We start from the raw sequence: 72,089 nt of genomic DNA, 5'->3' as shown, positions 1-72,089 counted from the left end.
TACAATGACTGGCCAAACGCGACCTGGAAGCGCCGAATGGCCAACTGGACTAAAAGCGCTCAAAATAAAATAATCGGTTGTCCCTCTTTGGGAACAAAATCGGTCGGTTTGTCCGACAGGCAATCAAAAATCGGATGATTTCCGAAAAATCGGAGCAAGTGGCAGACCTGCCATATTCTGCATACAACTATAGCAAACTTTAACGGATTTACGGTTGAAGATTTTGTTGAGACTTGAGACTTTAGGGAAGTGTTTGGCCGCTACCTGGAGGAAGCGGTGTCCGATGTCGGTTGCGGCGTTCTTGCTGAATGGTGGATTAAACAATAATGTTCCCGTGACGATTCCTTTTCTTCTTTCTTGTGGCGTTGTCTTGTGCGTTTTTCCGCTCGTCAAAGTACTGTAAGTTCTCCAGGTATCCACTCTTTCTCTCAGTACGTCACTGTAGATTGGAGTCGATTCTTTGACCACATTGGAAATATCATATTAAATTATTATGATATTTCCAATGTGTTCAAAATCTTCTGCAGATCGATGCTGGCAAGTTCTGGATGATTGTGGGTGGATGGTGTGACTGGTAGTTGATATACAGCGGCTTGTCGTTCGGTTTCCGGTAAGGGCAGTGCTTCCCAGAGTTCAGGTCCAATGTCACATCCAGAAAGTCGACTCTCTTCACGTCTGTCTGCATCATTATGTTCAGTCCGAGGTTTTGGAATACCTTGGTCAATTCCTATTCTTGTTTGAACTAGCTCTGCCTTTCAGTTTAGCCCACTCTATTGGACAGCCTGGAACCTCCTTTACACATACTTGTGCAGTGAACCTTGTCTAAGACGACCGCTCAAGGGACCTTCAAAACGTGGTCCCTGCTACTAGGTGGTCTCCTTAACCAGGGTCATTTGACTGGATATAGCATCCCTTGATCCTGGTTTCAGTGGTCTTCGGGGACAGGTGGTCACCTTGTCCGAGTGGTCGCCATGACAGGTTTTACTGCGCAGTAAAAGCTGATTTAAGCGACTACCCCACGGTGCAAGCAAAAGCGGTCGTTAATGTCAGGTGGTCTTTAGAACCAGGTCTCGCTGTGTCTGTGTAGAACTGTCGGTGCATGGACAAATGGTCGTTAAGAGCAGGTGGTTGCTAAACCCAGAGGTCGCTTACACCAGGTATTACTGTAGATACGCATGATCTCCAGCTACCAATTGCTGGAAGAATGCTAAGCGCAGTCCCCTGCCATGGTACCTGAGTGGCAATTATGGCCAGTGCATGTTGACGTTGATCATAGTCTTCCCAAAGAAAATCATAAAATTGGAGCTTTGGGACTGTCATTTCGCCAGCTATCGAGAGAAGCACGACGGCTTTAAAAGTACTAGCTGTGGCGCAGCCTTATCTTGTTTTTGGTTCGCCAGAGTTCTTGACTGACCTGTCAGCGTATAATGTGCGTGGACACGACGGTAGAGTTAATTATTATTTTCAAAGAAAGAGAAATACTCGGACAGTTAGTCATAACTCGTAACATTTTGTCCTTCTTTTTCACCATAAAGAGAAATACACTCATACATGTACCTCAGTTCACTGGTCACCAAAGTTACCGGCACTTCCGTCTATCAAGCACGCTTTGGGTGAGTCTCAGTGGAAATTTTAGTACTCTTCTGAGTTTTTTGTCACATGTTTGTGGAGACAGTGATGCCATATTTACGCTATTTCTATGGCCTTTGCCCATCAAAATGCATGTGATTCGTAGTTACGGACGTTTCAAAATTACAGGCAATGCTCAGTCCCAGATCACCCAGATAAACAATGTATGAGTGTCCAACAAAGGCACAAAACTCATGCGACAGATTTGATCAAGATTGGAATGAATGTTGGCAGTTATGAGTCTTTGAGACCTTAGGACAGGTTTCCATTCTTTCTGCTCACTACAATATCCAAGAAGTAGGATTACCCCCCCCCCCCCTACCCACCTGAGACAAAAAACCTACCCTGTTTAAGTAGATCAGCTATGCTGGGTAGAATATAGTACTTCAACACTTGGGCATATGGTGACCTGTAAGCCTTCAGGGACTTTTTCCTATTTGCTGAAGTGATGCTGGGCAAGTTAAAAAATGTTAAAAATGACAAACAAAAATAACAGAGTTAGTGCAAGTCGTCAATCACACACACACACACACACACGCACGCGCGCGCACGCACGCACGCACGCGCACGCACACAAACAAACCAGGCAAGATGACTACTTGTACAGAGCTAGATGCAGCAGGTGATATTGCAGACAAAGTTACGAAGGTAGAGCTTGTTTTCATGACGACACTTGGACACTAGCTCTGACCTCTTGTCACGTGAGGGAGCGGGTCTGAACGACCTAGGCAGTCTCTAGCTTCTCGGCCAGACACAGGTTGTAACGCTTCGAGATGTTGGAGTATATTGCGGCTCTCCTTACAATGGACCACCTGATACTGTATGGGATTTTTTCCATCCTTCAATCTCCAAATATGTGTAGACAGTCTCGTTGAGGTTTCACGCTTTTAAAAGGTTGCGAATGGTATTGATGACCAATAAACCGTAACCAATTGATGACCAATGAATCTTAACCAATCGATGACCAATGAATCTTAACCAATAATATTATTGATGACCAATGAATCTGGTCTTATATGTCCCTTCCATTAATCCGATGTATTCCTTGATGTCACGGCCGGTAACATGTGCCCTGTGTAGTAAATCACGTTATATGGATTCTACTACGCACTACTCTGTGTATTTCCATCAACTCTCACACACAGGGGCTACAACTCCTTGGTTCACTTGTACTTATATTCTCAAGACTAGGAGAAGACTAGCCCGACGCCATATACAGTCAGACAGTGCCACAACGAGGCACAACACCTCTCAATATCCCTGTCGGTTTTGTGCCTTGTTGTCGCACTATCTGAGTGTATAAGATCTCGTTACCTTGGTGGAATGTTAGTCATAGTTAGTAACTTATTGGTCCTTTCTATTAGAGAGGTTAAGTTTCACGTAAAATTCTTACGTCCGTGAACTTTTACGTCAAAAAGTAAAAAAAAACTCACGAAAAATTTGACATGTTTTACGTGAGTTGACTGTCCCGCACGTAAGTTCATGACGTGGGTTTTTGGAAGTTTCGCTTGGTTATCCCGATCGAATTTGTGTGAGTTTCCGGAGTTTTATCGAGTTTGTTGGAAGATTTGATATTCGTGCGAACTTAACCCGAATCCTGCCAGGCAAGAAGGAGTTCACGTCACGTCGCACGTGTAACTTAACCTCTAAAAATTACACGTAACGTGAGATTTGCACCGCGTTTTGAAAAAAAGGCAAAAACGTGTAACTTAACCTCTCTATTAACGTGAAAGTAAATGAAAAATTTCCAGAACGTTTTCTTGTGTATGATAGTCACGAGAAAAAGTTCTAGAAATTCTTTATTTTAAATGTTCGGTTAACGTATGAGTTAACCGTTGTTAACAGTCACGTACCATTGCTTCGCTGTTTGCCCTTTATAACGGGTCACATGACCCTCTTTACGTGTGTGCAAGATATTGCTCCCTCCACATACGGCCGTGTATCGTAAACATCACATGCCCGCACGCACTGCGCATGCGCAGATTTCCCGTGCACACAACAGAGCTTGCTGTCTTTTCCAGTTTCCTTGCCTGAAGACAGCTTTCAAATTCTGACCCACCCTAGTGTACCCTCCTCATCCCATTTCTTACTCTCACACTACACTCCACATATTCTGAAACACACGGATGCGGGAGCTCCTCCGCAACTGACCTTTCGCATGCTACTATCAAACTAGCATGGGTCATAAACCGCTCCTGATCAACGCAGGTCGACCCACCAACTCTCATATTTATAGAAAAGAAAAGGAACAAGGAACTACAAGACTAACTAGATGTGCTAGAGCTGATTGACAGGTGTAGAACATCAGTACGGTTGGTCAGTATTATGAAATGTTATCGCATCAGCTGATTGTCAAGTCACTAGTGGTGAATGTGGACATTGTAGCATAACTTGTGGTTCCTTGGTCCTTTTCTCCATTCGAGTCCATAATAATAATAATAATAATAATAATAATTTGAAACTCGGGTATTGAAGCTAGGTGTCAGGACGTCGAATGTCTCAGTACTCTGTCAGTTTTGTGCCTAGTTGTTGCACTTTCTGACTGTATATAGTATCTAGTTACAGTGGTGGAGAGTTACTCTTAACTCGTTTCCATATGTCCTTTTCCTTTCTACTTTTAATAATAATAATAATAATAACCTTCATGTGGTTGAAATCAAGGACACTGAAACCTTCAACTGAAGGCATGATTATGGCAGCACAAGACCAATCCCTCAAAACGAAAAATTACCAATACGCCATAATGAAGTCAATTGCTCGAACTGATGCCAATTATTGCAGGCTTTGCAAGGGCAGCTTAGAAACAATTGACCACATTGTCGGTGCCTGCCCAGTTCTTGCTCGGACCAGTTACATCGAACGTCATAACCGGATAGTAAAGTATGTGCACTTCGAAATGTGTAGAGCACGGGATCTACCTACTGGTGCTTCACGATTCGACCACCAGCTCAAGGCATTGGTCAAAAGTGATCGGTATCGCCTCTATTGGGAGTATTCGGTCCCAACTGACCTGAAACTATCAGCAAACAGGCCCGATCTGCTCCTTGTTGATGACAAGGAGTGCATCGCCGGGCCTACATTATAGACATCAGCGTTCCTGGTGAGAACAACATCAATAAGAAAATGGCTGAAAAGCGCTCGAAATATTATGACTTGAAGCGGGAGATTTCCAGGATTTGGTCCCTCACCCAGGTCGACGTGGTCCCTGTGGTTGTCAGTGCCCTGGGAGGCTTGGTGGGAGAGACTCCTGTATGCCTTCGGACTGTGCAGGGAGGAGACCTGGCTATTGTGCAACAGGAGGCTATACAAGGTTCGATTAAAATACTAAGAACTATCCTTAACATGTAGATGCACCTCTGCTGCGTTTGCATGTTCAATAGCTAAGAGACTTGAATAACGACTGATAATGACTGATATTTCCTTTGTTACTCCCTTCATTGGTTGATGTACTTTGCCTGTCGCTGCAGATTCTATATTATTGTTTTGATGTTGGAGTTTGGATTGAGTTTCTTTCCTTTCTTCCTCTTCCTTCCCCTATTTCTTGTCCCTTTGGTTTTTAGCTTTATATTTTTTCACTTTATTTTTGCTGTCCCACCTATGGAAATATTTCCCGGTGGGTCTGGCTTATCGCCTTCGAAAGAAGTGAATAAAGGAGACATAATAATAATAATCTACGTGGAGATAAAAGTAATAGCTATGAAAAGTATGAATGTCGCAGACATCACCATGCAACATGACAATTTGTTCAAGGTTTGGTTTTGTGTGTTTCCAAAATCGATTTTCAAGCTCCGATCATCAGTGGAAATACGGAACTAAAGTGATCAAGGTAAAAACAAAGGTAAAAATCCAAAGAAGTGTGACACATGACGGGTAACTTGTGGTAAGTATTACAAAAAGTGAGAACTAAGATAAAGAGTATGTCCAGCAGTTGAAGGTCCTTGAAGCTGTTTGTATTCGTACGCATAAGCCCGATTTGTGTAAGCAAAAAGAACATGTTTTAGCACTTAGGTTATTTTCGTGAGTTTGCACCCCGTGTTCATGAGTTGTTTCTGCACTGTTTATGCCCATTTGTCACACTTACTCTTTATCTCAGTTCTCACTTTTTTTCGGGCCTGATTGGAAATTTTTTATTTTCATTGCTATCAAGTTCGGCCTCATTTTCTCTGTGCTGCGCTGATGAGTTCAAAAAGAACGAAACAGCATGCTGTCCGCAGATTGAGTAATTAAAATAATAGGAAGTCTGAAGAAAATGTTGAACGGCCTCTGCTGGAATGACGACTGCACCATAGCTCAGTGGTTAGAGCATCGCTGGCTACAAGCGAAGGTCCCTGGTTCGAGTCCTGGTGGCGACAGTCACTTTTTTCTTCCGGCAGACTTTTCCTGTTTGTCTCTTTCCCTCAAACCAGTTAAAAAATAAAATAATAATATTATCATTCAAAGTATCAGTCGGCGAAGTGAACTGCCTGAAAAGAGAAAAAACGTCAAAACAAATTCAAAAAGATCAGTCGGGGAAGTGAGCTGCCTGAAAAGAGAAGAAAAACTGCCAGACCCACCAGGATTCGAACCCGGGACCTTGCTTGTCATGAGCAATGCTCTAACCACTGAGCTATGGGACCAGGCTGAACCCAGAAGGCGCTTACAAGTTGACAAGCAAGGTCCCAGGCTCGAGTCCTGGTGGGTCTGGTGTCTTTTTTCTCTCTTTTCAGGCAGTTCACTTCCCCGACTGATCCGTTGAATTCGAAGTCCCCCAATCCTTTCAAAATATTTTTATTATTGGTTCTATAGAAAGGAAAAGGACATACGGATACGAGTTAAGAGTAACTCTCCATCACTGTAACCAGATACTATATACAGTCAGAAAGTGCAACTGACTGTATAATTATAGTATCTGGTTACAGTGGTGGAGAGTTACTCTTAACTCGTATCCATAGGTCCTTTTCCTTTCTACATTTATTATTGGCTCAACATCTGAGTTTCAAATTATTATTGGTTCTACTATCGCTGCGACGGTGAGATTGCCTGTGGTAGATAACTGACTGCTGCAGGATTACTAACGTTGTGGACATTGAGATCCGGTAGAGTAACCGCCGCCGGCGCCCTTACCATCATGGCCCGTACACTCACTGTTGTTCGGGTAAAATCTGTAAAAATGGACCAGCAGTGCTGGCAGCTGCAAAGCCAGCGTCCCATGGCCGCTCGGTTTCTCGATGGATTTCTATGTCCACAGAACAAGTACGCTATCATATTCTTCGGCAGAATGCCGGTGAAATTTTCCTTTTTCCGTGGTTGGTCTCACCCTCTCCTTTATTCAATTGGCTGTCTTGACATGCTATGAGGTGCGGAAATAAATAACATTAATACTAAATCCGTTGATCCCCGAGCTGCAGAGAGTGCTCAACGTCAGAGACAGAGCTTAATACATGGCAGACTCAGCGGAGGACATTCAGGTTGGTTATGTGACAACCAACCTGAACGTCCTCCGCTGAGTCTGCTATGTAAAATTAATAATAAATAAATTCATTAAGGCGATTAATAGTATAAGTGAAGCGGACATTACGAAATGATGAATGAGAATACATGTATCAAAATTGATGTTCCTAATCGATTTTCTTGAGACTATCATCAGGGAAAAATCGTCTCACAATAGAAGCTATACGGAGAAACAAACTACTTATAGGTCTATAGGATAGTGGGAAGTATACAAGGTGAGGTGTGAAAAAAACTAAAGTGGGAGAGAAGACGAAAGAAATTAGAAGAAAAGATGTGAGAGTGTTCCGACGGTGTGAGCTACTACAAAAGGTGAGTGAAATGAAGGCGTGGAAGCAGGTGAATGTGATAGAGTGAGGAACTGTGAGGTGTAGGTGTATGCGAATGAATACGTGTGTGAATGCTAGGTGAAGAGTCTCAGTTTTGTGACATTTTCTTTCTGAATGCATAGATTAGGATTGTGTTTACGGATGAAAACAGCTTCTAATACCTTAAGCTTGAGCTTTGAATACTTTGAGCTTTGTTTCCTGAAGAAGGTATTCGTTCAGAATGGATATCCTGTTCAGCTCCTCAGTAAGCTGTTTAGCGAACCTGATATTCAGGCTGCCGAGCCGGAGTTTGGACCTGACCCATGTCGTGTGTTTTTACGACTTCCATGGAAAGGTCAAATTTCGCTGGATATGGCCCGCGCCGTGAGGACTGTGGTCAGACAAACCTATTTTGCCACAGCATTGGCAACTGTCTTCACTACGGCCCGTGCGTTCACGGTGAAGAAGGATGTTCTTCCTACCCAACTAATTAGCCATGAAATCTATCATTTTGAATGTCGGCATTGTGATAGCCGATATGTAGGAAGAACCCTTCAGCACCTGAACGCACGCGTCAAACAACATGTACCATTGTACCTATTGTCAGATGCAGCCAAAGCCCAGCGACCTGGACGAGGCCGTCCCCGCAAACAGGTGCCAGTTGCACAACAGAACCACGATATTACAGTACCGGTTGAACCTACTACAAGTACACAGGTACGTGAGACTGTAGGAAATGGCCAAGCACAGGTACGGAGACCAGTAACAAGAAGCATGACTCGTGCGCTGGTAATGGCATCTACAACCGGACATGGACTGGCAGCGAGCAGTAGCGTGGGATTGTCGTCGGGTGCAGAGGACGGGATGGAAGAAGAGGATGAAGAAGGTGTGAGCAGTGATGAAGAGAGTGAGTTGGACAACCAAGATGAAGATGACCGGACTGAAGGTGAGAGCACAACGAAAGGGTCAGCAATTAAGAAACACCTCTTGTCTAGTAGCCAATGCCGCTCAGTGTATGACGATTCATGCTTCACTGTTTTGTGCCGTGCTCGTAGGTTTCGTGAACCTAAGGTATTAGAAGCTGTTTTCATCCGTAAACACAATCCTAATCTATGCATTCAGAAAGAAAATGTCACAAAACTGAGACTCTTCACCTAGCATTCACACACGTATTCATTCGCATACACCTACACCTCACAGTTCCTCACTCTATCACATTCACCTGCTTCCACGCCTTCATTTCTGCCACCTTTTGTAGTAGCTCACACCGTCGGAACACTCTCACACCTTTTCTTCTAATTTCTTTCGTCTTCTCTCCCACTTTAGTTTTTTTCACACCTCACCTTGTATACTTCCCACTATCCTATAGACCTATAAGGCGAGACCAAAATAAAACCGAGATTCCCGGGCAGGACCCATGTGAAATTGGTGCGGGCGGGCGAATTTTATTTTTTATTTTTTCCCATGTATGTACATGACTAGACATGTATCTGTGCATGCCAGGTTGAACTTTTTTTACAGCATTTTCCGGTAATTTTATTCAATTTTTTTACAGACAACAGGTTTACCCGGTCAATTTTTCTATATTTCGGCCAACGATGCCCCTGATCTGTACATCAGGGAGTCGTACAAGCTCGGGTTTGTGTGACTCCACGTCACAGATCTACTCACATGATCAGTACTGTACAATCATGTACATGTATGAACTGTTCAAAAAAAAAGAAAAAAAAGGCTTTGGCTCGATTTTGGTGCGGGAGGGCCCGGGAATCCCAATTTTTTTGGTCTCGCCTAAGTAGTTTGTTTCTCCGTATAGCCTCTATTGTGAGACGATTTTTCCCTGATGATAGTCTCAAGAAAATCGATTAGGAACATCAATTTTGATACATGTATTCTCATTCATCATTTCGTAATGTCCGCTTCACTTATACTATTAATCGCCTTAATAAAGTTATTGTCTCCTTGTCGCCTTTTCAAATAAATAAATAAACTCCCTGCAGATTGATTTCGGGCGACTGGTCTTGAGGCACGGTAGCAACTGTGACTCTGTACGGCTTGTTGTAGGCATGTGACGCGCTGACGGCTCATGCGGTCCAGATTGGTCACGGAGTCCTACATAATTATAATTATTTCTTTGCCCACTCGATCAAACTCTCCATGGCTCTTTCGTTGCCCAACATGCACCGGATAACTACATTCACCTAGTATATGAAGTGTAGTTGATAAGGGGATAATGATGGAAACTTCTCTCCCTGAAGCAGTAACACATAAATGTACGCACAAACACATGTGAACACCCACGAACACACATGTGCATGCACGCACACACACATACACACACACACACACACACACATGCACACACACACACACACACACACACACACACACACACACACACACACACACACACAGACACACACACATGCACAAGGACACACACACACACACACACATTAGCCTTTTATTCCCGTAGCTATGCAGAAGACGTTACTTCAGTAACGTCTGGCGCTAGCCAGGGTCCACACAGCTTTAATTTGGTATTTGTTTGTTTGTGTGTTTGTGTCACGCCTGGCGCTATCCGTATCTGACGGCAAAAAAGCATAGGATGTTATAAATTTTTCAATTCTCCTATTTTTTTCAGGCATATCCTGGGATTCGAACCCGCACTATCGCCCTACATGCATTCCCCCATTCACTTCGCATTCATACCCATTCTTCCAAGTTGCTTCACGTTATTATCTTGCGTTTGAAAGCCCTATTTGAATATTGCGGACAGCTAGACGGTGTCGTATTACCCTCGATCGTACCTGTCCCGTACCTATCCCCTACCGTACCGTGCCATTAAAGACGGCTGGCCACAATGCATATTCAAAGAGGGCTTTCAAATGCAAGATCACAATGTGAAACAACTTGGAAGAATTAGTATGTATGCGAAGTGTATCGGGGGATGCATGCAGGGCGCGCGATAGTGTGGGTTCGAATCCCAGGTTATGTCTTAAAAAAAAATGATTTTTTTTAAAGAATTTATATCATCCCTATGCTTTTTTTGTCTAGGTCATCAAGGCAAAAAAGCATAGCGTAGGGCCCTGAGCTTCCAAGCTCTCTCGTTCCCATAGCTATGCAAAAGACGTCACTTCAGTAACGTCTGGAGCTCGCCAGGGTCCACACAGCTTTAATTCCGTGTTTGTGTGTTTGTGCCGTCGGCATGCCTGGCGCTATCCCGTACCTGTCCAGTACCGTACCATCAAAGACAGCTGGCCACAATATTCGAATACTGGGTAGGGATTTCAAATGCCAGATTATAACGTGAAACAACATGGAAGAATAATTATGTATGCGAAGTGTATCGGGAGAATGCATGCAGGGCGATAGTGCGGGTTCGATTTCCAGGTTATGTCTTAAAAAAATAGGAGAAATGAAAAATTTATAACATCCCCATGCTTTTTTTGCCTAGGTCATCAAGGTGTCGTATTACCCTCGAATGCAAAGATAAAGTTTCTTTCTTTCACTCAGGGCCCTACGCTATGCTTTTTTTCGCCTAGCTCATCATGCATGTTATTCAAACAGATGGATTTTTGCAGTACAATGATGTAGCAGATCAGTTCGTTGTGGCATGGTTGGGCATTGTAGCCGTCATGGTCGATGTAAACACCATAAGACCGCAACGAAGTTGGGGCCATAGAGAAAGTTATTATATCATACAATAATTTTATATAACTCAATAAATTCTGCAATTACTTTTGCCTATTAAACTCATAATTATGTTAGGTTCCCGATTTCACATATGCACGCACTCGTACTCACCTTTACACACTCGTACTCACCTTTACACTCTCTTACTTTTTAACCGTCGGTCAGTGTCGTGCAATGTTATAGCATGAGCTGATTGTTTAGTAACTGGTGGTGTTAGTGGACAGTATAGCGTAACTTGTAGTTCCTTGGTCTTTCTCTTTTGTATAAATTAAACCTTGGCTCTCCATCTGAGTTTTGTTTTGTTTTTGTTTTTCGGCAGGGGGAGGGGGGGGGGGAATTAGATCAAGGCTGTCAAGTGCAGTACGATGTACAACAACGTAGAAGTTCAGACTCGATGTGCTGGATTGTTTGGCACCTATGAATTCAGAGTGTGGCCCACGCCTGGTAAAAAAAAAATGTTTGGCACCTAAGAATTCAGGGGATGGCCCACGCCTGGTACAAAGAAAAAGAAAAAAAAGAAATCATAACAAAGAAAACTAACTAATACTAAGCGAAAACAATACAGTCATGTAACAGGAGGTGAGGGTTAACCCAGACGACACTCAGCATTCACTAGAGCTGAGGGGCACTCCAGCTGCTGATCCAAAGGTGTTCGCCTGGATCGATGACCTCTTAAGCTTGCAATCGCCGATCTGATGAGGGCAAACCCTAGGCGGCATCGGAGGTGAGCCATCACCATGGAGAACGGTTCCTTCCACTTCTCAGCCAGCATGGATGCAATGCGCTTGAGGAAAGCAGAGGCAGCCTTGCCTTGACCACCGGAGGCACAAAACACCCTGCTTGCACCGTTGCAACGTGGAATGCCCTGCCACCAGGCCTGTTCCACCACCCACCCGCCCAGCCCCACATGCAAAGCTTCAAGAAAAAGGTGTACCGTCACCTTCTTCCTCAGGACTGGCTCTCTGCTACTGATGCACTTTGAATCTGCTCGCCAACGCTTTCCCTGTTCTTGTTAGTGTTCAGCTGCTTACCTTATAACCCTGCTGCCATCATCACCAATATTCTGATTCTCATGCACATGTCCCAGAACCTGCTATCCTTCGCAGGCCCCATCACCAAGAGCTCTCTCTCTCTCTCTCTCTCTCTCTCTTTACGCCTCCACTACCTTCCTTCGGTGTGGAAAAAGTGCCAGTCCATCAAATGGCACATTCTTCGATCGAGTGGGGACGCGCGCATGAGGGCGCTGTACACTCTGCGTCGGAGTAAGGATGCGAAGCTGACAAAGCGATATGCGGCGACAATAGAGCTGGAGTGTGCAGAGGCATCAGTAGGTTCAGGGACTCTCCGTCCACCGTCATCTTCAAGTCATCGTGCAGGGTTGGGTGCTCGTGCTCCGAAGCAGCATTCCAACCCCCCGAGGAAGGATCTCCTTCAAACATTTGAGGAGATCAACGCGCAGGAGCAGATTTTGAGGCTGAAGACTGTTCAGGTGCAAGGCAAGTGGTTGGAGTGGACATCGGTGATGTGGCAGGACCTCTCGTGGAAATCCCTTTTGTACGGTGGTACTGGTAAGGATTTGAAATTTCTTCTCGCATCAACCCTCGACGTGCTACCTTCTCCGACGAACCTACGCCGTTGGGGAAACACCGTAGTGGATCCGTACTGTAGTTTGTGCCGTGCCTGGGCCTGTACTACGCGCCACGTGCTTGGCGCTTGTTGCGTAGCGCTGGACCAGGGACGTTACAGCTGGAGGCACGACAACGTACTCGGGGTCATCGTCAGGAACATGCGTGAGGAGATTCGAATCCGCACTGCTGCAAACACCGTACAAACCGAAAATTCAAATGAACTTGACTTCATCTCGTTTTGCAAGGCGGGAGAGAAGCCAGTTCGCGTTCAGCCCAGACGGAAGTTGGTTACGACTGATCTCCTGTCAGCGGCCTCAGACTGGAAACTTCTTGTCGACTCAGTCAGTGCAAAGATTTCTTTCTCTAGCTGTGTTGCACTTACCACCCTAAGACCAGATATAGTTCTGTACTCTACGAGTCGTAGGATTGTATTCTGGATGGAGTTGACAGTTTGTGCTGAGGACAGATTCAGTGTCAGTAACTCGCGGAAGGACAGGCGGTATGCGGATCTGGCCGATCAATGCCGAGCAAACGGGTGGCAGGTCGTTTCTTTTTCGGTTGAGGTAGGTGTGCGTGGTTTCATCCCGGACTCTCTTCGGAGGGCTCTGAAAGCGCTTGGGTTTTCTAATCGAAGAATAAAATTTATTTGTAATTTGTGCAGTAAGACGTCTCTGCGAAGCAGCTACATCATCTGGTTGCGACGTCAACAAAAACACTGGTCGGAAGATCCACTTTTCTGAGGTACTGTATGTGGGGCTCCGTTTATTGAGGTGCGTTGAAATTTATTCTCTTTATCTTATTATTTCTTTACTGCTCCTTTGTAGAGTGCACATCATTGCAAACCTGATGAGCGCTATATGCCGAAACGTTGTTTTAACTACGAAATGTGTTCGAACGTTGCAGTGTAAATAGAAGGGAGTGAGTCCGCTCCATCTGTAATTCTTATTATTTCTTTTCTATAATTTCCCCATATGAGTTCCTATCAGTTGCTGTGAACACCTTCAGTGGAGAGCGCTTGCTCGAGCGTTGAACCGGGTTCTTAATCCACCATACCCAGTTCGCAAGGCTGGGCGGGGTTGTGAGCAGGCTTTCATTTCATCTTTTCTTATTATATCTTATTATTCCTGCTTTTCATCTCATTACAAAAATTCTGCGCCTTTTCTCCATCTGCGCATAAAATCTAGACTGACAACCTGCTTGTTAAATCATGCACCTGCTTTCAGGCGTAAAAACCCTGTTGTAGAGGTCTCAGTCCTCATTTGTTAGACTTACCTGTCTTTATAAATGTAACTTACTCTCCTTCTTCTCTTCTTCTCCCCCCCCCCCCCTATCTCCCGATAATTATCAGCCCCCGTTTTCTTTCGACGCTATTGCTGTGCAGTGAAGCCGAGACCCTAGGTCGGTGGAGCACATCAGACCCCGTCACCACGTCCACGATTCATGCCTGCGATGCTGCACCGCTGCTTTGCATGTCATGATTGGAAGCTGTGGCCTTAGTAAAAAACAAAAACAGAAAAACAAAACACCAAGAGACGAACGATGCCTTCTCTACTTCTCTAACACGCTCTTCATAGTGTCGCCGTTTCTCCTTCTCGTGCTTTGTGAACGTGCTGCTGAGGGAAGGAGCGGTGTTCGAGTGGACAAAAGGGTTAAATACCCGGACATCAAAGAACGTCCTCTTGAAACGGCCACCCCACACCCCGCTGGCAGCAACATCTAGGCGGGCGCCATCCTCGCTGATTGCAGTACGATGCCTCATCCGTTCCCCACACTTACGTCATGTGCGACGCGTGAAAGCAGTGAGGCGGTGATGTCTCGCAGCTTGTTATGCCGGAATGACGGATACCCTCCAATAGGGCACGGCAGGGCATGCACGGTGCTGAATGCCTGACCACAGACGCAGGCGGACAGCAGTATTGGGGGGGGGGGGGGGGATCCAGCCATAGCGAACATGGATGGCATCGCGAAAGCCAGCCTTGCTGAAGGAAAAGCCGTGGACTTTCAGTGGCCGGCACGTGGGCCAATTGGAGGCCCCCTTCAGCGAAGCAAGCTCCACACAACACTGCAATTCCTGTGAAGCGGCTGAGACGACATCCTTGGCGATGGTTGACTCCTTATTCCGCTGTCGGCTGCGGACTTCAGACTTCCTGTGCAGCGTAAGCTGCGTGACGTCGGGCAGGTAGGAAATGCCACACTCTCTTACTCACCTTTACACTCTCGTACTCACCTTTGTCCCCTTTTCTAACTTTTCTTCTGTTGGCCTGGGTAGCTGAATTCGCGCTCTAGTACATTCATTGCCATAGCTACCCAGGCCCTTGATAAGCTCTTGCTTGACCATTTCACTCTCTCTCCCTTCCCTGAATCTTGAGACTTGAACTTCGAACCTCGTCATCTGATTGCCTGCATACGTATCTAATGTCTGGAGAATATGTCGTCGTTCTTTTTCGTACTCAACATTGGCGCCCGACTAAGGATCAACCCACGACCCTGAGATCCCATGCCCAGTCGTCCTCAACCGTCATTCGTCTTGTCTATGTCAACCTCGTCTCGTCCATGTCAATCTCGTCTCGTCTCCAACCTCGTCTTGTCGTCAGTAATCTTAGTCTCGTCTCCAACCTCATCTCATCTATGTCAACCTCGTCTCGTCCATGTAAGCCGCGTCACTTCTATGTCAACCTCGTCTCTTCTATGGCAATCTCGTTTCATCCAAGTCATGCAGGTCAGCTATTTTCTTTTTTCTCTCTTTCTTTTTCATCCGTCCTTCGTCGCCAAATTTATTTTCGGTCTATTTTTATTTTGTGATTTTTTTGTAGTGTGTGTGCACGCGGGTGTCCTTCGTCAATATCAGGGGTCCGATGGTGAGCCACGCTCTTTTATTTATGTTCTATATCAGTGTAACTATGCTGGTTAACCGTGCCAGTACAGAACGCAGTGTTCCTTTGAGCAGAAACAAGTTGTGAAAAACTCAAAATTTGACCCATTTATGGCCAAAAGCTAGGGTATCAACTTTTTCTGAATGATCGGACACGATAATTTTTTTTTTATAATAGCGAAGAAAAGTATGAATGCCGCAGACATCACCACGCAACATGACAATTTGTTCAAGATTTGGTTTTGTGTGTTTCCAAAATCGATTTTCAAGCTCCGATCATCAGTGGAAATACGGAAGTAAAGTGATCAAGGGAGAAACAAAGGTTAAAAATCCAAAGAAGTGTGACACATGACGGGTAACTTGTGGTAAGCATTACAAAAAGTGAGAAATGGGCATGAACAGTGCAGAAACAACTCATGAACACGGGGTGCAAACTCACGAAAATAACCTAAGTGCTAAAACATGTTCTTTTTGCTTACACAAATCGGGCAAGGTCCTTGAAGCTGTTTGTATTCGTACGCATAAGCCTCGCATAAGCCCGATTTTTTGTAAGCAAAAAGAACATGTTTTAGCACTTAGGTTATTTTCGTGAGTTTGCACCCCGTGTTCGTGAGTTGTTTCTGCACTGTTCATGCCCATTTGTCACACTTACTCTTTATCTTAGTTGTCACTTTTTGTAATACTTACCACAAGTTACCCGTCATGTGTCACACTTCTTTGGATTTTTAACCTTTGTTTTTCCCTTAGTCACTTTAGTTTCGTATTTCCACTGATGATCGGAGCTTGAAAATCGATTTTGGAAACACACAAAACCAAACCTTGAACAAATTGTCATGTTGCGTGGTGATGTCTGCGGCATTCATACTTTTCATAGCTATTATTTAACTTTTATCTCCGCGTAGATTATTTGTTTATTTGTTTATTTATATATTTTTAGACCTGTTGCCATGACATACTAGTATACACGATAATTTTTTGAACTTTTTTTTATCCGAGTTTTTTAACTGTAGTTATATTAATTTTTTAAAAGATATACTAGCATTATCCGTCGGTACCTGTAAAAGCCATAATATATAACGAAGTAAGAACTAAGCGTGACAAGTGTGTATCAGCAACAAAAAACAAAAAAGTGAGAACGAATGATAATAATAACAATAATAAACAAGAAGGTGACAAAACACATTTAGGCACAAGTGGCAACAACGTTGCCACACTACACAACAGAACATTATTTGAACAATTTTAGGGTAATAACACTATCTTTCTGGACACACAAATTCGGCTTATGAATGCTTCTTGTTTATTATTGTTATTATTATCATTCGTTCTCACTTTTTTGTTTTTGTTGCTGATACACACTTGTCACGCTTAGTTCTTACTTGTATACCCTTGTTTTCTGCACACTTTTGTGAGAAATCGCACCTCGATATTCTAGTGCTGTCATTGTATCGTGTCACCCTACCTTGATTGCTATATTATTTCCTTTGTTCTCATTTTGTTATATAACGAAGTGCTAACTCTAACGAGTTATCGAGGAGAAATCTGTCGTTAAAATAGAAATCGTTATACAGAAATCGATACATCAGGGGCGTCACAGGGCGGTTAGGAGTGGTACGACCGGGGGCCTGGGGGTGTCCCCCGGGGAGAAAAAAATTCGGATTTTTCGGCCAACAGGGCACGTTTTAGCACTCTACAGCCGCAAAGGAGGGTCCCCCTAGCACTTATTAGACAACCCCACTCCAGCTAAAAAAAAACGCTTCTCATGGATTTTTTTGGTATTTTCTGTACATCATAGTGGCCAAGGCAAAAAGGAAGCCCTTGAAAAAATCGCAAAATCCGAAGTACAGTTCTAGGCAACTTCTAACGCCAGCCGCTGCAGTGCAAAAACGTATGTCATGTCCTGCGAAAGTGCGCCACACCACATGCACTAGTCTATGTACATGATGAACACGGCCGGCCGCGGACAGTCGCGAAGTATGTTAGTTGTTTTTGGGAGAGAGAAGTAGATCCTTTTTTTTTGTTCGATGGGATTGAAAGATCTGCCAGTGGACCGGAGAGCTACAACACTGGAAGCAGAAGAAAGGGCTTGCGGAATCTTCTCTGTCTTCATGGCGACAGGACTTTAGTTTGCGAGAGACTTTCGTCCTGTCGTCACGGACGCAATTATTGTTGCTGCTACCAGAAAATTCGGAGAACGAAACGATCGTAAGTCGTTTGGTGAAGCGGGTCGTGTCGGTGAACAGATGCAGAATGTTCTGCCGCCGGGGAACAGCAGTCCAAACACTTTTCAACTTCGGAGAATGAAGCGCTTCATTATTCCTTTGACAAGCGCGGCGTTCGCGGGTGTAGATGTAGTGCATTTTCGCATCAGCTTGCAGTAGATCGTCAGGAGCCAGAGGTACTAGGTAGGTGTCGTTGTGGAAAGAATAATTGTAGCTGACAAGTGACATGCTTGTAGTGTCTCTTGACCGTGTTGATCACCATTGTAACATGGCAGATCTTGGAGAATTTTAGTTCCGGACCCAGCGATCACTGCCAGCACTGTTCCCATCAAGTTTGCAGTGAATGTGTCCGTGAGGAATCCATCATCTTGTTGTCTCTACCCGTGACTCCAACGGCCTATCGCAATGGATAGCCGCCTGGAGTCTTGGGGTGCTACCTGCTAGGCATCAAGTCTGAACCAAATAATTGTATGCTCCTTGCAATGAAAGTTGTGATGTTTTGTACAAGTCCGAAGACCCTTGAATTTTTTTATTGCTTTTTTGGATGAATTGGGTGGACCATCCTGTACGAAAAGTGGTACGACCATGGTCGTAGTGGTCGTACCGTGTGTGATGCCCCTGTACATACTGTCCTGTCCTATTGAGCGTTGAGAATGAGTGAGAATCGTTACCTTTGGTACACGTAAACTATTCAAATTTGAGAAATCGTTATATATGCGCCTCGTTAGAATAATGGCTTTTACAGTAGTAGTGTGTTTAGGTCATGTGCGTCGTGTCCTTTGACCTCCTCTCAAACAGACATTACCCAGTAGGAAAGTCGTCACTAGTAAAATGCCCAAAATCGGCCGGCCGAAAAATTCGCCTAAAACGAGACTTATCGAAAAATCCCCAAGCTTTTCGCTGATTTTGGAGGGTTCCCTTGAATTGCCGAACATCAACCAAATCTCACCAGTTTTGAATCCAATAAGCCAACAATTCTTTTAGCCGATTTTCCAATATATTATTCCAATTTTGCAGCCGATTTACAAACAGCTGATTTTGCAGCCTAATCTGCTGTACCGTATTTCCGCAAATAGTAGGCCGGTCTACTATTTTTTCAAACTCGTACTAACCCGGCCTTATAATTGAGGACGGTCTTTTATTCTTTCAACCCAGTTTGACCCTGGTCTTCTATTTTTCGCAGAGCGTGATGGCGGAATCACAAGAAACCAGAAGATGTGCCACACATCGTGACACGTGCCACGTGTAGTTGCAGTTTTTGTACAAAATGGCAGCCGTCGCACTGTGCATGCGCAGTCGTAAGACTCATTTAGTAGGCCCAGTCTTCTAATCGGAGACGGTCTTGTATTTTTTCAATCGCCCCCTGCCCCGGCCTTGTATTCGATGAAGTCGTTGTATACGAGGACGGTCTTTCATTTGCGGAAATACGGTATTTTTTAGCGTAGCGAAAAGCAGAATTGACAAGAAACCGGCTGATTTGTGGAAAGACTACTTACTTCAACGACCCCCCCCCCCCCCCCCACATACACACACACACCAAACATGCATACAAACGGAGAAGACCGAGAGGCAGAGAGGTACTGTATGATTGTGAGACAGAGAGGTACTGTATGATTGTGAGACAGAGAGGTACTGTATGATTGTGAGACAGAGAAGTACTGTATGATTGTGAGACAGAGAGGTACTGTATGATTGTGTGCTTCATATGTGGTCATGCTTGGGGGAATCAATAATTTCATCCTAAATCGTAAGAAGCATACTCAAAATACATGTATGTAAAGTTGCACTCGTAGAAATTTGATCCTTCTCCATTAAAGGTTGATAAATATGGTGGTAAAGACACACCTGGCAATATGGCGGAAACATACACCTGCCCACACACGCTCTCTAAGCTGCAAAGTTCTGGCACAGAGCTCTCCTTCTCACCACCACCACCATCAGTTCGCGCCTGGCGCCTCGTCGATGCATAGTTGGCGGTATCCGACATAGCAGGCTGGTACATCAAGTAGCGCATGGCACATAGAAGATGACACAGCAACGATATAGCTCGATTGCGACGTAAGTTTCGTCCCCGAGTCAAGCTCCGTATGAAGACATGCAAGAAGAAGATTGCCTGATGAGCCCAGCGGGGACGAAACGTACGTCACAATCGAGCTATGTCGTTGCTGTTTCATCTTCTATGTGCCATGCGCTACTTGATGTACCAGCCTGCTATGTTGGATACCGCCGACCATGCATCGACGAGGCGCCAGGCGCGAACTGATGGTGGTGGTGGTGAGAAGGAGAGCTCTGTGCCAGAACATTGCAGCTTAGAGAGCGTGTGGGCAGGCGTGTGTTTACCGCCATATTGGTAGGTGTGTCTTTACCACCATATTTATCAACCATAAGTACAGCTGCAGTGGTGTCTTCAACTTCATTTTCTCCATTAAATTTTTTTTCAAACTATGTATCTAAAACAAACTTGAAAATCAAATAATTATTATTATTTGTACTTCTGACTCACAGATATTTCAGTTTTTTGTGGAACTTGAGGGCATCTGAAGAAACTCCATAACCATCGTATACGTCAAAAGGGTTTGTTGCAATATTCCTGCAATATGGAGAATATGAGCAAACTTGCTGTGTCAGTACAGGAATCAATTAGAACACGACCAAAAGCCCAATAGTGTAATCTTGAATGTGGATAAGGCATCAAAGCCACGTTCTAACGTTACTCCTCATCAGTAGTTTAACAACTCCGTGTCCACTACCGTCGACTCTCTCCGCAGCCATCTCCTCGCAGTTTCCATACTTCGTTTTCCCAGCAGCTCCCATAAACCTGCTTTTGAGCATCGCCGCCATGTCCTGATGGCGTACTCACCCTCTCAGTCTGGCAGAGGTGAAGCCGTACCAGCCTATCTTCACAAGCGAAGACGTCAGTCGTTCCGGATTCTCAACGACTCTGACTTGTCAAGGAGCGGAACTGTATGGCTAGGCCGGTATAACCCTTGTTCTCCTTAGCTATGAACAAAACAATTGATGATGACAAAATACCATGATGATAAAAAAGTAAAACGAGAGAGCTTGGAAGCTCAGGGCCCTACGCTTTGCTTTTTTGCCTTGATGACCTAGGCAAAAGTAATTTTTCATTTCTCCTATTTTTTCAAGACATAACCTGGGATTCGAACCCGCACTATCGCCCTGCATGCATCCCCCGATACACTTCGCATACATACTAATTCTTCCAAGTTGCTTCACGTTATTATCTTGCATTTGAAAGCCCTATTTGAATATCGTGGCCAGCTGTTTGTGGCCGGCCAGCCATCTTTGATGGTACGGTACGGTACGGCACGGGGCAGATACGGTCGAGGGTAATACGACACCGTCTACCACCTTGATGACATAGGCAAAACAAGCATAGGGATGTTATAATTTTTTTAATTCTCCTATTTTTTTAGGCATAACCTGGGATTCGAACCCGCGGTATCGCCCTACATGCATTCCCCAATACACTTCGCATTCATACTCATTCTTCCAAGTTGCTTCACGTTATGATCTTGCATTTGAAAGCCCTATTTGAATATTGTGGCCAACTGTTTGTGGCCAGCTGTGTTTGATGGTACGGTACGGGACAGATACGGGATAGTGCCAGGCGTGACACAAACACCCAAACAAACAAATAAATACCAAACGAGAGAGCTTGGAAGCTCAGGGCCCTACGCTTTGCTTTTTTGCCTTGATAACCTTGACAAAAAAAGCGTAGGGATGTTATAAATTCTTATAAGTTTATAATACTCATAAAAAGGACACACTTCAGGCTCATTACAAACATCTAAGTTTATACTTTTTGTTTTTAGACATAACCTGGTATTCGAACCCGCGCACTATCACCCTGCATGCATCCCCCGATACACTTCGCATACATACTATTTCTTCCAAGTTGCTTCACGTTATGATCTTGTATTTGAAAGCCCTATTTGAATATGCATTGTGGCCAGCCGTCTTTGAATGTACAGGTATGGTACGGGATAGGTACGGGACAGGTACGGTCGAGGGTAATACGACACCGTCTACCGCCTTGATGATGGCAAAAAAAGAAAAGGGATGTTATAAATTTCTCCTATTTTTTTCAGGCATTACCTGGGATTTGAACCCGCGCTATCGCCACACATGCATTCCCCCATACACTTCGCATCCATACTCATTCTTCCAAGTTGCTTCACGTTATGATCTTGCGTTTGAAAGCCCTATTTGAATATTGCGGCCAGCTGTATGTGCAGGCCAGCTGTGTTTGATGTTACAGTACGGTACGGGACAGATACGGGATAGCGCCAGGCGTGACACAAACACACAAACAAACACCAAATTAAAGCTGTGTGGACCCTGGCTAGCGCCAGACGTTACTGAAGTAACGTCTTCTGCATAGCTTCGGGAATTAAAGCTGTGTGGACCCTGGCTAGCGCCAGACGTTACTGAAGTAACATCTTCTGCATAGCTACGGGAATTAAAACCTAAATGAACTCGGGTGGAGAGCCAAGGATTAATTATTTATAAAAAGTAAAAAGATCAAAGAACTACAAGTTACACTATATTAATGTCCACTAACACCACCAGTTATTAAACAATCAGCTCATGCGATAACAGTGCACAACACTGACCGACGGTACTGACGTTCTACAACTAACTGGCTTATAGCTCTAGCACATCTTGGATGTGCACTCCAACAGCCTTCCAACTTTTAACTGTAGTCCATAACCATGACGACTACGGCACAATACAGTGAAAGAAGAGTCGGAATACGAATTGCAACAATCAGGACTAGCTAGCAGATGATTTTACACTGAAGACTCTCTACTACGAAACCTACGCACAACACCAGCACTCTCACCAGCACTCTCACGGCCACTCTCCTCATCGCTGTTCCACTCACTGCTTTCCTCGTCATCCGTTCCATCCTCCGAATCCTCTGCGCTCTCTCTCTCTCTGTTTCGTCCATGTCTCTGGGCCCGGTCCATTGAACTTGACTCGGCCGTCAACCTGCTGTCGCGTCCCTCCTTTCGCCCTTGTCCATTGAATGCGTAGCTTCTGTTGTAGTTGGCTGTTGATCGTCTTGGTCTTTCAATAGCGGGATTGCATGGTGGATTAATTGCGGTTACTGCAGATTGCGTTGTTGGTGTTAGTGTGGGAGATGGTGATACACTAGGTGGGTCTTTTTGAGTCGGTAATTGTAGAGTTAATGTCACTGTCGGTGTTGTTCGCGTTATTCAACGGACAAGGGCGAAAGGTGAGAGTGCTGGTGAGAATGCTGGTGTTGTGCGTAGGTTTTGTAGTAGAAAGTCTTCAGTGTACTATCATTGTCCGCAGATTGTGTATTTCGCTCCATTACATGTGGGGTAGTGCCTTTGCTGTTTGCATTATGCAGAGCTCACTGACTTGTCAGTTTGAGCACTCTGGCAAGGTACGTTCGGGGCTGGTTAAAATCTGGCTTTGGAAAATTTGTTTTTCATTGCTACCAGGTTCGGCCTCATTTAACATTTTCTATGTGCTGCGCTGATGAGTCCACAAAGAACGAGACAGCATGCTGTCCGCAGGCGGATTGAGTATTTCGCTCCTGCTCTTGTAGTAGTTGAGCACTCTCATGTGGGGCGGTGCCTTGCTGTTTGCATTATGCAGAGCTCACTGACTTGTCAGTTTGAGCACTCTGGCAAGGTACGTTCAGGCCTGGTTTAAATCTGGCTTTGGAAATTTTATTTTCATTCAGTGCTACCAGGTTCAGCCTCATTTTCTCTGTGCTGCGCTGATGAGTCCACAAGCTGAGATGAAACAGTTCTGTCTGCAGATTGAGTATTTCGCTCCTGCTCTTGTAGTAGTTGAGCACTCTCATTTGGGGTAGTTTGCTGTATGCAGAGCTCACTGACTTGTCAGTTTGAGCACCCTGGCAAGGTACGTTCTGGCCTGGTTTTTATTTTATTTATTTATTTCACTCAACTCGTGGTTCATGACCAATTGGCACGCAAAGTGCGAGAGAGGGGTGATAGCCAACCACGGCAAGAAAAGAAAAGAAAGGAATATAGAAAAAGAGAAGAAAGAAGGATAGACAAGAATCTAGCATTGAGATCCTATTGTACTATCGTACTACATTATTGTCAAAATCTTATCGATTTGATTATAGAATGTAGAAGACCTTTCGAACCATGCACACACTCACACTACTACAACACAAACCACCATCGTTCATTCATCAACTACACTTCAGTCAAGAAGAAGAATAACCCCTCCCAAGGAGATACAAACAACGGAGAAAAGAACTGAGACGCACAATGAGTACGCTCTGAAAACGGCGGTGCTCGGAAGCAAGCGAGGCCAAATAGATCGCGAAGCAGCGCACCCGGACCCATTCGGGCCTGAGCTGCGTAGCGATCGCGTGGTCAGGTGCACTGTGGTGCCATGGAAACAAAGATGGTGGCGCATGTAGCGCGTGTACCACGAGGTAGAAAGAAAGGAAAATAAATAAATAAATAAACTGCAGAACGAAAGTGAACGCGAAGAAGAAATATAATATTTGAGAGTCTTTAGAGAAACAAGAATGTAGTTCGCGTCTGGCGGAGGGTGCTTGCACCTAGCTAGAGGTGAGAGCACCACTGTCAGATAATGGAAAGACTGAGTTAGAAAAGGAGAAAGAGGACGGAGTTGCAGACTGAAACTACAGGAAGTTCAAGTAAGACGTGAACACTAAATTTATATGTATTTCAAATATTCGTGAACGGCAGTTCTCGACACTCCCACCAAACAGAAGTGTGAATGCACTAGAAAGAGAAAGGAACAAAGAAGATTGTGAACTAAAGCGTAGAAATATTATAATAAGTTATACTTACCTTAACGCCGTGAAGTTACAAGCCGTCCATCTAGCGATGTTTTGGCGTGCCTGATCGGCAGCCTTGCGCCTCGGGCGGGTTGCTGATGGCGGTGGTGCTTGCACTCCAGGAGCATTATCCGATTCCTGGCTGCTGACGACTGCGGGGGCATCATCCTGCCGGGTGCTGGGTACCTCGAGTGGATACAGCAGCGATAGTGGGCGTTCCACTGTGCGGCCAGACGCATCAGGACCTCTGCTGAGCGGACGCAACCATCTGTCGCACTAGCGTTAGCCGCTGTTACCTTGCCAATGTGCCACTGGCCACGTGGTATACCTTCGGATTTGACGATGACGATCTCCCCGACCTGTGGCTGGCCGGATAGAGACGTCTTGGGCTGGCGGTGATCAGGGTTCGCACGTTCCCTGAGTAATTGCAAGTACTCAGTCCGCCAGCATTTCCAGAAACGTTCCAAGAGAACTTGGGACGCCCTCCACCACTGCAAGATGTGATCCCGGGAGCTGATATCAGGTGAATAGTCGGGATCATCAGCAGAGGATGTGTCGACAGGGATCAGCGTGGGTCGACCACCAACGAGGAAGTGAGCTGGTGAGAGCACGAGAAGACCAGGACCTTCATCGTCAGCCGAAACGGGAGTCAGTGGGCGGTTGTTGACGACAGCTTCAACTTCAGCCAGCAAGGTGAGGAGCTGTGGGAGCGAGAGCAACTGCCGGCCAACAACTTTCCGCATGCAGCCCTTCACAAGGCCAACCATGCACTCATAAATACCACCTTGCCATGGGGCGAGTGCAGTGGTGAATTTCCACGTGATCTGACGTTGAGAGAGAAACTCGCCTAGGACGGGGTCAGACGGTAGAGAGGACCAGACATCCGGCACGGCAGAACTGGCGAGGTGAAATTGGCTGGCGTTGTCAGAATACAACAGACGCGGTACGCCACGACGAGCAATGAAGCGACGTAAGCCAGAGATGAAGGCAGCTGTGGACATGTCATCCACGAACTCGAGGTGGACAGCACGGATAGCGAAACAGGTGAATAAACAGACCCATACCTTGGTCGTGGAGGAGTCGGACTGCTTGATGAGCAATGGTCCAAAGTAGTCCAGACCGGTGAACTCAAATGGATGAGCAGGGTTGACACGCTCAGCAGGCAGAGGCGGCATCAACGGAAGACGATAGGGTGGCGAGTCTTGACGACGGCACACAAGACATAGCTTCAGTTCTTGGCGAACAGCCTGACGACCATGAGGAACCCAGAAGTTGAGGCGAAGCTGTGCGAGGGTGTGGCTTGGACCAGCATGCAGCAGGCGACCATGGATGTCGAGAATGATCAAGACAGTGAGACGATGCTGGCGTGGCAGCAGAGCAGGCTGGCTGGTAGCATGGACGTGAGCAAGCTTGCCATGACAACGGATAACACCGAGCTGGTTACGCTGAAGACCAAATTGCTTCACCAACGGTGACGTGCTATCAGCGAGAGAACCAGTGTACAGATCAGGATAGGAGCTGTGCTGCGCTGAACGTACGAATAGAGACAGAACCAAGCGTCGCACACTGACGCTGAAGACATGCGGTTGAGCAGCAAACTGGCTGAGTAGCTGAGCTAGCAGAGCATGGCCATCCTGAAGGCGTGTCTGCTGAGCAGCGGGCAACCGAGTCCACACAACACGATAGAGGAAATGCATGCAGTAGGTCAAGATCCTGACGGCTTTGGACAGTGAGGACGAGCGCGTTAGGATAGACTGCTGCACAAGTGACGGCGGCAGGACTGGTTGGGTAGCGAGCATGCTGTGGATGAGACGAGGTCCACGATACTCGGCCTCGGCCAACGCCAAGTCCTGAGGAGTGATGGTGGGGTGACTAGAAGCAGGCCATTTGCTGACGTCTTCTGTTAGCCACGAAGGACCAGACCACCATAGAGTACTGTCGGCGAGCTGCGCAGCTGTTTGCGGACGAGTAGCCAAATCAGCAGGATTAGCAGCACTGGGGACATAGCGATACATGATGTCCGGCAGAGCACGTAAACTAGCGATGCGATTGGCCACAAATGTAGACAGGTCCCGACTTGATACAAGCCAATGCAGAACGCACTTGGCATCAGTCCAGACAGTAGTGGACGAGAGCGTGAGGTTGAGCTCCTGCCGATGGAATGACGCAAGTCGAGCACCTATGACAGCACCCAGTAATTCCAGGCGAGGAATGGTCATGGTGTCAGCTGTAGAAGATGACTTCTTGGGAGCTGGTGCGAGCCGCATCTTGCTGAAGACGAGGGCAGAGTGTACCGAACTGCCATCTGTGACCCGGAGGTAGCCAGCAGCTGCATACGCATTGACAGAAGCGTCCGTGAAGATATGGAGCTGCACATCCGTAGCGCTGCCGACCGGACAACACAAACGGGGAATAGTGATCGAAGAGAGCGATGCCATCATAGAGGAGATAGCAGACCATTCGTCAGTAAAGTGTGCAGGTAGAGGGTCATCCCAATTGAGCTCAGCTTGCCACAATTGACGAAGTAGCAGGCGCCCAGACAGAATGGCTGGGACGAGTAGACCAAGCGGATCGTACAAAGCAGAGACGGCTTGAAAGACAATGCGCTTAGTAGCAGGTGCAGCAGCAGAGAGGGTGCAGCGAGTACCAGCAATTGACAATACATCGTCATGTGTGTCCCACTGTAAACCAAGCACCTTGACATGTCGAGTCGTGACGATGTCATCCGCTGGTAGAGTCACCCGAGCAGCTGTACTATTGGTTGTCCACTCACGCAAATTCATTGATGCACGCTGGAAAACGGACTTGGCCTCCTCATATACAGCAAGAACATCAGAAACATCCGAGACACCAATCAACACGTTGTCCACGTAGATATTCTGATCGATAGAAGCGGCAAGAGGAGTACACTGCAGCTGCAGATGGTGATGGATAGTAGCTTCCAGCAGAAACGGACTGGCAACAATACCGAACGGCATCCTACAGAAGCGATACACAGCCAAGTTGTCCTTGGATGTGGCAGGGTTTGCTGGATCGTCAAACCAGAGGAAACGTGTGACATCTCGGTCAGCCGGCCGAATGCTGAGCTGGAGAAACCCTTTCTCGATGTCAGCCAACAGCACAATGGAGTGGCAACGGAAGCGGAGAAGTATGCCACAGAGATTCGGCAAGTTGATAGGGCCACGATGCATGCACTCGTTCAGACACTTCGCTGCTTTGGATGACTTGGCCGAGGCGTCGTATACGATGCGCAGCTTAGTGGTCGCCTTGGAGGGTGTCACGACTGGCTGGTGCGGCAGGTAGTGCTTGACGGTGTGAGTTGAAGTGTTGGTTGACACACGTTCAACAATACCCAGCTCAACCTGAGACTGGATCACTGCATCGTAGCGCAATAGCAGGTCATGGTCCCTAGCGAGCTGCTTAGCGAGGGAGGTCAAACGACCGAGTGCGAGGCCATAGTTGTCTCGCAGGTCAGGTGTCTCAGACTTCCACGGCCAAGCGACTTCATAGCGGCCATCGCGAAATCGGACGGTTGAGTTGAAGTGCTGCTGGGCACGGTTGTCGTCAGTGAGGAACGGCGAGTCACTGATACCAATACTGTCGAGAGACCACATCTCGGACAGATCCGGTACGCGTTCCGTAGCGCACACAAAGACCACAGAGTCAGAAGCAGAGGCATTCGAGCTGTCTGCAGTGGCTGGATTCGGGTTGCCAGACAACAGATATCCCAATCGAGACGGAATGAGGTAGAGGCCAGAAGGCAACCGTGTTGGCAGACCACTCATGAGGTCCCAGAAGTACTGTATGCCCAGTAGCAAGTCGACTGCATGAGTGGAGGCACCGTCCGGTAACGGATCAGCCAGAGAATCTGCCGGCAGGTTGATCAGAACTGCTGTAGCATGGCTACTTTATGACACGTAATTTGTATACGCATAAATAGTACACCGTAGGAATGCATGGATAGGCTGTGCGCATACTCGCACTGCCTTGTCTTCTTCTTCTCCTTGTGTGAGACAATGAACGAATATTGATAACTACTTACGTAACAACAAGTATGTGCTGTGAGTGCTGAGACTGAGAGTATACGAGTTACAATGGTGGCAGCGGAAAAATAGTCGTCGGTTTTGTCCTCGGCTGGGAAGACGCCTCCGCGGGAGAGACAAGTTGCAGAGTCGACAAGTTCCAGAGAGTCTGAGACCAGTTCCAGCTACTCGGGAGACCAGCCCACAGACTAAGTTCTAATTTACTAGTATTGGTCATTCTATCCTTCGTCTCGTTTTCCATTCTTTACTTCTTGACTGATCGTTCGCTGTGCATGACTGAGTAACAGTTTTGTTTGGTGTAAAAAGGGCTAGAATTTTCACTACAATTATTTTTGCACATAGTTCTACGTGGATGTGCGTGCATACTTACAGCTACCCTGGCCTTGGTCTTGTAGTACTGTACTACGTAGATTGTGCATGCATGCACCTGCATATGACGTAACTCCATGATTGTACATGCAGTACTTGTACTTGTGTAGCTAGCTAGCTAGGTAGACCTACGCACTACGTACGCGTAGCTTGACACATCACGGATTCACGGTACGGGCCGCGCCGGCGGGTTGGCCGCGAGTGACGTTTGCATTGCACGGTTTTTTTTGTAGAATTTTTTTTTTATATTAAATTTTGTTAAAATTTTGAACTTACTTGATCTCGAACGCAAGATGGGCAAGTCGAAAAAGCAGACCCGGTCACCTAGTCCATTGTCATTCGAGATGTATGACAGGCCTGCCAGTACCAGTGCCTCAGCCTTACCGAGACCAATCCTGTTACCCGAAGTATTTGGTCGTGCTGGAAATGAAGATTTTTCGGCCTACCTCAAACATTTTAACGATGCATGCCACCTGAACGGGTACAGTGAGGAACAAAAACTATTGTTATTACCCACAAGACTCGTAGGCACGTCCCATGAACTGCTGGAGACCATTCTCCTATCTGATGCAGACATTTCGTTTCATGACACCGTTGAAGCGCTCCGCAGTCGCCTGGAGCCACCACAGCAGGCCCAAATGCACGAAGCAGCTTTACGCCAGCGCCTGAAACTCGCCCATGAAACGCAGTATGCATATGCCATGGAGCTCCGCCGCCTTGCTGCCAAAGCATATCCAGGCCAACAGGGCCCGTTACTAGAATCGATGCTGCTGCAAATTTTCATCGATGGTCAGCCAACAAAAGATATGCGCCTGGCTCTGTCGTCGCCACGACCAGCAAGCATTGAACTGGCGGTCCAAAAAGCAATTGAGGTCTCGGCAATCTACGCCAGGGAACAGAGCCGGATGCCTGTAGAGTCTCACTTCGCTCAGGCTGTACATGTAACTGGTGACTACGATGGCTCGGCCTGCGCCGCGTTGCCGTTACGCAGCCAGCCACCTGGCCCATCACCAGCTGTACACCGTGCTTCTGTTGCCAAGGCAAGTGCGTATGACGCTGGAGAGCGTGATCGACTGGCCCAAGTGCTTGAGAAGTTTGATTCAAGAATGTCAGATCTTGAAAAGAGACTCGGTCGTTTAGAAATAATTGTCGCTCCGCAAACACCAGTCACTTCAGGAGCAAGTCCCGATGGCCAGTCTCGTATCAGTGGACGTGGTCGTGGACGGGGACGGGCGTATGGTCGTGGTGGTCGCGATGAACCGCCGATTTGTTTTGGGTGTGGACAACCTGGCCACTTTGCTGTTGATTGCCCACACAACCCTTGGCGCTCGGGAAACTGAGTACGACTGGTGGTGTGGGACAACTACCAGTCGTCCACGAGGAGCCATCAGATGAGGCGCGAATCGAAGCTGTATCATCTGTCGTCCCTACCCTAGACCTCAATGTTGAAGGCAAGAGCGTAACTGCACTAATTGATTCTGGTTCATGTGTTTCTTTGTTGCATGAACAAACATTATTGTCCACGTATGGTGATGTGCCTTTGCAAGCTGCCCCCCGTTTGTGTGCGGTGAATGGTGAGGGACTTCGGGTTCTGGGTGCTGTAGATATCGAATGCTGCATTGGAGGGTGCTCATTTTTGCATGCATTTGTAGTGTCCCCTGATATCCGCCGTGATATGATCTTGGGATCTGATTTCTTGTTTGACCATGGAGCATTACTGAACATTGCTCAAGGCACCTTAACTTTTAAAGACCTGTCAGTCCCGTTAGGAGTGAAAGCTACCAGTTTTGGTCCATCGGAACCTAGTCCGGCCGTTGCGGAGGACCCGGCGCCAGTATCTGACTCTTGTGTTAGTGATAGTAATTCTCAGGAAGACCTGAGCACGTACTCTTCTCGTGTCACTGTTGGTCGTGCATTAACTCTGCCTGCCGGCCATGTAGTGTTGGTGCCGTGCATGTCTGTGCAAGAGGCACCTGTAACTGTGGACTGTGTTGCTGATCCACTTGACTCATTCTTGACAAAGTTTCCAGATGTGTCTGTGACCCCCGGTGTGGTTACGGTTGGACCTGACAGGTCCCGTGTGGTAGTTGTGTTGGAAAATCACTCTGACCACCCAGTGCTTCTTGCTAAAGATGTTAACATTGCCGAGTTATCTCCTGTACCCGAGGACTTCATTGTCGAGGATAATGATCCTACTGTTTCGTCCGTTGCGGATACGCCACCGCTTGTGCTATCCCCTGAACGTGCCGAGGTAATCCGTACATATGTTGACTCTCAGAGTCATCTGTCAGTACCTGAGAAGAGCACACTTACAGAGATTCTCCGGGAGAATCATGACTTGTTTATCTTGCAGGAGGGTGATTTTGGTCATTGTGATGTTTTCCCACATCGTATTAGTACTGGTGAGACAAAGCCAGTTAAGCAGCCTACGCGTCGTGTACCCTACCACCGCCGGCAGGCTTTACAAGCTTTGCTGGATGATCTGTTGGCCCGTGGTATAATCACAGAGTCTATTAGTCCCTGGGCGTCACCCATAGTTCTCGTTCCAAAGAAGGACGGATCTCTTCGATTGTGTATCGACTACCGCAAGTTGAACAGTGTTACGGAGCCAGATGCGTACCCCATCCCACGAGTTGATGACATGCTAGACTCACTCTCCGGCTGTTCCTGGTTCACTTGCCTGGATTTAGCTTCAGGTTATTGGCAGATCGCTATGGACGAGGAAGATAAGGCCAAGACTGCCTTTACCACACCGTTGGGTTTGTTCGAGTTCTCCGTGATGCCAATGGGATGTCGAAATGGTCCGGCAACTTTCCAGCGTGTGATGGAAGCGGTGCTTCATGGCTTATGCAATGTGCCGACCCAGCCATTCTGTCGCGTTTTCTTCGACGATGTGCTGAATGCCAGTTCTACCTTGCCTGGACAGCTCCAGATCCTCAAGTCGGTGTTTGACCGCGTTCGTGCTGCTGGACTGATGTTCAACTTGAAGAAATGTTCGTTCTTCCAACGAAAAGTGCTCTTCCTCGGTCATCAGGTTTCGGCTGACGGATTGGCTCCGGATCCGGCCAAAGTTGAAGCTATCGAGCAGTGGGCTGTACCGAAGTCAGTGAGAGATGTACGTGTGTTTCTGGGTTACGCTGGGTACTACCGTCGGTTCATCCGTGGCTTTGCTCAGCGCTCTGCACCCCTGACTGCTCTATCAGGGAAGAATGCCAGCTTTATGTGGACAAAGAGTTGTGATGCGGCATTCACCTCTCTGAAACGGTCACTGACAACAGCCCCCGTGTTGGCGTATCCCAACTTTTCTGTTTCGTCTGGCGGCTTTATTTTGGACACTGACGCTAGCAAGGTGGCCATTGGAGCTGTCCTCAGCCAAATGCAAGATGGCGAGGAACGCCCCATTGCGTTCGGCAGCCGGGTCTTGACGAAGGCAGAGAGGAATTATGATGCCTCAGACCGGGAAACGCTTGCCCTTGTCCATTTCGCGAATCAGTTCCGGCACTATTTGCTTGGTCAGAAGTTTATTGCCCGCACAGATAACACTGCCCTCACCGCACTGATGTCCGTGAAGGAACCACGCGGTCGAAAAGCTCGATGGGTGGAGCAACTCGCTGAGTACACCTTCACTACTGTTCACCGGCCGGGTCGGCAGCACTTGAATGCAGATGGTCTGTCGCGTTCCTTGTTGCCGGAGGTGCAACCCTCCCATCTCGAGACTCCCGCAAATCAGCCAGAGCAAGCTAGTTCCTCTGCCACAACGGCGTCTGTGGATGTCGCCACTCCTGTACTAGCTGGTCTCTCCGCACCTGAGTTGGCCGCTTCCCAAGCTGTGGATGTTGATCTATCAGTGGTCTTGTCATGGTACAATGCAGTGAGTGGAAAATTTGTGCGTCCTCCTGAAGATTTAATTTCTGGCACTAGTCGTACCATGCGTTTGTTCTGGGCGAATGCCGAGCAGCTAAGTCTCATTGACAGCGTTCTGTACATATCACCTCCATTTTCCGATCATGATCATGTCGGTACTGCACCCCGTCTTGTCGTCCCATTTGTGCTTCAACGCAAAGCTTTGCTGGCTGTTCATGCTCTTCCGTCTTGTAACCATCCTGGTGTAGATAAAACATTAGCTCAAGCGCGGCTACGTTTTTTCTGGTTTGGAATGGCATCAGATGTTCAGGAGTTTGTGGCGTGTTGTGTCACTTGTGCACAGATTAGGCTCAAGTCTGATGCCCAGCGTGCTCCGCTCCAGCCAATGTATGCCGGCTACCCATTTCAGCTCGTAGCCCTCGACATCGTCGGTCCATTGCCAGAGACACCCCGTGGTAATCGATATCTGTTGGTTATGGCTGATTACTTCACTCGGTGGGCAGAAGCTTTTCCACTCCAATCCGTTACTGCAGAAGCTGTCGCTGTGGCTGTTGTCAATGGCTGGATAGCACGGTTTGGATCCCCTGAGCAACTGCATTCCGACCAGGGTCCGCAGTTTGAGTCTAAGCTTTTTGCTGAATTATGTCGTCTGCTGGGTATTCACAAGACCCGTACTACTCCCTACCATCCGGAAGGTGACGGACTTGTAGAGCGGCTCAATCGCACTTTGCTCGGTCTACTCCGTGCGCACATCACCCCTACATCTATTGAGTGGGATGCTACCTTCTCTCTTGTCTTGCTTTCGTACCGTTCTGCTGTCCATGCGTCCACGGGTCACAGTCCTGCCAAGTTGTTGTACGGCACTGAATTGCGTTTGCCGGCAGATGTTGTGTTTGGTTTGCCACAACCAGCGTCTCTTGAATCCACTAGTTACGTTCGCCATTTACAGTTTGCGTTGCGTGTTGTACATGCTCAAGCTCGAGAGCTCGCTGATCTGTCCCATGAGCACCAGGAAGAACATTACAACCGCCGAACCAAGGGTGCGCCATTAGCTGCTGGCCAGTTTGTTTACGTAAAGGATGCTGTCATTCACCCTGGTGAACACCGCAAATTCCACCGCCCTTGGCGTGGTCCATTTCGTATTGTGTCCGTCTTTGGATCAACGTCCTACGTTGTCGATGTTGATGGTCGCCATAAGACGCTGCATTTCAACCGCTTGAAACTCGCTTACCTGCCGTCGCCATCTGCGTCCCTGCCGCTGGAGGATCCAGTACCTGCTGCTCCAGTGATGCCTCAGTATGTCCCACATGCCCTCGACAGCGACCATAGTCCGCTGTCGTCTACGCTCCCGCAGTCAACCAGAGCCCATCTTGCTCGCAATGCTGGACTGCCTGCTCGGTTTACTGATTTTGCTATGTCCTGAGTTATTTTATTTTTTATGTTTCTGTTTTCTTTCTCTATTCACGAGGGCGTGAATTTTTGGTAGGAGGAGGATAGTGTAGCATGGCTACTTTATGACACGTAATTTGTATACGCATAAATAGTACACCGTAGGAATGCATGGATAGGCTGTGCGCATACTCGCACTGCCTTGTCTTCTTCTTCTCCTTGTGTGAGACAATGAACGAATATTGATAACTACTTACGTAACAACAAGTATGTGCTGTGAGTGCTGAGACTGAGAGTATACGAGTTACACTGCTCTGTCTGCCGCAGAGAGTGAGCTGTGCTGCACAGGGTGGATCGTCTTCGATGCTGGCAACACATGCGCATGAAGAGTCCGAGTAGAACCGTCCTTGTGGAGGAGAGCAAATTGTACCACATCTGGCACAAGGCGCAGAGGAGTCTCACTGCCAAAGGAGAATACGTTCAGCGTGTCCTTACCGAGGGGCTGAAGTTGAAGTTGCTCAGCAGCAGATGCGCTGAGGAATGTTGATTGACTGCCACTGTCAAACAGGATGCGCACAGTGGTACGGCGACCATTGGCGGCAATAGCAGAAGTTGCAGTCATCATGCGCGCTAAACCGACACGATCCTGTACCGTGTTGCACTGGACATTGACAGACATACATGAAGATGAGAACTGTGCTGGTGTCGTAGCGGATTGAGACTGCTGCTGTGGCTGCTGTTGCTGTGGCGGCGGAGGCGGCGACCACTGCGGACGTGGCTGCTGCTGTTGCTGGGGTGCCGGCTGCTGTTGCACATTGTTGACACTGATCTGGTGAACAGCAGATTGTTGGCGCCGCGAACAAATAGCAGTGTTGTGATGGTTCGGCTGCTGGCAATGTCGGCATTTCCGTTGCTGGGTGCAGGCAGATGCGACATGGCCTTTGCCAAGACAACGGTAACAGAGATGGAGCTCAAGGAGCCTGTCCTTCCGTGCTGAGGTAGTTGCGAACCTAACGCAGGCATCGTGGTTGTGGGCACCATCACAGAACACACACGGCTTCCGTGGCCGAGCGGGTGCGGACGTAGCAGCTTGCGGCCTACGGAACGGTGCGCCAGACGTGGCCACAAGTGTACTGGACGGCAGCATATCCACTGGAGCGGTGCTTTGCTGCTGGCCAGAGCGTTGTTGTGCTCGGTCGTGCAGAAGCACGTACCGTTTCAGGTAATGGCGGAGGTCTTCTATGTCCCACGGTACTGAGACGTCATGGGAGGGTCGCCACTCCTCAAGCTTCGTAGTTACACTCAGTGGAAGCTTTGAGAGTACCTGGTGGCATACTAGGCGTTGACCTTTCAGCACACTGCGCAGATACGTGAACTTTGACACCTGGGGTAACTGCTGTGTGTCGACTGCAGCAGAAAACATATCCCAAAAGTCGGGCCATGCAAGGATATCACCATGAAAGGTCGGCAGTGTGAGCTTAGGGAGCTGCACGGGTGTCCGACCAGGAGTGCGACGTGGTGTGTTCGAGGTGTCCATCTGCCATGTGGCCTCCACAGCAGCACGTGCGGCATGACTGGCAGCCTGGGAGACTGCAGCAACAAATATAGCAGAGCCTGGAACGACCGAGGGTGCATGGAACGAGGTGTTGGTAGACGTGGAGTCAGCATCCGACCAGACAGACTCGCTGTCAGAAGTGTACTCTGCATTGCTCCACTGTGCACGACCAGTGGCACTACCAGTACCAGGTGTAGGCTCAGGCAAGTGTAGTGGTGGTGGTGGTGGTGCTGGTGTGTACTGCAGTGTGCTTAGTGAACCAGTATGGTGAGTAGGATCATGGGTATTTGCAATTGCACTGACGGCTGTGAGTGCTTGACTAGCAGTACCAGTGGCATTTGGCATACTGTCCATCACACCAGTAAAGGCAGGCGTGCTGCTAGCAGGATGACTAGCGTGTTGAGAAACTGAGAGCTGCTCCGAAACAGGGTGCTCAGTCTGCATGTGTTTACTACTATTACTAGCACTACACATCACACTCTCAGAACACCTGCTTTCACTTGGCACTGGTTGCTGTAGCAGGGAGGGCGCGTGTTTCTCCAAAAACGCCCTCGCTGTTCTCAAAATTTCCACCTCCTCATCGAAGGACGACTCCCAAGAGTCGAGATCGTCTAGTTTCTCATCGTTTGCGTCGAGCTCGACGAGGCTACGTATTTGTGATTGGAGGTCGTTTATATGAGACGCTAGCTCTGCCGCTGTTTGCCAGTCGCCCAGCACGTAGTGTGGGGATGGCTCCTCCTTGTGGAGCTCCCTCGCCAGCTTTTCCCTGACGCGTGTGAGGCGACGCTTCATATTGGCCCGGCGCTGGACCATTTGAGTGTACATACCTGCACGACGATGAGTGTCGGAAAAACGACGGGGAAACTGCGTTGCGGACAGGTAACCGTATCCTGGTCACAGCACCATGTCAAAATCTTATCGATTTGATTATAGAATGTAGAAGACCTTTCGAACCATGCACACACTCACACTACTACAACACAAACCACCATCGTTCATTCATCAACTACACTTCAGTCAAGAAGAAGAATAACCAATAACAAGGAGATACAAACAACGGAGAAAAGAACTGAGACGCACAATGAGTACGCTCCGAAAACGGCGGTGCTCGGAAGCAAGCGAGGCCAAATAGATCGCGAAGCAGCGCACCCGGACCCATTCGGGCCTGAGCTGCGTAGCGATCGCGTGGTCAGGTGCACTGTGGTGCCATGGAAACAAAGATGGTGGCGCATGTAGCGCGTGTACCACGAGGTAGAAAGAAAGGAAAATAAATAAATAAATAAACTGCAGAACGAAAGTGAACGCGAAGAAGAAATATAATATTTGAGAGTCTTTAGAGAAACAAGAATGTAGTTCGCGTCTGGCGGAGGGTGCTTGCACCTAGCTAGAGGTGAGAGCACCACTGTCAGATAATGGAAAGACTGAGTTAGAAAAGGAGAAAGAGGACGGAGTTGCAGACTGAAACTACAGGAAGTTCAAGTAAGACGTGAACACTAAATTTATATGTATTTCAAATATTCGTGAACGGCAGTTCTCGACAATTATGCGATCGGAGTGCATTTTTAAAGCTGGAAAGACATTTTGATGTCTTAACATGCTGGGGAAGTTGCAGCCAAAGGCTGTAGGACAAAAACAGAGGAGAGTTGGTAAATGCGGCTGAATTAGCACGGGGAAGTGAGAGACTATTACGAGTGGACCGGGACAGAGAAAACCAATTGAATACGGAGAGATGAATGGGAATTTTACCTAGGCGAATTCTGTGGATCAAAATCCAAAGCTGCTGTTTGCGATTATCTTGCCGCGGCTGAGTATTGCTGATACAATAGAGCTCAAGACTAGGAAATAAACGCTGCTTGTTAAACAATATTTTAAGAAGAGATTTATGATGGATTTCAAGTTTGTTCACAAGATGATGACTTAGACTACACCAAGACTGACATGCATACTGGAAAATAGGTAATAGATACGAGCGATAAAACATAGAACGGCATGTATTTGGCAAATGAGAACGATGAGGATATAGTATGCCGAGAACACTACTTCTTACAAATATAGTCTACATGAGGAGCCCATGTTAGACAGTCGTCAATAATTATACCAAGGTGCTTATGTTCATGGACAATTTCTATGGTCGATGAGCTGCCAGGACATGATAAAGACACATTACAGAACTGATCACTAGCACCGCTACAGAAGAACATCACTTTGGTGTTACTAGTGTTCGGTCTCAGCTTCCAAGTCGACATCCAAGAAATGGTGGAGTTTATCTTTTTCTGGAGGTCATTGACTAGCAATTGCTTGCAACTATTTGAAGCGGAAACTGTGGTGTCATCGGCGAACAGTGAAACATTAGGGACAGACATCGGTAGATCATTGAAGTAGACTAAAAAGAATAGTGGCCCCAGGATTGACCCCTGTGGCACACCAGAATTAATTGCCTGGGGAAACGAGAGGGTGTTGCCGACGCGTACAGCCTGTAACCTGTCAGTTAGGTAGCTTTCAAAGAAACAAAGCAGGTTGCCACCAATGCCATAGGCACCCAACTTGGCAATCAGGCCTCTATGCCAAACAGTGTCAAAGGCTTTCGCCAGGTCAAAGAAGCACATGCCAGTATGTTCTTTCAAATGTTGGGACTGCATGATGTTTTGGATTAGGTGGACTAGGTGCAAAGCTGTGGAGTCTCCTCGCCGGAAATCAGACTGCATGGTATGCAAGTACGGGGACAAGTGTCGATATAGCTGATCGTACACAATGCGCTCAAACAGCTTTGAAATACAGCACAGTAGGGAGATGGGTCTGTAGTTCGTTGCATCCGACCGGTAGCCTTTGCGCTTATAAATTGGGACCACTAATGCGTATTTCCATGCGGAGGGAAAGATTCCAGACGACAGAGAGATGTTAAAGACCAGCGATAACGGATATGCTAGGCTGTCTTGGAGGTGTTTCAGCATTTCGTTTGGTATACCATCGTAACCAGGAGACTTCTTATTGGGGAGACTGCGTATGTATCTGGTTACAGTACGGGATGAAATCGTCAGCGATGTAATCGTTGACTCTACAGGTATTTGGTTGATAGGAGGAACTAACCATTCAGGTCTATCCTTAACACAGAAGCTGGTAAACTGCTCATTCAGAGCATCCGCAATATCAAGAGGCGCAGTGGCGGAACTTTGGTCAGACCGTGTGATTGCTGTTGGACTAGAGCCCAATGACGATGCTGATTTACGAAGAGTTCTTATAAATGAGTGAAGTGATGGACGCTGGCTGTCGGTGAGAGAAGTAGTAATGGACTGGATGTATTCTTTACGGGCTACACGTGATAACGTATTTGCTATATTCCGCTGACGTTTGTACTGCGTTGCATTGGACGGGTAGGGTATTTTTTATAGATGCTGTAGAGGTCATGCTTTCTCTTAATGCCTGCCCTGAGCGCTGGTGTCATCCATGGTGGATCCTGGCGTGAAGGGCGGCTTCGGTTTCTGGTGGTTGACTGGTGATCGCGGTGAGAAGAGCAGACTGAGAGAGACGATTCGAGGACAGAATAGAAGTTAGAAACGGCTGTATGAATATCAAGGCCGCATAAAAGGTCACTCCAGTGAGTTGCGGCAATTTCAGCATTGATGCCTTCCCATTGCAATTGAGTGAGCAAGTGATGGCTGAAGCGAGGTGGTGCAGTGTCAGATGTGGACTCTGGAGACTGTGCTATGTCTTTAGCTATGGAGAGCCTGCCGAGGACGATTAAGTGATCGGAGGCACCCAGGGGGCTCAGGGATTCAATGGATGTGAACTTCTCGGGAATGTTTGTGGCGACCAGGTCCAGGCAGCCACAGGGCCCATTGGATGTAAGATGGGTGGGGAACGTAACAAGTTGAGACAGTGCTATGGAGCGAAAAAGGTTACACAAGGCAGAGCCTGCAGCAGATGTTGAGTCGGAGGCACACCAGCTCTGGCAATGGGCATTAAAATCACCAGTTACAATGGTAGATGATGGAGCAGGTAGCTGAATGAGAGCAGTCCGCAGAGTGTCTACAAAATATTGTAGGTCAGCAGCGTGCTGGTTAGGGGGTCTATACAAGCAGGCAAACGACAGTGGTTGGGATGAACCTATGGGAGTAGCTTCAACAGCAATTGCTTCAAAGTTCTGTTGGCGAAATGAGTGAATCTCTCTCACTTTGCTGAAGGCGGTAGTGAGCACCGGGATGGCAACACCCCCATAGCCTCTGAAGGGGTCAAGGTTAGAGGGAGTTTGCGGTCGGTCACGGCGGAATACTGCATAGTTCGGCAAGTGTAAGGTATGGTTGGTGGTGAGCCAAGTCTCGCCGGGTGATGCAGATAATGTCAGGCTTCTTGGCATTACAAAGGATGGAGAGTTCACCGAGTTTGTTGTTTATTGAGCGTGCATTTATCACCGCAACAGACACGTGGGAAGAAGATTGAGTAGATTGGTTAGAGGAGCTGGAGATCGGATAGAAGGGCTGTGCAAAAACATTTAGTGTAGAGTCCAGGCTCGAGGAAACGGTTGAAGTAGTTGGAGGGTGTGGGTTGAAGGGGGGGAGCGTTGGGATTTAGGATGCATGTACTGCTCATTTACCTACACTGTCAGAGGAGAAGCGCCATTCGCGAACACGTACGGAGGCAGGCCAGAAATCATCACGTTGGACCGTGGTGAAGTGCTCTTCAGGAATCACAACATGGGCATAAGCCAGTCCAAAATAGCGTGTTTCAGCCACAGAGCATTTGATGATGTGAACATCTTTGTTTGCGCACCACTTAGCTATTGCCTCAGCATGGCAGCCGCTGTCTATGTTGCTGACGTGGAGCGCTTTGCACCTTACACGGGAACCACCGCTGGCAACGGAGAGACTCAACTTTCGCTTTCAGGTCTACAATGGCGGACATCTGGCGAACTAGTTCCTGCACTGTCTTGGCCAACTCCTCAATGCCAGGACTTGCTTGACTATTACTACTAGTATGTACATGTGACTGACCTGCATTACCGATCCCGTGTTGGCGTAGCAGGTGGAACATGGCAGCACGGTTCATATTGCTGGTGACCGAGATTTCATTTTTCTTGGCCAGGTCACGAAGTTCGTCAAAGCCGAGGATGGCAAGGTCGACATTAGATAGATCCTCAGACATACTATGTCCACTACTTCAGAATTACCATACATGGAAACTAGTGGAAAACAACAGCTTAGTCATGCTCTGAAAGTCCGATTAAAGAGGAGCAACGGAATTTGCATCCATGCAGTTCGGAACTATTAAATATAGAACTTTAAATCTGGCTTTGGAAAATTTATTTTCATTGGTACCAGTTTCAGCCTCATTTTCTCTGTGCTACACTGATGAGTCCACAAAAGACGATTTTTTTCTTGTTCTGTCCGCAGATTGAGTATTTCGCTCCTGCTCTTGTAGTTATTTTACTTTGTTATTATTTTTATTTTTATTCGTATTTTACTAGGGAATTCCCAACAGGCGTCATCGCCTTCTTACAGGGAACCCTAAGAACGTCTTGATGGATGATCGAAATTCAGCAGGTGAATTAGAAAGGCGGTAAGCAGGTGGCAGTGCATTCCACCGGTCAGCGCCTACGTAAGAAATTGCACTGAAACTGAAAGTTTGAAACCATAGAGTGTGCTAGCAGGGAGTCAAACAAGCGCGGCAGACACCTGACCACGGGTATGTGAGCACGAAGAGTAAAGCGGTCTTGTAGGAGAGAGCAAGCAAGGGCATGCAGGCAGCGATACACAAATACATAGGTCTTGAAATTGAGGCGTTGTTCAAGTGTGTATACATTGGTGTTACTGTAGAGAAGGGCAGTTGGGGTCATTCTATAGTTGAATACTCTCGTGTGGGGTAGTGCCTTTGCTGTTTGCGTTACGCAGAGCTCACTGGCTTGTCAGTTTGAGCACTCTGGCAAGGCTAGGTACGTTAGGGCCTGGTTTAAATCTGGCTTTGGAAAATATATTTTTCATTGCTACCAGGTTTGGCCTCATTTTTTCTGTACCACGCTGATGCGCCCACAAAGGACGCGTCGAAGCAACAGTTCTGTCCATACATTGAGTAAATAATACATTAAAAAAAAGAGAGAACCAAAGGTTTAAAAGTTATTCGTTTATGTCCAACACTTACAATAAAAGCATTATACTTGTGAGTCAGAGCGTGCAACACGGTTAGGTCAACACTGATGTAATAGTGACATTCACATCGGGAGTGAAACAACTGGCCATAGCCTTCAACCATAGGCCTGCATGCCCAAACAGGTCTTCACAATCTTGGTAAGCAAACACACTCCCGGGAAATTGACCTTCTCTGCTTCACGGCAGTAACCTCGGCTCTGTCTCAACATCAACAAAGTCGGCTTCTCTCAACTAATTGGCGACACGATCTAAAACTTTGCGTAGAGAGGACGTTTTTGATTCCCACCTTCCAACCCGGCAAATATTTAGATTTTGATAAAACGATTCAAAGCCTCTCAATTGTTTTTTAATACTTGAAGTACACACAAGGGAATGGTCTCAAACTGCGGAGAGTGCTCAATGCAAGCGAGGCAGAGCTTCATCACACACAAGCGGAAAAATCGTCAGAGATCAAATTCCATTACACAGTGTTTCACCGTTCAAGCAACGGATCATCAGATGGATGATCAAACAAAGTATGATACACTGGTTATATACTCAGAAAGTGTGAACTCCGTCACTATGGAGTGTTAAAATTATCATTATGTCGGGTCCCGGATGTGACAAGTCCATTTTTCATGATGCATTGTACAGAGTGCCCAGGTGCTAGATGAGGGTGATGATATTGCGGGGTGTGACCAGCCCATTTTTCATGATGCATTGCACAGAGTGCCTAGGGAAAGGTGATAGCGCAGAGTGGTGCCATGCCAGGTAACAGATATAGAGGCGCTACCAAGGCCATAGAATAATCACTGTCCTTATGTGATGGGCACACAATTTGATAGGACATACTTGCTTTCGTGCCTGCATTTTGACACAATCTCATTTCGCTTGTTTAGCCTAGTGCGGGCGTCGGTTTCGAGGATGTGATACTTCTCGGTAGTGCAGAGGCCACATCTCTTGGTCGTGTTATCGAACGAGGTGGCCCTGTCGCAGATCTTCCAGTCAATGACGTACTGCCTGTTGTCCCGCTTCATCGACCAAACATGCTTTGACAACTCGGTGGAATTGTCATAGCGGTCATGCCTGAGCGTAGTCAAATGGTTGGAGTAGCGAGCTTTGAAAGGCGGCGCAGACATGCCGGTATAGACCTTGGCGTTATGGGTGTCGTCCGACACCATGGCCTGGTAGATGACGTTGTCTGCCTGGCACTTTCCTTCGAGTGGACACGAGTTCTTGATCCTGCAGTTGCAGTCCTTGTCCGGTGTTGGTGGATGCAACACTCTCTTGTTGTGGGCCTTAATGAGTCGGGCCATATTCGGCATGCAGCTATATGCGATCTTCACAGTGTTCCTGTTGAATAATTTGTGCATCTTGCTGCCCTTAGGGAAATGCTTTCGGATGAGGCTCAGGAACCGTGCACCGATGCCTGTGGCCACACTCGCACTATATGGCGGGTTGAACCAGATAACCCTGCAGTCACGATTTCTCTTCTTGGGACGACTGCCCGCTGCCGGTGCCGGTTGGTCTTCATCAGGGAACGACAGTTCACTTGCGTGGCCGCTTGCTCGTAGGGCATCGGCATAAAGCGGCCGCGCTTGCTCGAAGACCTCCTTGGTGCATGAGATTGATACGAGCCGCTTGTTGACACCAACAGGTATGCTCTATATCACGCTAGGCGGGTGGTTGGACTTTGTGTTGACATATAGTGGCGTGTCGTTAGGCTTCCTGTAGGGCTTGTAGATGCCGGTTGCGATGTTCGTGATAATGTCGAGGAAGTTCACGGCTTTCATGTTGGTATCTATTGTTATTCTCAGGCCGAGCTTCCTGAATGCCTCAATAACATCCTTACGGACCCGGTCCGCGCGGTGGCCATTAGCGTTTCGGAGTATGGCCAAGCCATCATCCCTGTAGAGACCCACGTTTTCTTTCCCGAAGATCGGCACTAGCTTACTGAGGATGAAAGCGCCAACCAACTTGCAGGCTTCCGCCCCATCATGCGATCCCATGGTAACATCAAAAATCTTGTCTTTGTCCTTTTTCATCCATGCTCGACCACCCGCGAAAAGCAGTGATTTTCTGGCGTGCATCACGATATCGACGTTGCTCTTTCGGGTGAGAGCATTACTACTTGCATGCTCCAGGGCACTTTTCAGCAGTTCCTCGGAGATGGACGGGTAGAATTCGACTATGTCGAACACGACGAACGAACACTCCCTTGGGTTCTGGATGCCATTAAACCAATCAATGACGGCGTGCGTGTTCTTCCATAGATTGACGTGGCTCCGCAGAGGCTCAGTGACGGACTCCAAAATTTCCTTGCTCACAACGCCTAGCTGGGGTTTGGCGGGGTTGATGAGGCGGCATGGGAGTTTCTTTTCAAAGTTTTCTTTGTGATCTTTCAATGTGATGAATGCTTCCGACTTCGCCAAGACGTTTACTCGGTCATCAATCTCAAACCGCTCAGCGATAACTTTGGCTTCACTATTGATTTCGTTGTCGGCGCTATCAGTTGCATGTTTATACGTTTTTGTGACATTTTCGGTGAGCAATGCGTTATACTTGTTGGCAGACATGCGGTACAGGTTCCTCGTTTTATCAGCGGGAACAATAATGTCACTCGAAGTCCTTACCGACCATAGGTCATCCTTCATGCGCTGCTGGAGGTCGTTGTCGGCATTGCGGAAGCTCACGGTCTTGATCATGGTGTACATATCCTCTTCGAAAGCCTTCAACTCCGCGACCTTCTGGGGGCAGTTCTTCGTTCTGAATCCGTTTGTGTTCTTTTCTTGGCTGTCCTGGCCATTCAGGAAGAAGATGGCCTTCCACCTCATGCGGCGGATAACGTCCTCGACTTTCTCGATAAGCTTCTTCTTGTACTCCTTTGGCAATGGCAACAGAATGTTCTTCAATGAGTATCCCAGGTTCATACGTGACGGTTCATCCATGGTTGCAGATTTCGACGAAAGTGCTCAACTCTATAAGAGGAGCTAATTCACACAAGGGAAAGGTCTCAAACTGCGGAGAGTGCTCAATGCAAGCGAGGCAGAGCTTCATCACACACAAGCGGAAAAACCGTCAGAGATCAAATTCAATTACACAGTGTTTCACCGTTCAAGCAACGGATCATCAGATGGATGATCAAACAAAGTATGATACACTGGTTATATACTCAGAAGGTGTGAACTCCGTCACTATGGAGTGTGAAAATTATCATTATGTCGGGTCCCGGATGTGACAAGTCCATTTTCCATGATGCATTGTACAGAGTGCCTAGGTGCTAGATGAGGGTGATGATATTGCGGGGTGCGACCAGCCCATTTTTCATGATGCATTGCACAGAGTGCCTAGGGAAAGGTGATAGCGCAGAGTGGTGCCATGCCAGGTAACAGATATAGAGGCGCTACCAAGGCCATAGAATAATCACTGTCCTTATATGATGGGCACAAAATTTGATAGGACATACTTGCTTTCGTGCCTGCATTTTGACACAATCTCATTTCGCTTGTTTAGCCTAGTGCGGGCGTCGGTTTCGAGGATGTGATACTTCTCGGTAGTGCAGAGGCCACAGTCTATACCGGCATGTCTGCGCCGCCTTTCAAAGCTCGCTACTCCAACCATTTGACTATGCTCAGGCATGACCGCTATGACAATTCCACCGAGTTGTCAAAGCATGTTTGGTCGATGAAGCGGGATAACAGGCAGTACGTCATTGACTGGAAGATCCGCGACAGGGCCACCTCGTTCGATAACACGTCCAAGAGATGTGGCCTCTGCACTACCGAGAAGTATCACATCCTCGAAACCGACGCCCGCACTAGGCTAAACAAGCGAAATGAGATTGTGTCAAAATGCAGGCACGAAAGCAAGTATGTCCTATCAAATTGTGTGCCCATCACATAAGGACAGTGATTATTCTATGGCCTTGGTAGCGCCTCTATATCTGTTACCTGGCATGGCACCACTCTGCGCTATCACCTTTCCCTAGGCACTCTGTGCAATGCATCATGAAAAATGGGCTGGTCACACCCCGCAATATCATCACCCTCATCTAACACCTAGGCACTCTGTACAATGCATCATGAAAAATGGACTTGTCACATCCGGGACCCGACATAATGATAATTTTAACACTCCATAGTGACGGAGTTCACACCTTCTGAGTATATAACCAGTGTATCATACTTTGTTTGATCATCCATCTGATGATCCATTGCTTGAACGGTGAAACACTGTGTAATGGAATTTGATCTCTGACGGTTTTTCCGCTTGTGTGTAATACTTGAAGTATAAATATACCTTTTTTTTTTGGGATTCTTTGTACTTCGTCTTTCTTGTTTTTCTTGTTCCTTTGTTTTTTGTAGGACATATTTTTGGTGTACTGATTTCGGTCGTTGTTGTGTCTGACTCTATTCCCAATATCTAATTCTGTGGTTGGTTTTCCAACTCATTGGGTTTTGTAGTTTCCATCATGAGTTTGATTCCATCGTGAGTTTGATTCCATCGTGAGTTTGATTCCATCGTGAGTTTTGATTCTATTTGCTATTTTTCGTTCCATTTTTGAGCTCATATTTTATTTTCCTGATTTCTTCTCCAGTGTATGTTGTATTGCATTTTAATACATTGTGTTAATTTTTGCCCGTAAAAGAGGCTTGCAACAATAATAATAAAAAATAAAAATAAATAAATATAAGAATAAGAATAACACACGAGTCACAGAAAAACCACGCGTTTTGATTGTCGTAACTTTTAAAAGTTTCATGCCATAATTATAGCAATCTTCAGACAACTGGTTACAGTGATGCACAGCTAGTATGGTATTTATACAGTAGCATAGGAAGGAATCTGTGAAGGTTTGAGGTCTGGTGGGTGCAAAAGGTCCTGGATGGAAAATGTGCCAAACTCACATGGTCCGTGAGTGAGAAAAGAAATATGATATGGCAGGAAGGCAAGCAAGGCTGTGTGAAAGGATGATAATGATAATGTGGCTTGCCTGTAATCACAATCATGCAGGTGCAAGATACCACACACTTTGGTAAGTGCTTTTAAAATAAGTTGGAGGAGGGGAGATACTTGCTCTTCAATGCACCAACAAAACAGGTGCAAGATGGAAATTTCCACGATCTGTGATGGCAATAGGTGCTTAGAATGGGCGAGGAACATGAAAAGAAATGACCACGATGACGCGACATCAAGCGAGGCTATATGCAAGATACCACACCCATAATTAGAAGGGCTGCAGACGGGTGCAAATGGCTGTCGCGCGTCATGTAGCTGCAAGTCACGTGACTCCGTACCCACCAAGCAGGAACTTGGCAGAGTGCCTGCACTTTGATATGAGCTCCGTTCACTTGTTGAGGGAGGTGCTGCGATCGGATATGCTGATGTGATATTTCTCTGCAATACATAGGTTGCAATGCTTGGTGACATTGGTGTAAGCCTGTGCACGTTCCTTGATGGACCAGCCAATCTCATAGGCCTTGTTCTGGCGTTTTAGGCTCCAGACATACTTTGCCAGCTCCGTACTTGCTTCATACCGCTCGTGGCGCAGCGACATCATATGATTTCCATACCTGGACTTGAAATCCGGTGCCGACATTCCGGTGTATGTCTTCAGGGCACTGTCCGACGTTACTTCGGCCTCACACACCACATTGGTCGACTTGCATTCACCTTTCAGTGGACAAGATGCGGCGACTCGGCAGTTGCAGGGGACTCTCTCGTGCTTTGGTTGCATCATTTTCTTGTTGTGGCCTTTGATCCGCGTTTCCATATTTGGCATGCAGCTATAGCCGACTTTCAAGGTGTTTCTGTTGAAGAGCTTTCGCAGTTTGGCGTTCTTGGGGAAATGCTTGCTTACTAGTGCGAGAAACTGGCCTCCGATGTTTGTCCTGACATTGGTGCTATACGGAGGATTGAACCAGATGATGTCTCGCCCGCGTTTCCTCTTGCGACTTGACTGGGTGTTCACATTGTCGTACACAAGCACTCTGGGGTTGCCACAGGCAGCTAGCGCGTCGGCGTACTCAGGCACAGCTTCCTCAAAGATTTCCTTTGAGCTGGAAATCATCGCCAGACGCTTGTTGATGCCAACGGGTAAGCTCTTCAACACCTGCGGTGGGTGGTTGGACTTTGTGCTTACGTAAAGCGGAGTGTCGTTTGGCTTACGGTATGGCTTGAATGTACCGGATTCCAGGCACATGGTTATATCCAGGTAGTTGACCATGCGCAGGTTGCTTTCTATCGTTATCTTCAGGCCGCACGACTTGAATACTTCGATTATTTGTTTTCTCACTCTGTCCGCTATGGGTCCACTTGCATCCTTCAGCACTGCAAGTCCATCGTCACGGTAGAGCCCCACCGACATCCAGTCCAGGTGCACAGCTAGCTTGTGGAGGATGTAGGCTCCAACAACTTCACAAGCCTCCGCACCGTCGTATGCACCCATGGTAACGTCGAACATATCACCTCGGTCTTTCTTAGACCATGCCTGGCCCTGGGCAAATAGCAGTGACTTGCGGGCATGCATAATCACATTCATGTCGTCGTCGCTGACCTGCACATGCTGCTTAGCGAATTCCAGGGCGTCCTGCAAGAGCTCCTTCGTGATCGACGGGGAGAAATTGACAATGTCAAATACTACAAACGTATGGCGCTTTTTCTCCTCTATGCTCTTGAACCAATTAATTACATCGGCCGTGCTTCTCCAAAGCATCGCCCCTGTAGCGTCACGGAGCTGCCTTGTGATGTTGGCTAGGGTGCTCTTGCTGACGACGCCTAGCTCACTTTTTGCTGGATTTATTAGGCGGCACGGTAGGGCACGGTGGAAATTCTCTTTATGGTCTTTTACATCAATGTCACCAAGCGTTGCAACCTATGTATCGCAGAGAAATATCACATCAGCATATCCGATCGCAGCACCTCCCTCAACAAGCGAACGGAGCTCATATCAAAGTGCAGGCACTCTGCCAAGTTCCTGCTTGGTGGGTACGGAGTCACGTGACTTGCAGCTACATGACGCGCGGCAGCCATTTGCACCTGTCTGCAGCCCTTCTAATTATGGGTGTGGTATCTTGCATATAGCCTTGCTTGACGTCGCGTCATCGTGGTCATTTCTTTTCATGTTCCTCGCCCATTCTAAGCACCTACAGCCATCACAGCGCGTGGAAATTTCCATCTTGCACCTGTTTTGTTGGTGCATTGAAGAGCAAGTATCTCCCCTCCTCCAACTTATTTTTTAAAAGCGCTTACCAAAGTGTGTGGCATCTTGCACCTGCATGATTGTGATTACAGGCAAGCCACATTATCATTATCATCCTTTCACACAGCCTTGCTTGCCTTCCTGCCATATCATATTTCTTTTCTCACTCACGGACCATGTGAGTTTGGCACATTTTCCATCCAGGACCTTTTGCACCCACCAGACCTCAAACCTTCACAGATTCCTTCCTATGCTACTGTATAAATACCATACTAGCTGTGCATCACTGTAATCAGTTGTCTGAAGATTGCTATAATTATGGCATGAAACTTTTAAAAGTTACGACAATCAAAACGCGTGGTTTTTCTGTGACTCGTGTGTTACTGCTCTGCTTCCGCATCGAGCACTCTATCGATCCGGAGGACTCCGCTCTTTGTAAGAATAAGAATAATAAAAATATGCTTTCACACAAAACAAGCTCGGTGCAGCACTAATCACAGCAGGGGAACCCGACCTTCCACCATCGCCAACTCACGAAGCATGTGACGTGGACGGTGACGGGCAGACCGAGCACCCCGGAAACACAATACAGTGGAACGTAGCAGCGCGAAAGACACTCGACAGCGATAGTATCCCATCAACGACGAATAGCTACCTCCCGAAGATTGAGATGTTGTTGGCGCTGTAGTCATTAGAGAGGTTTTGCATTCCGAATCTCGGAATTATTTTCGGAATGTGGCGGCAGCAGTCGAAAAAGTAGTCGAACTTTCGGAAGTGTGGTGGCGAAAGTGCATGGTTTTCCGAAAATGGATTTTCGGCTCTTTCATGTTTGGGACTCGGTGCATATTTGAATACAAAAAAGTGTATTTTTCATGTTTGTATTTTTGCTTTCTGGCATTCTGCTGCTCTCGATTATTTGAAAAAAATTCCACGTATGTAGTTTTGATTTTTGCTGGTTTTGCTGCTCTCGCTGATCTCGCCATGTTGACTAATCTTCTCACACTTCATCACACTCTATCTTCCTTTGCCCTGGAGCCAACTAACACTAACAGTACAAGACAGTAGTTCGCCAACCTCGTCTTCAGCTGTTGGATCACTTGGTCCACCATCAGTCCGTCCTCGTCTTCGAACCGCACCCAAATTCAGTTTGACCTGCGCACATGGATTTGATCCTGCTCAAACCCCTTCGACGCTCTCCATTTTGTTTTGCATGGCAACCCTTGGAAACGAAGTCGAATCAGATTTTCGGAATGCAAAACACTGAAAATACCGTTTTTCGGAACGCGCTTTTTTCGGAAAAGCACAGTCGAAAATCATTCCGAAATTCGGAATGCAAAACCTCTCTATTGTCACCGTTGTTATATTCTTCACATGTGTACCCGACCGCCAGCATTAACTCTCCTTTTGTGTCATGGTGCCAGTCACCATGTCGAGTTCTGGACTCATTGCTGCCACTAGGCTGTTGGAAAGGATAGTGTGCACCTAGTTAGTGTGATACAGCTCTGAGCTCCTGATTAGAGCAGAAAAAACTGTTCTCTACTCTAAGAAGAGACATGAAGAAGACTAGAAAAAGGTGCTTGTAGAGCAACAATATATCCAGTCGGCAAGTTCTTGCTGGGAACGGCGTTACATTCGAATCACTAGATCCATACTAGGCTCACGCGATTCCTCAGGGGTCAGCGTGAAGGCAGAAATAGGCATGTGTGTACAGCCAGAAACGAACATGTGTACACGGAGGAGAGCAAGGGAAGCGCACCGTGAGCTGTAGCAGCCAGAAACGGATACATGCGCAGAAAGGGGAGCACACCGCAACATGAGCGAGGAGAGCACATTGCGAGGTGCAGGACAGCCAGAAATGGCTGGGTGCATACAAAAGGGAGTCACTAGGTGCCAAAAGGGGGGGCACATACATGATCACGACTGGTGTTCGTGACAGGGTACCCTGTAACTAGAAAACCTAGTCTTTAGGGACATCCCTACTCTAATATTATTACTTCTACTACGTATCAGAAAGGATACTCACAAGTATTCAAGGTTAGTTAAGAACTGCAGTTCGTGTGAAAGATATCTCATTGCGTTTTTTCCTATATCCCTACAGTGAGATAATGACACACAAGAATACTGGACGCCATCAGTGTGGATTGGCTTAGTCAGTTATACAATAGCAGCGCAATCCTGGACAGGTTTAGCAGCCACTTTCCACAGGCAACTCCTTGCACAAATAGGGATAACCATCATTGCTTGCAGCTGTGTGTGGATTACTTGGCTCACGAGGACTCTCAAACAGTTGTTCATGTCGGCACGATCACAAAACATGAGACCATATTTGCTACATGTGACATGATGGCAACATCCTTAGTGATTCCTTACAGCAATAAAAGGTGGAGCACAAGTTATGCGTTAGAGTCCACCAACTAAACCAGATTTTAAACAGTCAGACTTGCGCAACGCTGCTCCAGACTGGTGGACTCTAGTACATAACTTGTGCCCCACCGTTTTCCTTGTTTACTAAAATGATTATCATTTTTGACTAAGGTTTTAAATTAAAATGGATAGCAAGTACTTCACATAGGAAGCACTTCGTCCGTTTTCCATTGTAGAAATATCTTTTTTTTATCAGTTTTTGACTGTAGCTTGAACGACCATCGTTGAATGTGTGCAACGCCACATCCACTACATGGTTCTATTTCATGCCTCGTAACTCTGGTTGATTCGGAGGATCAGGTGCTTACACAAGCTTGGCCAGCTTTGTTACAGCTGCAGTGATTTGCTGTTTGAGGACATTTTGGCTTGCTGGATACTGTGCACGCTACTTCTGCCATTCTGCATGGGTATTATTGTTTAGTCTACGTTGTTCAGAAAATCATTTGTTCACTTTCTGAATTATTTGTGGCTCTTTATTGTTCCTAACTGGTCATTTCTTTCGCTTAATGCAGCTCATCAGAAGTCAGTAGTGACACTTGACAACTGCCAACTACTTAGCATTGCTTTGCATGGCTATTGTTCGTTTTTGCGGCTCTTTGCGGGCCTGGCAGTTAATGCTTTTCCAGGTCTTTGAGCTCTTGCGTTACAAAGACATCTACTTGCAGCACATTACAGTGTCTGCTCTAGGATTGTAGGACAGCCGGGTACACGTGTACCCGGCGCAACCATTTCAACCGGGTCGGAGCCGGGTACACATGTACCGGGTCGGAGCCGGGTACACATGTACCTGGCGCTGTCTCACCAGCCGAGTCACATGTTCTCCTAGAGTCCTGGAAGCAGGGCCTGTGGTCCGGATTCGCCTCTTCGCTGCCGAATCGCTGGAGCAGTGGAGGCTCCATTTCCAAAAACAACACCTCAACGATCAAGCCCGAACTGAGCACGTGCACATCGGATACTGACTACTTTCACTTCGACGCGCGCCTCTGCATGATCTGTCACACATATTAGTACAAGCCATGTAGTCACTTAGTCAGTCCTTTCAAAGTTCGAACGTGTAAAGTACCAACCGGGTCACAGGTGACCCGGTACTACCGTAATGTCGCGTGCATTAGCCGGGGCTTATATGCCTATAAGCCGGTGATGGAGTCAGGCTTGTACACAAGACAGGCTTATACACGAGACAGGCTTATATGACATGTCCTTTTGTTTTCGGCATTTCGACAAGCCGACTTGGTTGAGATGAGTTCTATCTACGGGTAGACTGCAACAAACACAAGTGAAAAGTTCGAGGAGCGCCGAAACAACTTCAAACAAGCAACTTGCCAAGGGACAAGACGGAAAATGCCATGGGAAAGGTAAGTTTGAAGCTTGAAGAGTGCTGCATGGCCGTCGAGCGCAGCTGGTGTTGATTTCCGCATCTTCCCACGTTTTCCGCGTGTGCAAGTGTACGGTACAATGCAAACATGAACATGTAAAAGGCGCGCTCACCAGTCTTGCGTAGTAGCCCGGCTTACGCACGCGACACGTGGCGCGTCTTATACTGGCCCGGCTTATGCATGCGACAGGCTTGTACGCGAAAAGCTGTTGCAGATTTCATGCTTCTACACGAGACAGGCTTATGCACAAATCCGGCTTATGCACGCGACATTACGGTATATGTAGGACTCAGTGAGCAGTCACGTCTCGATGACCGATCACGATCCCCGTGACCAATCAAACAGTCACAAATCCCCGAAGAGCAGTCATAAAGTCACACACCAGTTTGAATCCCGATGACCAGTCAGAAACAGCCGCGACTTTCTCTGTGAACGGTCACAGGATCCACGTCAAAATATTACGACTCAACTGTAGGCATTAACGCGTTCAGCATACTTTTTTCCTTCACAGGTTTCAGAAGTGAGCAAGAAAGATTTCGATCAGCTCTCGATCTCCGCGTAGTTTACTTGTAGCTCGAGTCTGGTGTGTGTGGGCTCCTCTCCAAAACGAAGGGTGGTCGAAAATCTTGCAGGCTTCAGATAGAATCTCTTTGGAGAGGACGTTCTGGCTAGTAGGTTGTGCTATTCATCATATTTGAAGAACAAACTTCGTCGTTCAGAAAAGCTATTTCGGAATATTTTCAGTCATGTAATATTTGCATGCCGATCTTGCTAGAGCAGAGACTGACTTCAACTGATCCAGCATGCAAGCAGCACTCGATTTGTGTTTTTGGAGAGGATGGGTGACAAGATTACGGAGTCAGAAGTGGACATCGTCGACGATGCAGAGACGAAAATATAATGAAGATGGAAATGAAAATATGTTCATTTCCAAGAAGGTACTGAGTACATCAAGCACCTTCGTGTGTGTCGCTCTGTCTTTCTTGTGGAAGACTCCACAGAAAAACAATGTCCAGCTTGATGAAACTGAAACTGCCTCTCAGTTGAAGTCGTTCAGGAAGACATCTATTCAAGACATCATTGATCCATTCTCAAGGACCATCGTAAGAAATTAAATCAAGTCATGTTTATCGATAAGAATGGCGAACTAGACCAGAGAAGTGTGAGTGTCTTGTTTTGACTGCAGGAAACTGTATTTCAATATTCTGGCTCAACGTAGTGCTTACGCAGTTTACTGCTTCGAAGTTCGAACACATCTTCATTTCTACTCCCAAAATAACTCTGTAAAATTTATTGATGCAACATTATGCATCATGGTCTTTCTCGTTGTGCTGCTATAACGTGTATAAGTACATGCATACGAGTACTGTGTACCGTTTACTGTCTCCTTGTCAGTGTTTTTGGGCGGTCCTCCACACCTTCATTTGTCTTCCAATTATTAATTTTATAGAAATATTCACTCACTTCAACTTCTTTTGATTGCTGGTGCGAATGTAGCCTGCGATGCCTGCTTGTTAGTGAGAGTGCACCAGACATGTATCGATATGTATGTTTGACGAGATGTTCTTGAACTGGCATGCTGCTTTGCTTAGATAAGGTTTAGAATTGGGTGCTCAATGGCCTGGAGGAATTAATCATGTTTGCGATCAGTATCACCAAGAATACGGTTCTTCCGTCTACGCATCTCTTCTTGGCTTGTGGATTGGTTGAAAAGAGATAAAATAATAATACAGAAGTACTTGTGTCCAAGTGTCGTCGTGAAAACAAGTTCTACCTCCGTAACTTTGTCCGCAAGGTCACGTGAATCTAGCTGGTAGTCCCGTTGCCTATTTGTGTGTGTGTGTGTGTGTGTGTGTGTGTGTGTGTGTGTGTGTGTGTGTGTGTGTGTGTGTGTGTGTGTGTGTGTGTGTGTGTGTGTGAGAGTAAGTGTGCGCGCATGTGTGAGTGTGTGTGTGTGTGTGTGTGTGTGTGTGTGTGTGTGCATGCGTGAGAAAGAGTGTGTGTGTGAGAGAGAGAGAGAGAGAGAGAGAGAGAGAGAGAGAGAGAGAGAATGTGTGTGTGTGTGTGAGAGGTTTAGAGAATGTGTGTGTGTGTTTGTGTGTGCATGCATGGATGTGTGTGTGTGTGTGTGTGTGTGTGTGTGTGTGTGTGGATGTGTGTGTGTGTGTGTGTGTGTGTGGATGTGTGTGTGTGTGTGTGGATGTGTGTGTGTGTGTGTGTGTGTGTGTGTGTGGATGTGTGTGTGTATGTGTGTGTGTGTGTGTGTGTGTATGTGTGTGTGTGTGTCTCAAACTCTCTCTTCTACTCCCCCCCCCCCCCCCCTGTCTCGGGGGCGGCGTGGCCAAGCATTTGGCAGCTGTACACCAGGCCAGGTGTGTGTGTGTGTGTGGATGTGTGTGTGTGTGTCTCAAACTCTCTCTTCTACTCTCCCCCTGTCTCGGGGGCGGCGTGGCTAAGCATTTGGCAGATTTACACCAGGCCAGGTGTGTGTGTGATGTAGAGAATGAATGACATATGTGCGTATGTGTGAGAGAGAGATTTAGAGAATGAGTGTGTGTGTGCGCGTGTGGGTGTATGTGAGAAAAAGGGAGAGAGTGTGGGTGTATGTGTGTGTAATGGTGTGGGCATGTGTGGTCCCCAGCTCTATACTATGTCATTCACGCTGGAACTGCTGCTGCATAGCCCCAAGTCTGAAGACTTGGCAACTTCACGCCTGCACCTGACTCTTGCACTATGATACCCCTCAGAATTTCCCACCTTGCTCCCTCTTATGTTCAGGCTGCCCGTTTAGGAGCCATCAGTTGCCTGACGATCGTAGTAATACGTGAAACTCAGAGTTGTGACAAAGCCTCCAATCTCTCTTGTAATACAGAAATACCTATATTCTGCCTGTGACTACTCACAGATAAAGAGTGGTCACAACTGTACATTCCGCATGTAACTGTTCGCATTGAATTATAGTGGTCACAACTGCATTCTGTGACCGCTCATAGGGAATTATAGTTTCCACAACAAATCCTGCAGTACGAAGCACCCTGCGAGCAGTCACGAACTGTGTACTTTACACATGTACATGTATGGTGATTTGTGACTGGTCATGGGGCATTGTGACTGGTAAACTAATTTGTGACTGGTCATGGGGGGTTTGTGACTGTTTGACTGGTCACGGGGACCGTGATTGGTCACGGGGCCTTGACTGGTCACTGAGTCCTACATATATTTTCAAACGGGGCCAAGCGCCGCCCAACCGCCGGGGGTCGATTACCCGGCTCACCCGGCTCTGGAGCAGACATTGCACTATCCCAAACAAACCCTTGTTGGCTTGGATGAGGGCAAGCACGTGAGGGGCAGAGCACTGTGCTAGCGTGAGAATGAGATTTAGAAGATACTTACAGACACAGCAAGTTATGTAAGCCGCGAAATGCGGCTGGAGGCACCAACCCTATCCGATTGGAGTTCAAAGTTCTGAAGTGGACGACAATAACAAAAGATCCATGATGTTGACGAGCAGGTGACAGGTGCCGTTTGCTGGAGCTTGATTTTCACTGAGGCCACTCGCTAAATATTTTTTTTAATTTGACGGGTTCGCGTATCGGGCAGGTCAAGAACAAGGAGTCGTACAACTCCCTGGTCAAGAACCATCATTCCGCTTCCGTGGGACGCCACCACCCCATGACCAGGCATCAGGTGCGCCTCCTAAACGGTGGGGGAGGATAGATCAGATCCACCAACCATAGGCCAAAGGCAAAATAATAAAATTATATACCGTATTTTACCGGTTGTAAGTCGACCCCGGTTATAAGTCGACCCCGTATCCGGAGGTCTCAGTTCTGCGTTTTAAAGTTATGACCCAACGAAGCACTGCTAACTACTCCCTGCTACTAACACATCAACAAATCATATAAACATTCCTTATTGGACGGTATAATGTCCCAATCGTTGAAAAAGGCCAATAAACTGGCACAAATGTGTACACATGGTGCACTCGTGCATGCAGTGCAGGTTATTTTTTAAGATACTGATAGTTACCGGTTATAAGTCGAATCCTGGTTTGTAAGTCGACCCCCACCCTTTTTCCTTCGATTTTTAGTCGTGAAAGGTCGACTTACAACCGGAAAAACACGGTAATATATCGGAGATCAAAAGTCACTTTCTGTCCAATTTTGTTCAGGGTTGAAGCATCATGAGGGCAAGCTTTTTTGAAACTTTTCAGATGTGTAATGGATCCTTAGCTACATGTGGTGCCTGTGAAAGTCACACTCATACGTTAGAGGAAAACCAACTTTAGCCTAGTTCACATTCGACGGGGCGCGACGTAAGGATCGTCGGGAAGCGACGGGACGGTCTGATGGCGTCCAATGTGAACAACAGGAACGGGAACGCAACCGTACTACTGTACAGATCGGGAAGCGACGGGAAGAGTTGAATCGATCCAACTTTTCATACCGTAGACGGGCGTAGACGGGGACGCAAGCGTACAAAACTTGATGGCTGCAATTCGAGTGTGAACAGGAGACGGCGTCGTGCGCCGACTACTCCCGATTCGTACTTGGACATTGTTAGCATTTCGAACACTGCGCTTCCCATGATAAGTCACAGAATGGCCAGCACGACTTGAGTTGAATTTTAGCAAGATACGATCTCATGTCACTTATTGTAATTATTTAGGGATGGTTGAGAAGCGTGACAGACGAACTATTCTATCATTTCCTGGGGCTATTATTTGCATGCCACAACTATCCGGGCTAATTTTTTGGTCTTCATTAATAGATGTTGGGTTACCATTTGAGCTAACCCTAGTTAGCGATAAGACCGATGCGCTGCTCTCTATATCATGCTAGCTGCGACTGAGCTGGCTGTACACGTGCACTCAACTGCTGCGCATGCGCGCCCAAATGCGTGCCCAAATTGCCTTGGGCAGCTCTTGCTGCGCTGACTTTGGCTTGCGCTTTCCTTTGCAGTGTCAATGAGCAGCAACCGAAATTTGTTTGCCGAGAATAGAATTATTTATTCAAACTCCTTGTAGTTTCCTCGCAACCATTTACTGCACGACAAACATGTTGTCTACCTCTGAAGCGCGTCGTATGAACGTGTCGGACTTGCGGGCCGAGCTGGAAGGCCGTGGGCTGAATTCGAGCGGAACAAAGCCCCAGCTTCTTGCCCGTTTGCTGCTCAGTATCGAGGACACGTCGAGCTCGGTGGCACGGGAACCTCGATCCCCGTCTGCCACGCCATCCTTGCGGCAGGAGCACAAGCAGGATCTGGAGAGTGTTGCAGCAGCTTCTCCGACTCCCCAGATCCCGAACTGGAGTAGGAATGAAGATTTGCGCCAGTTTGTGCGGCAGGAAGTACGAGGTCATTTGCTATTTTTGGACACTCAAATTAAATAGGCACCCCATTATGTTGGTTAGCAAAATAAATTAATTTTTTTCTTGCTTTTCTATCAGCACACCTATGCTTTACAATCACCACACACACCTGAAGGCCTAGAGTTGAAGGGTGTGGCCACAGCTTGACCTGATCGAAAGTGTCTTTTTCAACTGCTTTTTCAATGCGAGCAATTATTGGACAAGTAAATTAAATAGCATCTAGCAGCAGTCTGCAATGGTCTGGACAAGTAAAACTTCCACAGGACATGAAAATGGGGTAAGGCTATGCCTATGAGGAAGGGACTGTCAATAAATCAAGCGGAAGACAGCCAACTGGCAGGAAACCGAATAGCCAAGGGAAATAATAATTTAGTGCAAAATGAAAAAAAGAAAATAATAACACCCAGAAGCGCTAAATACAAGAATAAGAAAAAGGGAAATCATAAACCACATAGCGCTAACATGCACCAAATAATAATACAAAATAATAAGGAAAACCGAGTAAAAAACCAAGAAATCATAACAAACAAAACAAACTAATGACAAAAGTGTAAATGAAAAGGAGTTCAGGTAAGCCAGTCGTTATCACAGGCATACATGTCAGATCTCGATGAAGATGGAGACGAGGGACTTCAACTGCTGCAACTGCTCTGCTGCTGTTGACTCAACCTCTTGAGGCAAAAGCTTCTTCTGCATCGCGGCAGCAAGCACGGCGTTCGTCTCAGTTCCCTTGACACCAGGAGTGTGGGTGAGGACGAGTAGTGCACTCAGGTGTTTCTTCTGCAGCTTGCATATAGCTGCCTTGACCCCATGATCCTTCCACTTCCAGAGTAGGGATGCAGCTTCCTTCACCACCATTTGGCGCTGAGTGGCCTGATCCTGCTCCTTCTGAAGGCGCTTTGCGGCTCGCTCCTTTTTCTGCTCTTCTTGCTCAGCCTTACGTTTCTGCCGGTGCTCCAATTTCTCTAGACCTGCTCCATACGTGAGAGGACCCAACCGGAAGTCTTCACCTCCTAGCCGCATGTTCTCGATCTCATCATTGCCTGAGTCGCCAGAGTCATTGGAGTCAGAGTTGGAGTCACTGTCGTTGTTGTTGTTGTTGTTGTCTGCTGCACTACGCTGCTGCAATTGAAATTGCAGACATCGCACATCCGAAACAGCCTGAGATGCCCCAACCTGAGTGAGCTTCTCCATTGCAGCATCTTCCTTAGCTTTCGAATCCCAGTACAACTTCCTGTTGCAGGACTTTGTACCAGGATCGAATCCAATTTCTTTCCAACCCTTTCGGCTGGTGTCGGGATGGAAAGCACTCTCCCAAGGCTGTTTGACAATAGCAGGCATGTCAGATGCAGTTAAGCGCGGTGGTTGCCCAGCTGTGACTTTCGCGACAAGCATATCCGATTTAGCTAGCTTGGCCAAGCGCTTGAACTTCGGAAAGTTTGCCACATCGGCTACTTGTGACAAGTGGCTGGTATGTGGCACACGCAGTTGGAGGTCACATCCAATCTCATTGGCAGCATTCACCATTGGCAATGTCGTGTGCGCGCCGTATCCATCACAAAGGCCGTAGCTGCGCTTTCCATCCTTCTTCGGTAGGCATGGACCCACGACATTCTTCAGCCAAAGCGGTGCCAATTCATAGGAGAAACCACCAGAGGGATGCGGTGAGAACTGGTAAGGGAAACCTTTCCCAGTGGCTGGGTTGATGATGGTGGACAACGGCGGATCTTTCATCAATGCTAGCTGCATGCTCTTTGTCGGTGGAGTTGCACATCCTGGCAGCGAATCTCCATTCATAAAGGAGCCTCCGGTGATGGTCCACCTCACATTAGACTTGTTAGCGACACACTCTCCACTGTCGTGAGCATCGATAGTCATCGTCTTCTCTGAAGCACCTTTACCGTCATCCGTCTGATCAAGCGTGAAGCCGGTCTGGTCCCACTCAAAGACCATGTCCACGTCCGTAATGGTAAACATTGCATAATAGGGCTTCTCAGGATCAAACTGCTCATTTTTTACTGCAATACCACATGCAATCATCCCTTCCATGACTACGTCATACCATTCCTTGAAATGCGTTGCTGTTGACCAACGTGCTCGATCCATCTCGAGACGGGTTTGGTTACGCACCTTGATACCCCACCTCTTACGGAAAGAGTAGTACCATCCGTATCTGACCTCTTTGTGGGCAAACCTCTCGGCAATTTCGGTGTCACGGATCAGGAAATTTGCTGCTCCAATCAGAAGACTTTTGCCGGCTTTCAGCTTGAGGCTACGCAGTGCCTGCACATACTCAGCAAGCTTCAATTCATAGCGGTACGGAATTCGTGAAGTGGCACCACATCGAACTGGGGACAGAACAGTACTGGCAAGGTCATTGGCAACTTGCTGCTCATACGCACAGAGCTTGCTATGGAGAGTGGATTTGCCTACATCAACACCAATAGCTGTCAGCAGTTTCGAAGCACGTCGTCCGTCCCGTGGCAATTGTTTCTTGAACATCTGACTGACTGCCCACTTTACTCCTTCTCGGTACATGCCTATAGTGCCATGCTTGCCATACCTGGAGCTGTCACCAAGTCTGGAGCAGCGGGACTCCAGCAGCACTTTGATTTCATCCATTTCCTCCACACTTTCCTCAGTTGAATTAAGTGGGAGGAATCCATCAGGGAGATCAGGAGCAGGAATCGTTCCATCATGAACAGAGGAGAGCACTCCAGTCTGGCGCATCTCCTTCTCATACTTTGCAAAGAGTGGAGGGCTAACGCCGTAACTAGTGGCTGCGTCCTTCTTGGTCAGAAAGTGTTCACTTGTGACAGGTGAGTGGAACGCTCGCACTGCTAAAATCGATTTCTCCTGACCAGAACCCCTCGACAAACGCACCGGCTGAGAAGGCGACGAGACTGTTCCAGGCGGATTCGAGGTGGAAGACATAGTCCCTGGGGTTGATGGAAGAGATACAGCATCGCCTATGTCGCCATTCTCTCCGTCAAGCGACGTAGAGTCGACGGAATCCTCCATCATTTATATTTAATCGAAATTTTCAAAATTACTCATTACATTACCTAAGAACAGTAAAGAAAACGCCCAGAAAGAAACGCCTTTCGACGGAAAAAATAGCTACGAAGAAACTTGAGGACCACACGAAGACACTCTTGTCAAAAGTTTGTCCACCAAGGAAAGGCCAACGACTCAGGAGGACTCTACTTCCATATTTAACTGATTTGTCCAAAAATTGCGACATGTCCAAAAATCGCGAATCACCTCGTACATTCCGCCGTCACCGATGCCTTGTCCGAGGCGATCGCTCCAATGCTGGCCACCATCACTGCCCCTGGATCTGGAACTCAACCTTCGGCAGAGTCTTCCAACGCTGGTAATCTCTTCATTCCCCAGACTATACGAGAGAAAATATAGAGGGGTGACTTTGTAGTTTTCACCCAGCTGCTGCCCGATACTATCGCCACCTCGTATTCTGCCCCACGCCAGCTTCAGCTGCAGTTCAGCAGTGTCGGTCAGTCTCTGGAGGTGGTGGAAGGTGGCGCTGCCCAGCCCGTTCGTCGACTCGTCCACGGCTTGCCGACGTGGCTGGAGGCATGGACTCTCTTCATAAACGTCGCGTTTTCTGCCAACCCGTCCCACCTGCAGGAGATGCTCTCATACCAAGCCACCATTGTTGCTGCCAACAGGCAAAACTATCCGGAGGCTTGTCTGTCGTACGACACCTAGTTTTGCTCTGTCATTTCTGCTCAGCCAGGCAAGCCCTTTGACGTCATCGACATCAACCTGTGGCAAAAAGTCTGTGACTAGCCGATCAAGGCCCACATATGAGTCCTGCTGCCTCGTCCATCCCGGACGCGGGGCCAGTGTCCCTTTCGTCCCCAACATAACAACCAGCAAGCCTTCAATGGAGTCCGTACGTTGTCTAATGGCAACTGATCTGCCGCAACTTCAACGCTGGGCGTTGCAGTCTCAGCACGTGCAAGTACACCCATGTCTGCAACCGCTGCGGGTCTAAGGACCACAATAGATCCAAGTGTGGTAGGCGCCAGTAACTCTGCTGCCTTGGCTGCAGCTCCCGCGATTGTAAATATTTCTCCCTGCACTTCACGTTCTACTGATTTCACAAGCGCATGTCCTGCTGTCCACACACCACTCCCTGTTTCTCGCTTCGAATTACTGCTCTGTAACCACCCTGACAGTTCATTGGCTTCGTATGTTATTAACGGCCTCCGCTGCGGCTTTGACATTGGCTTTACCGACAACCGCATAACTAACCAGCACTTGTCCAACCTCTCATCAGCATTCCAGCACTCTGCATTTGTATCTGCACAGCTCACCGCTTCTTGCACCGCCGGCTACAAGGCTGGCCCATTTGATTCACCCCCATTCCCATTTATATACTGCTCTGGCATTGGCGCCATTCCAGAAAAGAATGGCAAGCTACGCTTGATACACCGCCTGTCCAGCCCTGCCGGTTCCAGCGTTAACGACGGGATCCCTACCGAGCCTTTCTCTTTGCAGTACACCAGCATTGATGAAGCCATTAACATCATTATGTCCTCCCCGTCTCCTGCCTATCTCTCTAAACTCGATGTAAAGAGCGCTTTTCGTCAAATACCTGTCTGCCCATAGGATTGGCATCTCCTCAGCATCCTGTGGCAGGGGAAGTACTGCTACGACCATGTCTTGCCATTTGGGCTCCACTCTAGCCCGGCGGTATTTGATGCCGTATAGCAGCCACCATCGAATGCATAATGCACCACGAATTCTCCATTCCTAATTTGTTGCATTTCCTGGACGACTACTTGTGCGTGAGTGTGGGCCGGGCAGTGGCGAATTGGCAGCTGGCTATTCTTCTCCGTGCATTCTCATACGTCGGAGTCCCGCTCGCGCATGCGAAGGTGGAAGGCCCGTCTCGTACCCTGACATTCCTGGGCATTATCCTGGATTGTGAGAAGATGGAAGCCCGGCTCCCTGACGACAAATTGGCTGACATCAAGCGCCTGTTGACTGCAGCGAGCATCAACCCCACCATGTCCCAGCGCGAACTCGAATCTCTTCTGGGGAAACTCTCCTTCGCTGCAAGAGTCATCGTACCCCCCCCCCCCCCTCTCTCTCTCTCTCTCTCTCTCTCTCCCTCTCGTGTCTCTGTCTCTGTCTCTCTCTGTCTCGCTCTCTCTCTCTCTCTCTCTCTCTCTCTCTCTCTCTCTCTCTCTCTCTCTCTCTCTCTCTCTCTCTCTCTCTCTCTCTCTCTCTCTCTCTCTCTTCTCTCTCTCTCTCCCTCTCTCTCTCTGTGTCTCTGTGTCTCTGTGTCTCTCTCTCTCACACACACACACTCTCTCTCTCTCCCCTCTCTCTCTCTCTCTCTCTCTCTCTCTCTCTCTCTCTCTCTCTCTCTCTCTCTCTCTCTCTCTCTCTCTTTCTCTCTCTCTCTCACTTGATCTCCCTCCCTCCCTAGCTGCATTCCTTTCGATGCCTGGTCTCTTCTCTCTCTCTCTCTCTCTCTCTCTCTCTCTCTCTCTCTCTCGCTCTCTCTCTCTCCTCTCTCTCTCTCTCTCTCTCTCTCTCTCTCTCTCTCTCTCTCTCTCTCTCTCTCTCTCTCTCTCTCTCTCTCTCTCTCTCTCTCTCCCCTCTCTCTCTCTCTCTCTCTCTCTCTCTCTCTCCCTCTCTCTCTCTCTCTCTCTCTCTCTCTTTCTCTCTCTCTCTCACTTGATCTCCCTCCCTCCCTAGCTGCATTCCTTTCGATGCCTGGTCGTAGGCTATGATTCCGAGACCTCCGGTCGGATGAGCCTCGCCAACCACATCAGCACATCGCCCCTACTCCCCTTTGCTTTGTTTTGTTGTCCAGTGTCATTTCAGTTGTCCTCTTTCCCCGATTATTAGTAGGGCTGTGTTTGCTAGTAAAAAATAAAATAAAAAAACCCAGCCGGACATTCATGCGGCGCCTGTGGTCTATTTGCAGTCACTACCAGCAGCCTCACTACCGCATCAGTCTGACTACCGAGTGCCAGGAAGATATCCAATGGTGCCTACGGCTCCTGGAACAATGGAACGGAAAATCATTCTTCCTGCTCCCAGATTGGACACCGTCTCCAGACTTGGAGCTGTTCACTGATGCCAGTGGCACCCTGGGCTGGGGTGCACTCAACAGCGGCCGCTGGCTTCAAGGGACCTGGTCGCCTGAGCAACTTGCTCAAAGCATTGAGTGGAAGGAGCTCTACGCGTTGGTCACAGCGTGCTGCACGTGGGGCAAGGAATGGCGCCAGCTTCGTATCACAATGTACTGTGATAACAAGGCTGTGGTAGATTGCATCGATCGCCGTGTCCGTGCTTTTCACTCCAAGTGTATAAATCCTATTGTAGTTCATCATTCTCTTTAGTCACGAAATCCATTGATTATTGTGACAAGAAAACGTTCTAAATCATATTCAGAACCGAGGAGGAGACAAAAGTCGTAAAATAGAAATGAATAAAACTAATTGTGCACTCATAACCATGTATAAAACAGTTAAAATGAAACAATTCCAGAACGCCTCGTGACTATCATCGGTGGAACATCGTCACATAGTAAGAATCACTAAAACAACCAGTTATATGTCGCAGTAATGTAGTTAGTGTATGTTAGCATCCACCGATCACATTGTTGCCTTGGGCTGAGTATGAGTGTGTGAGGGATATTGTGCTAATAGCTAGAATAATATGAACAGGAGCGTGAGAATGCAGCAGCTCGCGGTCATGCAATATGCGTGTAGTGTGAACGTATGCAGTGGATCTGAGAATGGTAGCAGTAGATGAATCTGGCAGCTGTGAGTGCGTGTGGACAAAAGATGGCGAGTTCGTATTATTTGAAAAGTGTGAGTGCTACATTTTCTTTTTGCGTGCATAGCACAGGTTCATGTGTACGAATATAAACAGCTTCCAAAACCTGCAGCTGCTTAAAGAAACGTGCGCAACAATTAACACTAAACCAGGAATCGTCAAACAACTTACGACAATCCACACGGCACTTCAACACTTGTCCGAACGTATCAAACAACACGTCCCATTGTCCTTGTTGTCACAAGCGGCCAGGGCAAACAGGCCAAAGCGTGGGAGGCCACGAAAACACCCATTGCCTACTACTACGCCTGTCAGTATTACAACACAACCACGAACAGATACAACACGCGAATCGACAGGAGCGCAGCAGATGAATCTGGTGTCACTTTTGACGACAACACCGCGGCATGGGAGACAGTCGGACGATCGTTCGTTAACAAACCCGATGGCAGTAACGGAAAGATCACCAGGAGAATGAAACAAAAACGGAAGCAAAACGGATCTGAGGAGAAGCCAGAGACTAGCGGTTGACATCCATGGAATTTTATCTTCGAAGGGGCATGTTATATTATGACGTAATGTCGTACAACTTTAGCTCTACTGTGTATGCACGCACTCATTTCTTTGAAAGTCTTCTCTGTCGTTTACAGATCGAATCTTGTCAGTTTTTCTACTTGGTGTATTGTAACCAATAAACTACTTGTCTCTTGTCTACCGAACCTAACAGACACGACTGAGAAAAATCGAGAAGGTGGGACCAGAAGAGGCAGGTGAAAGTACGCGCGCAGCACTAAACGGGTCAAGGAGGAAGAAGCGGTGGCGCGAGGAGATGGAGACGGAGGATGATGATGGGGTTGAACAGGATGGTCATGAGGACAGCAAGGGTGAGCAGGATCAGGAAGTGGAGGATTAGAGTGATACTGGCGAGGAGGAGTTCGATATCGACAAGAGGAAGTCTGCCATCTACAAGAATTTGTTGTCCAATCCGGATTGTCACTCACACTTGTTAAATAATACGCACTCACCAGTTTTTGTCCACATGCACTCACAGCTGCCACATTCATCTACTGCTACCATTCTCAGATACGCTGCATATGTTCACACTACACGCGCTATGCATAACCGTGACCTGCTGCATTCTCACGATCCTTTTCATATTTTTCTAGCTATGTAACTGGTTGTTTTAGTGATTCTTACTATGTGACGATGTTCTACTGATGATGGTCACGAGAAAAACGTTCTGGAATTGTTTCATTTTAATTGTTTTATACATGGTTATGAGCGCACACTTAAAAGAAATCATAAGGAAACGAGCTATGAAGCAACTATCCACGACTGGAACAAGATAATAAGCAGTCTGAAAGTGCGATAACAGGGCACAAAACTGAAAGCCTACTGAGAGATTCCACGACCTGAGACCTTGCTCCAACACATCTCCAGTGCGCAAACCGGCAGCCTTCCAGCTTGGAAGGTTCAAGGGTATGGTAGGACCAATGGGGGGGGGGGGGGGGAGGTGAGCGCAGTAATATTGTGCACAAGCTAAGTGCCACGGCAGCAAAGAATGCGCACCGTTACAGGACGATGACGAGACTAGTTAATAACAAGACAATGTGGTATCATTGGTCCTACCATAACATTGAATCCTCCCAGCTGGAAAGCGATCGGTTTGCGCACGGGAGATGTGCTAGAGCTAGGTCTCAGGTCGTTGAATGTCTCAGTAGCCTGTCAGTTTTGTGCCCTGTTATCACACTTTCTGATTGCATATTATCTTGTTAAAGTCGTGGATAGTTGCTTTGTAACTCCTTTCCATGTGATTTCTTCTATTTTAATTATATCTATTCAATTTACACACAGGTCCCACCAGTAGTCAAATCTGCCAAATACCTTGGCCTGCATTTTTGACTCGGACATGAGTTGGACCACAATGGTGGACCATGTTGCTCGTCGTGTCGCCTGCAAAATTGCTGTCTTGCTGCGACATGCTTCCTCGCTGCCATATCCATGCCGATTCACCTAATTCAGATCTATCATTTTGCCAGAATTTTTGTATGCTTCTATTAGTTACCACCCGTATTTGTCAGTTGCTCAGGAACAACGGCTACATAGGCTGTTCAAACGTGCCGCTCGGGCAGTCTGCATGTCGCCACCGTGGACCCGTACTGCTCCCCTGCTAAATCGAATGCATGTATGTGATCTACAGGTTTCTGTGCACTTGAATATGTTTTGTTTCATCTGGCGATGTTTGCATGATGCATGTAGCACCCTATTTCAGTCCTTTTTTGCTGTCGTACCCTCAACTCGCACTCGAGGAGGCCAATGCAACTTGCTCAGGTTGTGGTCCCACCTGCTAGCACTGCTCGTTCTGCTAAGCGCCTAACGCACGCTGGAGCCATTATGTGGAATAGATTGCCACCAGCATCAACATGTTCAAATAGGTATTTGGATTTCAAATCTCAAGCCTTGCAGTATAATAATATTATTATCAGCGACATAGGTTTTCCAATGCTCACTGGATTGATATCTGTTCGTTGCAACCAACCTTCCGTTTTCTTTCTCTTTTTTTCCTATATCTACTTTTCCACAAAATCCTTTAACACTTTCGTCACAGTGGGTCCAATGTTATTAGGCATTTTGCCTGTTTTGATTTCCACTATAAATAAAGTATACAACAACAACAACAATTTGACATTCCATGTTACTGACTACAAAGATTCTTCCGGCTAATGCAACAAAAAGTTTGAATGACTTACAGCGTTTTTAGGTTGGTTACGGTAGAAAACATATTATCTTCTAAACGCTTAAACTTGTTAAGATTCAAATTCCTGCATAAATTGAAATGGAGCATTTTTGGCAAGATGTTCTGACTTACAACTATAACAATACTGAGAATGATTGATTGGGGAATAAAAAGAAATATGCACAGGGACAAATTCCGAGCGGCAATGAGGCTATAATTTTGTTGTTGTTCCCTGGAAAGCCTATGTCATAGAGCTCTGCACCCACAGTCTGCAAGAAGGTACACTAGCCAGGAGTACAGAAACACTTCACTCCACGATAGCGAGCTTGACCACTACTAATTTTTTCAATATCGCTAACCCACAACCTTCAAACTTGGCTCGGAGGTTCATAGATGAGCCCCGGCCAGCGAAAACCAGCACTTGTGTACTTGATATCAATCATCAAAATGTGACGTCAAAGTTTGGGACGCGCAATGAGCTGGCTTTTGAAGATTCTTTTTCGATCGAGTGGGTGTCTTCATTGTCAAAGGAGTTTCAAGTGTCTTCAAATGAGTCTGGTCAATCGATTTTAGCGCTAGGTGAGAGAGCTCGTCAAACGGAGGTTGAGTTTAGACACAGCGATGGCGACAGGTGTCGCGACAAGGACTTAGGTCCAGAGTTGTCAGCGTGAGACTCCCTGTACGAAGCGGCGCTGAAAGTTAGTTCGCGATCGGAATTATTTCTTTGGTGGCGATCTCGCTGAGTTTGTCCAGCAGTGGCGAGTCTCATCATGATTCATAGGAACGAAGAGCCCTCATAAAATCGACACTGGATACTGGTGGCGACGATAGTCAGTGCTGGAGTAATAGCGACTGCGAGGAGAAGCTGAATGTCGACCCGCTGAGCGATCCGTATTTCTACATCGACAACAATGATGTTGCAGACACTGATGGAGGGCTTCTCACGGCGCAAAACAGAGCATAGTATTATCAGTACTCTACCTTGCCAGACGACGCCAAGCTGGCTGCTGCCTGTGCTGAGAAAGGGGATTCCTAAAAAGTCAAACCGGCTGAACGCTTTGGGGCAACATCTTCACGTGCTACAAAACGCGAATATTCGCTCATATCATTGAAATACTTGAAGTACTATTATGCTGAAATCATGGTATGAGTGAAAGTGTGCAAGGGAGTGGATGTCAGTGGTATTGGTCAGTACATCTATCAGTATGGCAAGCTTTGGGACAACGCTCAAACTGCCAGCACAGAGTTCCCTGAACACAATTTGGAAGGCCAGCCACCAATCATCGTTTTGCACTCTGGTGTTGTAAAGAAGGTAGTGGTGTATACAGAATATCGTCACACTTCTGAACTACTGGGGCCTGCAGCACCAAGAGGGCAAGCCTGACTTGCATTCTATTTACTTACATGTACCTGTTCCACATCACAATCAGAAACTGTAGGATCAACTTGCATGGAGTCACTGGGCATGGATGCTGCGCCAACTGTACGGAATCTTGACCTGTGTGACTTCAAACTCTATTTTACACGCTTTCGCTTATCAGATTGTCACCAAACTTGATGACTTGAATGATTAATAGTGTAGAATCAATCTCGAGCGAAAAAATAATTTTTGAAAAAATTACACATGTTCAGGTTTCTGCTGGCTGGGGCTCAGATATTAGTTAAAACACCAAAGAGGGAAAGAGTTAAATTGAGGATCCCAAATTGTGTGGTTATCGCTTTACATTGCTGAATTGTGGTTATCCATCAGCACTCAGCCGAAGGCCAGATATTGGCACCCACCTGGCTAGCATTCAACAGCCAAAGGTGGGGCCAACATCATATGGATGTTGAAAGGAAACACAAGAGGGGGTGGAGGAAGATACGACCGAAAGAACTCCACCACCCACCGCAGAGCATTACAAATGAAGGACCTTACGCAGGATAACTGCCGAGCCAAGGAGAGCATTCTTTTGCAATTCAGACACGGAGCAGTAGCTGGTGATCATACTTACCAACCATACCGGTTTTGCCGGTCTACTACCCGGAAACTAGGGTAACTACCGGCATACCGAGGATTTTGACCTTGATCGAAAAACTACCGGACTTGGCACTGAACCATGAATGTTTAAAAAAAGGTTGTTTTGTGGTGTGACAAGGGCACATGCGGCCCTGCATTTCACAGAATCACACATGTAGGGGCGATCTGACAATCAAGAAACTCACGTTTCGGTCGCCCAGTGAGCAATGGGTTAGAAATGAATAAAATGAAAGAAAGAAATGAAGTTTATTGTTCCAACTAGGACAAGAAGCGTGTGTTCCTAGTTGGAACAATCAACTTCATTAATATTACTGCCGAAGTCGCAACTTCTAAGTTTGAAAGAAAGAAAATTGCCAAAAAGGAGAAAATAGCCGAAATTGGCGAAAACTAGCAAAATAAGGGGAATGAGAGAAAATTAAGGGAAACTGGTTTGTGACTAAGGGATTTGCTTTTGCTGGGTTGGCAATTATGGGTGATACCGATGGTGTCAAGGTATGCCACCTTATTCAAATAGGGCTTTCAACTGCCAGATCGTAACCTGAACCAACTTAGAAGAATGTGGATGTATGCGAAGTGTATCGGGGGAATGTGCGGTTCGAATCCCATGTTAGGCCAAGCCAAGGAATACGTCATGTACTTCATAATCGTCCTGTTTTTCAGAAAAATGAGGAGGGCGGGCGATTTTTATTTTTATCATGGTACAGGTGGAGTCTTGGTAACTCCAGCCTCAGAATAACATGCATGATGACCTAGGGAAAAGAGCAAAGCGTAGGGCCCTGAGCTTTCAAGCTCAACATTGGGCATGATTGCCCGTTTGACGTGCGATGTAAAATAAAATCAATACAATACAAATAGAGAACGACAAGAAAGGAACTATTCAAAATCACAAACCTATAATTGACATAGCTGGCGTAGAGGCCAACGGCCGTGGGCAGGGTACGCACTTTGCTTCAAACACTACAGAACAATGTACACATGGCAAAGCAGTTGACAACAGTGTACAGTGCATGCTTGTATAATGTGTAGTACACACAGAGCAGCGGATGGCGTACAGCGTACAGATCGTGTGCAGACAGACTATGGATTCAAACGTAACACACCTCCTTCTTTAGATAATAAACGGTGTGAGGAGTAGAATGCTGTTGATACAAATGCAAAAAGAGAACTACTGCATTGCAACGCAGAACACAGTGAAAGTAAAGCTCACAGAACAATTAACAAAAAGAAATGAGCTGTACTAGAATCATGACAGGACTGTTAGTGTCATCACAATTCTTCAATCAAACGTTGACGGGGACGATGCTGTCTGGAGGAACGGCGCGGAGACTGTGCTGGCTTAGCCTCAGACGATGTGGACTGGGATTGAGCGACTTTGTTGTCCACATCGGGCTCAAGTGACGGCTGGACAGCAGGTACAGCAGGAGCGGGTTCTGCTGGTGCAATGACTGGTACAGGTGCTGTAGAAAGCCGAAGGAATTCAACGGTCAGTTGCGGTTGCAGTTCAGTCTGTTCAGTCTCCTCTTCCTCTCAGATTCTGCCAAACGAAGGTGGTCCGAATGCACATGTCGCGTCTGTTGGCCAGTACGGACAACGTTCGATAGCGGACCAAGACGCTCGGCGATAGTACCGTGAATCCACTTTTGGACCATTGCCATTGCGGGTGTTTAGAACTGCTACAGCATCGCCTACTAGCCAACCTGGGGTATAGCCGATTGGTTTGTAGTCTTGCGGCCTGCGAATCATGAGGTTCCGAGTTCAAAACCTGCGCTGGTAACAGGGAGTGTGTTTAGTGCTCTCTCAATCGCGGTGATGCGGGCGAGTACCAATTTTTACATGCAATGAACTGTGCCGACACCCCCGGTGAACTGGGCACTCACTTGCCCGGTGTGAGGGTAACAAGGATGCGGTTTATGGGGTTATAGGGCCTTTACACGCCCGCCTGTTGAGAGACTTATCCCCTCGCCCCTGACTCACTTGCGAGGTCTGCATTCGACACTGAGGATGTATGGACGAAGTGGTGGCCCGCCGATGCGAATGTATTTGCTTGATGTGTGCCTCAACACGTCAGGTGATGCGGCCGTGAATCCGCCTAACTTTACTTTCTATTCTTTTTTACAGCAT

At 47.2% G+C, this 72,089-nt stretch overlaps 2 protein-coding genes across 2 annotated transcripts in view; both read right to left on the bottom strand.

Moving 5' to 3' along the window:
• Positions 1 to 24,694: 24,694 nt before the first annotated feature.
• On the bottom strand, positions 24,695 to 28,465 carry LOC135827143 (uncharacterized). The gene has a single exon (XM_065339669.1). The coding sequence runs from the start codon at positions 28,463 to 28,465 to the stop codon at positions 24,695 to 24,697; it is 3,771 nt and encodes a 1,256-aa protein (XP_065195741.1).
• A 43,615-nt stretch (positions 28,466 to 72,080) lies between these two features.
• Positions 72,081 to 72,089, bottom strand: part of LOC135827142 (uncharacterized protein K02A2.6-like) — a 651-nt gene continuing 642 nt past the window's right edge. The window contains exon 1 of the mRNA XM_065339668.1: positions 72,081 to 72,089. This exon is cut by the window's right edge and continues 642 nt beyond it. Coding sequence (XP_065195740.1) covers positions 72,081 to 72,089 — 9 coding nt within the window.

Source organism: Sycon ciliatum, chromosome 11 (assembly GCF_964019385.1).
Source record: "Sycon ciliatum chromosome 11, ocSycCili1.1, whole genome shotgun sequence".
Lineage (NCBI taxonomy): Eukaryota > Metazoa > Porifera > Calcarea > Leucosolenida > Sycettidae > Sycon > Sycon ciliatum.
This window is presented reverse-complemented; position numbering and strand designations above follow the sequence as displayed.

What these genes read in the sequence shown, in the direction of transcription:
- LOC135827143 (XM_065339669.1), bottom strand. Translation starts at nt 28,465, where the DNA reads ATGAGTGGTCTGCCAACACGGTTGCCTTCTGGCCTCTACCTCATTCCG.